Below are 72,089 nucleotides of genomic sequence, written 5' to 3'. Positions count from 1 at the left end.
GAGGGACCCTGAGTTTGCGGCCTCAAGTGGAATGGACACCGCGATGCCCTGACTCGAAATAAGGTCGGATATCCCTGCAGTGACTTGAATGCAGGCTCGTCTTGCATCTCCCAAGACGAAAGGATGTCTGAATCCCCTCCGGACACCACAGAGAAAGACCTACTTCCCCACCTCATCGCGACCGGAGGCCTCACATCCTTTGAAAACTTCAGAGGTACGCGGACATCAGTGCCTCCAAAGGAGACGATGCCTGACTCCTCGTGAATCTTGATAGGAGTCCCAGGATTTCTGTGCACGTGGAAAGGGACCCTTGGTCTCCCGCCTCACCTGGAGAGGCGTCCCTATTGCCCTGCCAAGCCTCGAGGAGAATCCCGAGTTGTCCCTCGCAACTAGGAAGGAGTCCTGAAGTCGCTAAACAAACACGTGGTTGGAAGGGCCATCCCCGTCGTAACTCGAGAATATACCCCAGGTTCCCGCCGCAACTCGAGAAAAACCATGAGACTTCCCCCTCGCCGCGATATGAGGCCCGATTCCCCTGCACTGCGTGCAGAGCAATTCCGTGTTGCACATCACACATGAAAGGAGCCTTGATTTTCTTGGTGGCACACCAGAGAAACCCCAAGAACACTGTTTCAAGGCTAGAGGGATCCTGAGGTCACTGTAGCAACACGAAAGAGCTCCGTGGACCACAAATCAACTCGAGATGAGAGATTAGTCCCTGGCTTCGACTCCAGAGGAATACCACCTTACCACAAGCACCTCAAGAGGAGGCTTCTCTCAGCTCTAGGTATGTGAGAGGGACCCTGAGTTTGCGGCCTCAAGTGGAATGGACACTGCGATGCCCTGACTCGAAATAAGGCCGGATATCCCTGCAGTGACTTGAATGCAGGCTCATCTGGCATCTCCCAAGACGAAAGGATGTCTGAATCCCCTGTGGGGACCACAGAGAAAGACCTAGTTCCCCACCTCATCGCGACCGGAGGCCTCACATACTTTGAAAACTCCAGAGGTACCCGAAGATCAGTGCCTCCAAAGGAGACGATGCCTGACTCCTCGTGAAACTTGATAGGAGTCCCAGGATTCCTGTGGCACGTGGAAAGGGAACCATGGTCTCCCGCCTCAGCTGGAGAGGCGTCCCAATTGGCCTGCCAAGCCTCGAGGAGAATCCCGAGTTTTCCCTCGCAACTAGGCAGGAGTCCTGCCGTCGCTGAACAAACACGTGGGTGGAAGGGCCATCCCCGTCGTAACTCGTGAATATACACCAGGTTCCCGCCGCAACTCGAGAAAAACCATGAGACTTCCCCCTCGCCGCGAGATGAGGCCCGATTCCCCAGCACTGCGTGCAGAGCAATTCCGTGTTGCACATCACACATGAAAGGAGCCTTGATTTCCTTGATGGCACTCCAGAGAAACCCCAAGAACACTGTTTCAAGGTTAGAGGGATCCTGAGGTCACTGTAGCAACACGAAAGAGCTCCGTGGACCAAAAATCAACTCGAGATGAGAGGTTAGTCCCTGGCTTCGACTCCAGAGGAATACCACCTTACCACAAGCACCTCAAGAGGAGGCTTCTCTCAGCTCTAGGTATGAGAGAGGGACCCTGAGTTTGCGGCCTCAAGTGGAATGGACACCGCGATGCCCTGACTCGAAATAAGGCCGGATATCCCTGCAGTGACTTGAATGCAGGCTCGTCATGCATCTCCCAAGACGAAAGGATGTCTGAATCCCCTGTGGAGACCACAGAGAAAGACCTAGTTCCCCACCTCATCGCGACCGGAGGCCTCACATCCTTTGAAAACTCCAGAGGTACGCGGAGATCAGTGCCTCCAAAGGAGACGATGCCTGACTCCTCGTGAAACTTGATAGGAGTCCCAGGATTCCTATGGCACGTGGAAAGGGACCCTTGGTCTCCCCGCCTCAGCTGGAGAGGCGTCCCAATTGCCCTGCCAAGCCTCGAGGAGAATCCCGAGTTGTCCCTCGCAACTAGGCAGGAGTCCTGACGTCGCTGAAGAAACACGTGTGTGGAAGGGCCATCCCCGTTGTAACTCGAGAAAATACCCCAGGTTAGCGCCGCAACTGAAGAAAAACCATGAGACTTTCCCCTCGCCGCGAGATGAGGCCCTATTCCCCTGCACTGCGTGCAGAGCAATTCCGTGTTGCACATCACACATGAAAGGAGCCTTGATTTCCTTGATGGCACTCCAGAGAAACCCCAAGAGCACTGTATCAAGGCTAGAGGGATCCTGAGGTCACTGTAGCAACACGAAAGAGCTCCGTGGACCAAAAATCAACTCGAGATGAGAGGTTAGTCCTGGCTTCGACTCCAGAGGAATACCACCTTACCACAAGCACATCAAGAGGAGGCTTCTCTCAGCTCTAGGTATGTGAGAGGGACCCTGAGTTTGCGGCCTCAAGTGGAATGGACACCGCGATGCCCTGACTTGAAAAAAGGCCGGATATCCCTGCAGTGACTTGAATTCAGGCTCGTCTTGCATCTCCCAAGACGAAAGGATGTCTGAATCCCCTGTGGAGACCACAGAGAAAGACCTAGTTCCCCACCTCATCGCGACCGGAGGCCTCACATGCTTTGAAAACTCCAGAGGTACGCGGAGATCAGTGCCTCCAAAGGAGACCATGCCTGACTCCTCGTGAAACTTGATAGGAGTCCCATGATTCCTGTGGCAGGTGGACAGGGACCCTTGGTCTCCCGCCTCAGCTGGAGAGGCGTCCCAATTGCCCTGCCAAGCCTCGAGGAGAATCCCGAGTTGTCCCTCGCAACTAGGCAGGAGTCCTGACGTGGCTGAACAAAGACATGGGTGGAAGGGCCATCCCCGTCGTAACTCGAGAATATACCCCAGGTTCCCGCCGCAACTCGAGAAAAACCATGAGACTTCCCCCTCGCCGCGAGATGAGGCCCGATTCCCCTGCACTGCGTGCAGAGCAATTCCGTGTTGCACATCACACATGAAAGGAGCCTTGATTTCCTTGATGGCACTCCAGAGAAACCCCAAGAACACTTTTTCAAGGCTAGAGGGATCCTCAGGTCACTGTAGCAACACGAAAGTGCTCCGTGGACCAAAAATCAACTCTAGATGAGAGGTTAGTCCCTGGCTTCGACTCCAGAGGAATACCACCTTACCACAAGCACCTCAAGAGGAGGCTTCTCTCAGCTCTAGGTATGTGAGAGGGACCCTGAGTTTGCGGCCTCAAGTGGAATGGACACCGCGATGCCCTGACTCGAAATAAGGTCGGATATCCCTGCAGTGACTTGAATGCAGGCTCGTCTTGCATCTCCCAAGACGAAAGGATGTCTGAATCCCCTCCGGACACCACAGAGAAAGACCTACTTCCCCACCTCATCGCGACCGGAGGCCTCACATCCTTTGAAAACTTCAGAGGTACGCGGACATCAGTGCCTCCAAAGGAGACGATGCCTGACTCCTCGTGAATCTTGATAGGAGTCCCAGGATTTCTGTGCACGTGGAAAGGAACCCTTGGTCTCCCGCCTCACCTGGAGAGGCGTCCCTATTGCCCTGCCAAGCCTCGAGGAGAATCCCGAGTTGTCCCTCGCAACTAGGAAGGAGTCCTGAAGTCGCTAAACAAACACGTGGTTGGAAGGGCCATCCCCGTCGTAACTCGAGAATATACCCCAGGTTCCCGCCGCAACTCGAGAAAAACCATGAGACTTCCCCCTCGCCGCGATATGAGGCCCGATTCCCCTGCACTGCGTGCAGAGCAATTCCGTGTTGCACATCACACATGAAAGGAGCCTTGATTTTCTTGGTGGCACACCAGAGAAACCCCAAGAACACTGTTTCAAGGCTAGAGGGATCCTGAGGTCACTGTAGCAACACGAAAGAGCTCCGTGGACCACAAATCAACTCGAGATGAGAGATTAGTCCCTGGCTTCGACTCCAGAGGAATACCACCTTACCACAAGCACCTCAAGAGGAGGCTTCTCTCAGCTCTAGGTATGTGAGAGGGACCCTGAGTTTGCGGCCTCAAGTGGAATGGACACTGCGATGCCCTGACTCGAAATAAGGCCGGATATCCCTGCAGTGACTTGAATGCAGGCTCATCTGGCATCTCCCAAGACGAAAGGATGTCTGAATCCCCTGTGGGGACCACAGAGAAAGACCTAGTTCCCCACCTCATCGCGACCGGAGGCCTCACATACTTTGAAAACTCCAGAGGTACCCGAAGATCAGTGCCTCCAAAGGAGACGATGCCTGACTCCTCGTGAAACTTGATAGGAGTCCCAGGATTCCTGTGGCACGTGGAAAGGGAACCATGGTCTCCCGCCTCAGCTGGAGAGGCGTCCCAATTGGCCTGCCAAGCCTCGAGGAGAATCCCGAGTTTTCCCTCGCAACTAGGCAGGAGTCCTGCCGTCGCTGAACAAACACGTGGGTGGAAGGGCCATCCCCGTCGTAACTCGTGAATATACACCAGGTTCCCGCCGCAACTCGAGAAAAACCATGAGACTTCCCCCTTTCCGCGAGATGAGGCCCGATTCCCCAGCACTGCGTGCAGAGCAATTCCGTGTTGCACATCACACATGAAAGGAGCCTTGATTTCCTTGATGGCACTCCAGAGAAACCCCAAGAACACTGTTTCAAGGTTAGAGGGATCCTGAGGTCACTGTAGCAACACGAAAGAGCTCCGTGGACCAAAAATCAACTCGAGATGAGAGGTTAGTCCCTGGCTTCGACTCCAGAGGAATACCACCTTACCACAAGCACCTCAAGAGGAGGCTTCTCTCAGCTCTAGGTATGTGAGAGGGACCCTGAGTTTGCGGCCTCAAGTGGAATGGACACCGCGATGCCCTGACTCGAAATAAGGCCGGATATCCCTGCAGTGACTTGAATGCAGGCTCGTCATGCATCTCCCAAGACGAAAGGATGTCTGAATCCCCTGTGGAGACCACAGAGAAAGACCTAGTTCCCCACCTCATCGCGACCGGAGGCCTCACATCCTTTGAAAACTCCAGAGGTACGCGGAGATCAGTGCCTCCAAAGGAGACGATGCCTGACTCCTCGTGAAACTTGATAGGAGTCCCAGGATTCCTATGGCACGTGGAAAGGGACCCTTGGTCTCCCGCCTCAGCTGGAGAGGCGTCCCAATTGCCCTGCCAAGCCTCGAGGAGAATCCCGAGTTGTCCCTCGCAACTAGGCAGGAGTCCTGACGTCGCTGAAGAAACACGTGTGTGGAAGGGCCATCCCCGTTGTAACTCGAGAAAATACCCCAGGTTAGCGCCGCAACTGAAGAAAAACCATGAGACTTTCCCCTCGCCGCGAGATGAGGCCCTATTTCCCTGCACTGCGTGCAGAGCAATTCCGTGTTGCACATCACACATGAAAGGAGCCTTGATTTCCTTGATGGCACTCCAGAGAAACCCCAAGAGCACTGTATCAAGGCTAGAGGGATCCTGAGGTCACTGTAGCAACACGAAAGAGCTCCGTGGACCAAAAATCAACTCGAGATGAGAGGTTAGTCCCTGGCTTCGACTCCAGAGGAATACCACCTTACCACAAGCACATCAAGAGGAGGCTTCTCTCAGCTCTAGGTATGTGAGAGGGACCCTGAGTTTGCGGCCTCAAGTGGAATGGACACCGCGATGCCCTGACTTGAAAAAAAGGCCGGATATCCCTGCAGTGACTTGAATTCAGGCTCGTCTTGCATCTCCCAAGACGAAAGGATGTCTGAATCCCCTGTGGAGACCACAGAGAAAGACCTAGTTCCCCACCTCATCGCGACCGGAGGCCTCACATGCTTTGAAAACTCCAGAGGTACGCGGAGATCAGTGCCTCCAAAGGAGACGATGCCTGACTCAACGTGAAACTTGATAGGAGTCCCAGGATTTCTGTGGCAAATGGAAAGGGACCCTTGGTCTCCCGCCTCAGCTGGAGAGGCGTCCCAATTGCCCTGCAAAGCCTCGAGGAGAATCCCGAGTTGTCCCTCGCAACTAGGCAGGAGTCCTGACGTCGCTGAACAAACACGGGGTTGGAAGGGCCATCCCCGTCATAACTCGAGAATATACCCCAGGTTCCCGCCGCAACTCGAGAAAAACCATGAGACTTCCCACTCGCCGCGAGATGAGGCCCGATTCCCCTGCACTGCGTGCAGAGCAATTCCGTGTTGCACATCACACATGAAAGGAGCCTTGATTTCCTTGATGGCACTCCAGAGAAACCCCAAGAACACTGTTTCAAGTCTAGAGGGATCCTCAGGTCACTGTAGCAACACGAAAGAGCTCCGTGCACCAAAAATCAACTCGAGATGAGAGGTTAGTCCCTAACTTCGACTCCAGAGGAATACCACCTAACCACAAGCACCTCAAGAGGAGGCTTCTCTCAGCTCTAGGTATGTGAGAGGGACCCTGAGTTTGCGGCCTCAAGTGGAATGGACACCGCGATGCCCTGACTCGAAATAAGGCCGGATATCCCTGCAGTGACTTGAATGCAGGCTCGTCTTGCATCTCCCAAGACGAAAGGATGTCTGAATCCCCTGTGGAGACCACAGAGAAGGACCTAGTTCCCCACCTCATCGCGACCGGAGGCCTCACATCCTTTGAAAATTCCAGAGGTACGCGTAGATCAGTGCCTCAAAAGGAGACGATGCCTGACTCCTCGTGAAACTTGATAGGAGTCCCAGGATTCCTGTGGCACGTGGAAAGGAACCCTTGGTCTCCCGCCTCAGCTGGAGAGGCGTCCCAATTGCCCTGCCAAGCCTCGAGGAGAATCCCGAGTTGTCTCTCGCAACTAGGCAGGAGTCCTGCCGTCGCTGAACAAACACTTGTGTGGAAGGGCCATCCCCGTCGTAACTCGAGAATATACCCCAGGTTCCCGCCGCAACTCGAGAAAAACCATGAGACTTCCCACTCGCCGCGAGATGAGGCCCGATTCCCCTGCACTGCATGCAGAGCAATTCTGTGTTGCACATCACACATGAAAGGAGCCTTGATTTCCTTGATGGCACTCCAGAGAAACCCCAAGAACACTGTTTCAAGGCTAGAGGGATCCTGAGGTCAATGTAGCAACAAGAAAGAGCTCCGTGGACCAAAAATCAACTCGAGATGAGAGGTTAGTCCCTGACTTCGACTCCAGACGAATACCACCTTACCACAAGTACCTCAAGAGGAGGCTTCTCTCAGCTCTAGGTATGTGAGAGGGACCCTGAGTTTGTGGCCTCAAGTGGAATGAACACCACGACGCCCTGACTCGAAATAAGGCCGGATATTCCTGCAGTGACCTGAATGCAGGCTTGTCTTGCATCTCCCAAGATGAAAGGATGTCTGAATCCCCTGTTGAGACCACAGAGAAAGACCTAGTTCCCCACCTCATGGCGACCGGAGGCCTCACATCCTTTGAAAACTCCAGAGGTACACGGAGATCAGTGCCTTCAAAGGAGACGACGCCTGACTCCTCGTGAAACTTGATAGGCGTCCCAGGATTCCTGTGGCACGTGGAAAGGGACCCTTGGTCTCCCGCCTCAGCTGGAGAGGCGTTCCAATTGCCCTGCCAAGCCTCGAGGAGAATCCCGAGTTGTCCCTCACAACTAGGCAGGAGTGCTGACGTGGCTGAACAAACACGTGGGTGGAAGGGCCATCCCCGTCGTAACTCGAGAATATACCCCAGGTTCCCGCCGCAACTCGAGAAAAACCATGAGACTTCCCCCTCGATGCGAGATGAGGCCCGATTCCCCTGCACTGCATGCAGAGCAATTCCGTCTTGCACATCACACATGAAAGGAGCCTTGATTTCCTTGATGGCACTCCAGAGAAACTCCAAGAACACTGTTTCAAGGATAGAGGGATCCTAAAGTCACTGTAGTAACACGAAAGAACTCTGTGTATCAAAAATCAACTCGTGAAGAGAGGTTAGTCTCTGGATTCGTCTCCAGAGGAATACCACCTTACCACAAGCACCTCAAGAGAAGGCTTCTCTTAGCTATAGGTATGTGAGGGGGACCCTGAGTTTGCGGCCTCAAGTGGAATGGACACCGCGATGCCCTGACTTGAAATAAGGCCGGATATCCCTGCAGTGACTTCAATGCAGGCTCATCTTGCATCTCCCAAGACGAAAGGATGTCTGAATCCCCTGTGGAAAGCACAGAGAAAGACTTAGTTCCCCACCTCATGGCGACCGGAGGCCTCACATCCTTTGAAAACTCCAGAGGTACGCGGAAATCAGTGCCTCCAAAGGAGACGATGCCTGAGTCCTCGTGAAACTTGATAGGAGTCCCAGGATTCCTGTGATACTTGGAAAGGGACACTTGGTCTCCCGCCTCAGCTGGAGAGGCGTCCCAATTGCCCTGCCAAGCCTAGAGGAGAATCCCCCGTTGTCCTTCGCAACTAGGCAGGTGTCCTGACGTCGCTAAACACACACGTGTGTGGAAGGGCCATCCCCGTCGTAACTCGAGAATATACCCCAGGTTCCCGCCGCAACTCGAGAAAAACCATGAGACTTCCCCTTCGTCGCAAGATGAGGACCGATTCCACTGCACTGTGTGCAGAGCAATTCCGTGTGGCACATCACACATGAAAGGAGCCTTGATTTCCTTGATGGCACTCCAGAGAAACCCCAAGAACACTGTTTCAAGGCTAGAGGGATCCTGACGTCACTGTAGCAACACGAATGAGCTCCGTGGGCCAAAAATCAACTCGAGATGAGAGGTTAGTCCCTGGCTTTGACTCCAGAGGAATACCACCTTACCACAAGCACCTCAAGAGGAGGCTTCTCTCAGCTCTAGGTATGTGAGAGGGACCCTGAGTTTGCGGCCTCAAGTGGAATGGACACCGCGATGCCCTGACTCGAAATAAGGCCGGATATCCCTGCAGTGACTTGAATGCAGGCTCGTCTTGCATCTCCCAAGACGAAAGGATGTCTGAATCCCCTGTGGAGACCACAGAGAAAGACCTAGTTCCCCACCTCATCGCGACCGGAGGCCTCACATCCTTTGAAAACTATAGAGGTACGCGGAGAACAGTGCCTCCAAAGGAGACGATGCCTGACTCCTCGAGAAACTTGATAGGAGTCCCAGGATTCCTGTGGCACGTGAAAGGGACCCTTGGTCTCCCGCCTCAGCTGGAGAGGCGTCCCAATTGCCCTGCCAAGCCTCGAGGAGAATCCCGAGTTGTCCCTCGCAACTAGGCAGGAGTCCTGACGTCGCTGAACAAACACGGGGGTGGAAGGGCCATCCCCGTCGTAACTCGAGAATATACCCCAGGTTCCCGCCGCAACTCGAGAAAAACCATGAGACTTCCCCCTCGCCGCAAGATGAAGCCCGATTCCCCTGCACTGCGTGCACAGCAATTCCGTGTTGCACATCACACATGAAAGGAGCCTTGATTTCCTTGATGGCACTCCAGAGAAACCCAAAGGACACTGTTTCAAGGCTAGAGGGATCCTGAGGTCACTGTAGCAACACGAAAGAGCTCCGTGGACCAAAAATCAACTCCGAGATGAGACGTTAGTCCGTGGTTTCGACTGCAGAGGAATACCACCTTACCACAAGCACCTCAAGAGGAGGCTTCTCTCAGATCTAGGTATGTCTGAGGGACCCTGATTTTGCGGCCGCAAGTGGAATGGACACTGCGATGCCCTGACGCTAAATAAGGCCGGATATCCCTGCAGTGACTTGAATGCAGGCTCATGTTGCATCTCCCAAGACGAAAGGATGTCTGAATCCCCTGTGGAGACCAGAGAGAAAGACCTAGTTCCCCACCTCATCGCGACCGGAGGCCTCACATACTTTGAAAACTCCAGAGGTACGCGGAGATCAGTGCCTCCAAAGGAGACGATGCCTGACTCCTCATGAAACTTGATAGGAGTCCCAGGATTCCTGTGGCACGTGGAAAGGGACTCTTGGTCTCCCGCCTTAGCTGGAGAGGCGTCCCAATTGCCATGCCAAGCCTCGAGGAGAATCCCGAGTTGTCCCTTGCAACTAGGCAGGAGTCCTGACGTCGCTGAACAAACAAGTGGGTGGAGGGGCCATCCCTGTCGTAACTCGAGAATATACCCCAGGTTCCCGCCGCAACTCGAGAAAAACCATGAGACTTCCCACTCGCCGCGAGATGAGGCCCGATTCCCCTGCACTGCGTGCAGAGCAATTCCGTGTTGCACATCACACATGAAAGGAGCCTTGATTTCCTTGATGGCACTCCAGAGAAACCCCAAGAACACTGTTTCAAGGCTAGAGGGATCCTGAGGTCACTGTAGCAACACGAAAGAGCTCCGTGCACCAAAAATCAACTCGAGATGAGAGGTTAGTCCCTAACTTCGACTCCAGAGGAATACCACCTTACCACAAGCACCTCAAGAGGAGGCTTCTCTCAGCTCTAGGTATGTGAGAGGGACCCTGATTTTGCGGCCTCAAGTGGAATGGACACTGTGAAGCCCTGACGCGAAATAAGGCCGGATATCCCTGCAGTGACTTGAATGCAGGCTCGTCTTGCATCTCCGAAGATGAAAGGATGTCTGAATCCCCTGTGGAGACCACAGAGAAAGACCTAGTTCGCCACCTCATCGCGACCGGAGGCCTCACATCCTTTGAAAACTCCAGAGGTACGCGGAGATCAGTGCCTCCAAAGGAGACGATGCCTGACTCCTCGTGAAACTTGATAGGAGTCCCATGATTCCTGTGGCAGGTGGACAGGGACCCTTGGTCTCCCGCCTCAGCTGGAGAGGCGTCCCAATTGCCCTGCCAAGCCTCGAGGAAAATCCCGAGTTGACCCTCGCAACTAGGAAGAAGTCCTGACTTCGCAAAACAAACACGTGTGTGGAAGGGCCATCCCCGTCATAACTCGTGAATATACCCCAGGTTCCCGCCGCAACTCGAGAAAAACCATGAGACTTCCCCCTCGCCGCGAGATGAGGCCCAATTATCCTGCACTGCATGCAGAGCAATTCCGTGTTGCATATCACACATGAAAGGAGTCCTGAGTTTCTTGATGGCATTCCAGGGAAACCCCAAGAACACTGTATCAAGGCTAGAGGGATCCTCAGGTCACTGTAGCAACACGAAAAAGCTCCGTGGACCAAAAATCAACTCCGAGATGAGACGTTAGTCCGTGGCTTTGACTGCAGAGGAATACCACCTTACCACAAGCACCTCAAGCGGAGGCTTCTCTCAGCTCTAGCTATGCGAGAGGGACCCTGAGTTTGCGGCCTGAAGTGGAATGGACACCGCGATTCCCTGACTCGAAATAAGGCCGGCTATTCCTGCAATGATTTGAATGCAGGCTCGTCTTGCATCTCTCAAGAAGAAAGGATGTCTGAATCCCCTGTGGAGATCACAGAGAAAGACCTAGTTCCCCACCTCATCGCGACCGGAGGCCTAACATCCTTTGAAAACTCCAGAGGGACGCGGAGATCAGTGCCTCCAAAGGAGCCAATGCCTGACTCCTCGTCAAACTTGGTAGGAGTCCCAGGATTCCTGTGGCACGTGGAAAGGGACCCTTGGTCTCCCGCCTCAGCTGGAGAGGCGTCCCAATTGCCCTGCCAAGCCTCGAGGAGAATCCCGAGTTGTCCCTCGCAACTAGGCAGGAGTCCTGACGTCGCTGTACAAAGACGTGTGTGGAAGGGCCATCCCCGTCGTAACTCGAGAATATACCCCAGGTTCCCGCGGCAACTCGAGAAAAACCATGAAACTTTCCACTCGCCGTGAGATGAGGCCCGATTCCCCTGCACTGCATGCAGAGCAATTCCGTGTTGCACATCACACATGAAAGGAGCCTTGATTTCCTTGGTGGCACTCCAGAGAAACCCCAAGAACACTGCTTCAAGGCTAGAGGGATCCTGAGGTCACTGTAGCAACACAAAAGATCTCCGTGGACCAAAAATCAACTCGAGATGAGAGGTTAGTCCCTGGCTTCGACTCCAGAGGAATACCACCTTACCACAAGCACCTCAAGAGGAGGCTTCTCTCAGCTCTAGGTATGTGAGAGGGACCCTGATTTTGCGGCATCTAGTGGAATGGACACTGTGATGCCCTGACGCGAAATAAGGCTGGATATCCCTGCAGTGACTTGAATGCAGGCTCGTCTTGCATCTCCCAAGATGAAAGGATGTCTGAATCCCCTGTGGAGACCACAGAGAAAGACCTAGTTCCCAACCTCATGGCGACCGGAGGCCTCACATCCTTTGAAAACTCCAGAGGTACGCGGAGATCAGTGCCTCCAAAGGAGACGATGCCTGACTCCTCGTGAAACTTGATAGAAGTCCCAGGATTCCTGTGGCAGGTGGACAGGGACCCTTGGTCTCCCGCCTCAGCTGGAGAGGCGTCCCAATTGCCCTGCCAAGCCTCAAGGAGAATCCCGAGTTGTCCCTCACAACTAGGCAGTAGTCCTGCCATCGCTGAACAAACACGTGTGTGGAAGCTCCATCCCCATTTTAACTCGAGAATATACCCCAGGTTCCTGCCGCAACTCGAGATAAACCATGAGACTTCCCCCTCGCCGAGAGATGAGGCCCGATTCCCCTGCACTACATGCAGAGCAATTCCGTGTTGCACATCACACATGAAAGGAGCCTTGATTTCCTTGATGGCACTCCAGAGAAACCCCAAGAACACTGTTTCAAGGCTAGAGGGATCCTAAGGTCACTGTAGCCACACGAAAGAGCTCCGTGGACCAAAAATCAACTAGAGATAAGAGGTTAGTCCCTGGCTTCGACTCCAGAGGAATACCACCTTACCACAAGCACCTCAAGAGGAGGCTTCTCTCAGCTCTAGGTATGTGAGAGGAACCCTGATTTTGCGGCCTCAAGTGGAATGGACACCGCGATGCCCTGACTCGAAATAAGGCCGGATATCCCTGCAGTGACTTGAATGCAGGCTCGTCTTGCATCTCCCAAGACGAAAGCATGTCTGAATCCCCTGTGGAGACCACAGAGAAAGACCTAGTTCCCCACCTCATCGCGACCGGAGGCCTCACATCCTTTGAAAACTCCAGAGGTACGCGGAGATCAGTGCCTCCAAAGGAGACCATGCCTGACTCCTCGTGAAACTTGATAGGAGTCCCATGATTCCTGTGGCAGGTGGACAGGGACCCTTGGTCTCCCGCCTCAGCTGGAGAGGCGTCCCAATTGCCCTGCCAAGCCTCGAGGAGAATCCCGAGTTGTCCCTCGCAACTAGGCAGGAGTCCTGACGTGGCTGAACAAAGACGTGGGTGGAAGGGCCATCCCCGTCGTAACTCGAGAATATACCCCAGGTTCCCGCCGCAACTCGAGAAAAACCATGAGACTTCCCCCTCGCCGCGAGATGAGGCCCGATTCCCCTGCACTGCGTGCAGAGCAATTCCGTGTTGCACATCACACATGAAAGGAGCCTTGATTTCCTTGATGGCACTCCAGAGAAACCCCAAGAACACTTTTTCAAGGCTAGAGGGATCCTCAGGTCACTGTAGCAACACGAAAGTGCTCCGTGGACCAAAAATCAACTCTAGATGAGAGGTTAGTCCCTGGCTTCGACTCCAGAGGAATACGACCTTACCACAAGCACCTCAAGAGGAGGCTTCTCTCAGCTCTAGGTATGTGAGAGGGACCCTGAGTTTGCGGCCTCAAGTGGAATGGACACCGCGATGCCCTGACTCGAAATAAGGTCGGATATCCCTGCAGTGACTTGAATGCAGGCTCGTCTTGCATCTCCCAAGACGAAAGGATGTCTGAATCCCCTCCGGACACCACAGAGAAAGACCTACTTCCCCACCTCATCGCGACCGGAGGCCTCACATCCTTTGAAAACTTCAGAGGTACGCGGACATCAGTGCCTCCAAAGGAGACGATGCCTGACTCCTCGTGAAACTTGATAGGAGTCCCAGGATTTCTGTGCACGTGGAAAGGGACCCTTGGTCTCCCGCCTCACCTGGAGAGGCGTCCCTATTGCCCTGCCAAGCCTCGAGGAGAATCCCGAGTTGTCCCTCGCAACTAGGAAGGAGTCCTGAAGTCGCTAAACAAACACGTGGTTGGAAGGGCCATCCCCGTCGTAACTCGAGAATATACCCCAGGTTCCCGCCGCAACTCGAGAAAAACCATGAGACTTCCCCCTCGCCGCGATATGAGGCCCGATTCCCCTGCACTGCGTGCAGAGCAATTCCATGTTGCACATCACACATGAAAGGAGCCTTGATTTTCTTGGTGGCACACCAGAGAAACCCCAAGAACACTGTTTCAAGGCTAGAGGGATCCTGAGGTCACTGTAGCAACACGAAAGAGCTCCGTGGACCACAAATCAACTCGAGATGAGAGATTAGTCCCTGGCTTCGACTCCAGAGGAATACCACCTTACCACAAGCACCTCAAGAGGAGGCTTCTCTCAGCTCTAGGTATGTGAGAGGGACCCTGAGTTTGCGGCCTCAAGTGGAATGGACACTGCGATGCCCTGACTCGAAATAAGGCCGGATATCCCTGCAGTGACTTGAATGCAGGCTCATCTTGCATCTCCCAAGACGAAAGGATGTCTGAATCCCCTGTGGGGACCACAGAGAAAGACCTAGTTCCCCACCGCATCGCGACCGGAGGCCTCACATACTTTGAAAACTCCAGAGGTACCCGAAGATCAGTGCCTCCAAAGGAGACGATGCCTGACTCCTCGTGAATCTTGATAGGAGTCCCAGGATTCCTGTGGCACGTGGAAAGGGAACCATGGTCTCCCGCCTCAGCTGGAGAGGCGTCCCAATTGGCCTGCCAAGCCTCGAGGAGAATCCCGAGTTTTCCCTCGCAACTAGGCAGGAGTCCTGCCGTCGCTGAACAAACACGTGGGTGGAAGGGCCATCCCCGTCGTAACTCGTGAATATACACCAGGTTCCCGCCGCAACTCGAGAAAAACCATGAGACTTCCCCCTCGCCGCGAGATGAGGCCCGATTCCCCAGCACTGCGTGCAGAGCAATTCCGTGTTGCACATCACACATGAAAGGAGCCTTGATTTCCTTGATGGCACTCCAGAGAAACCCCAAGAACACTGTTTCAAGGCTAGAGGGATCCTGAGGTCACTGTAGCAACACGAAAGAGCTCCGTGGACCAAAAATCAACTCGAGATGAGAGGTTAGTCCCTGGCTTCGACTCCAGAGGAATACCACCTTACCACAAGCACCTCAAGAGGAGGCTTCTCTCAGCTCTAGGTATGTGAGAGGGACCCTGAGTTTGCGGCCTCAAGTGGAATGGACACCGCGATGCCCTGACTCGAAATAAGGCCGGATATCCCTGCAGTGACTTGAATGCAGGCTCGTCATGCATCTCCCAAGACGAAAGGATGTCTGAATCCCCTGTGGAGACCACAGAGAAAGACCTAGTTCTCCACCTCATCGCGACCGGAGGCCTCACATGCTTTGAAAACTCCAGAGGTACGCGGAGATCAGTGCCTCCAAAGGAGACGATGCCTGACTCAACGTGAAACTTGATAGGAGTCCCAGGATTTCTGTGGCAAATGGAAAGGGACCCTTGGTCTCCCGCCTCAGCTGGAGAGGCGTCCCAATTGCCCTGCAAAGCCTCGAGGAGAATCCCGAGTTGTCCCTCGCAACTAGGCAGGAGTCCTGACGTCGCTGAACAAACACGGGGTTGGAAGGGCCATCCCCGTCATAACTCGAGAATATACCCCAGGGTCCCGCCGCAACTCGAGAAAAACCATGAGACTTCCCCTTCGCCGCGAGATGAGGCCCGATTATCCTGCACTGCATGCAGAGCAATTCCGTGTTGCACATCACACATGAAAGGAGCCTTGATTTACTTGATGGCACTCCAGAGAAACCCCAAGAACACTGTTTCAAGGCTAGAGGGATCCTGAGGTTACTGTAGCAACAAGAAAGAGGTCCGTGGACCAAAAATCAACTCGAGATGAGAGGTTTGTCCCTGGCTTCGACTCCAGAGATATACCACCTTACCACAAGCACCTCAAGAGGAGGCTTCTCTCAGCTCTAGGTATGTGAGAGGGACCCTGAGTTTGCGGACTCAAGTGGAATGGACACTGCGATGCCCTGAAGCGAAATAAGGCCTGATATCCCTGCAGTGAATTGAATGCAGGCTCGTCTTGCATCTCCCAAGATGAAAGGATGTCTGAATCCCCTGTGGAGACCACAGAGTAAGACCTAGTTCCCCACCTCATGGCGACCGGAGGCCTCACATCCTTTGAAAACTCCAGAGGTACGCGGAGATCAGTGCCTGAAAAGGAGACGATGCCTGACTCCTCGTGAAACTTGATAGGAGTCCCAGGATTCCTGTGGCACATGGAAAGGGACCCTTGGTCTCCCGCCTCAGCTGGAGAGGCGTCCCAATTGCCCTGCCAAGCCTCGAGGAGAATCCCGAGTTGTCCCTCGCAACTAGGCAGGAGTCCTGACGTCGCTGAACAAACACGTGTGTGGAAGGGCCATCCCAGTCGTAACTCGAGAGTATACCACAGGTTCCCGCCGCAACTCGAGAAAAACCATGAGACTTCCCACTCGCCGCGAGATGAGGCCCGATTCCCCTGCAGTGCGTGCAGAGCAATTCCGTGTTGCACATCACACATGAAAGGAGCCTTAATTTCCTTGATGGCACTCCAGAGAAACCCCAAGAACACTGTTTCAAGGCTAGAGGGATCCTGAGGTCACTGTAGCAACACGAAAGAGTACCGTGGACCAAGAATCAACTCGAGATGAGAGGTTAGTCCCTGGCTTCGACTCCAGAGGAATACCACCTTACCACAAGCACCTCAAGAGGAGGCTTCTCTCAGCTCTATGTATGTGAGAGGGACCCTGGTTTTGCGGCCTCAAGTGGAATGGACACCACGATGCCCTGTCTCGAAATAAGGCCGGATATCCCTGCAGTGACTTGAATGCAGGCTCGTCTTGCATCTCCCAAGACGAAAGGATGTCTGAATCACCTGTGTAGACCACAGAGAAAGACCTAATTCCCCACCTCATCGCGACCGGAGGCCTCATATCCTTTGACAACTCCAGAGGTATGCGGAAATCAGTGCCTCCAACGGAGACGATGCCTGACTCCTCGTGAAACTTGATAGGAGTCCCAGGATTCCTGTGGCACGTGGAAAGGGACCTTTGGTCTCCCGCCTCACCTGAAGAGGCGGCCCAATGGCCCTGCCAAGCCTCGAGGAGAATCCCGAGTTGTCCCTCGCAACTAGGCAGGAGTCCTGACGTCGCTGAACAAACACGTGGGTAGAAGGGCCATCCCCGTCGTAACTCGAGAGTATACCCCAGGTTCCCGCCGCAACTCGAGAAAAACCATGAGACTTCCCCCTCGCAGCGAGATGAGGCCCAATTCCCCTGCACTGCGTGCAGAGCAATTCCGTGTTGCACATCACACATGAAAGGAGCCTTAATTTCCTTGATGGCACTCCAGAGAAACCCGAAGAACACTGTTTCAAGGCTAGAGGGATCCTGAGGTCACTGTAGCAACACGAAAGAGCTCCGTGGACCAAGAATCAACTCGAGATGAGAGGTTAGTCCCTGGCTTCGACTCCAGAGTAATACCACCTTACCACAAGCACCTCAAGAGGAGGCTTCTCTCAGCTCTATGTATGTGAGAGGGACCCTGAGTTTGCGGCCTCAAGTGGAATGGACACCACGATGCCCTGTCTCGAAATAAGGCCGGATATCCCTGCAGTGACTTGAATGCAGGCTCGTCTTGCATCTCTCAAAACGAAAGGATGTCTGAATCCCCTGTGGAGACCACAGAGAAAGACCTAGTTCCCCACCTCATCGCGACCGGAGGCCTCACATCCTTTGAAAACTCCAGAGGTACGCAGAGATCAGTGCCTCCAAAGGAGACGATGCCTGACTCCTCGTGAAACTTGATAGGAGTCCCAGGATTCCTGTGGCACGTGGAAAGGGACCCTTGGTCTCCCTCCTCAGCTGGAGAGGCGTCCCAATTGCCCTGCCAAGCCTCGAGGAGAATCCCGAGTTGTCCCTCGCAACTAGGAAGGAGTCCTGACGTCGCTGAACAAACACGTGGTTGGAAGGGCCATTCCCGTCGTAACTCGAGAATATACCCCAGGTTCCCGCCGCAATTCGAGAAAAACCGTGAGACTTCCCCCTCGCCGCGATACGAAGTCCGATTCCCCTGCACTGCGTGCAGAGCAATTCCGTGTTGCACATCACACATGAAAGGAGCCTTGATTTCCTTGATGGCACTCCAGAGAAACCCCAAGAACACTGTTTCAAGGCTAGAGGGATCCTGAGGTCACTGTAGCAACAAGAAAGAGCTCCGTGGACCACAAGTCAACTCGAGATGAGAGGTTAGTCCCTGGCTTCGGCTCCAGAGGAAAACCACCTTACCACAAGCACCTCAAGAGGAGGCTTCTCTCAGCTCTAGGTATGTGAGAGGGACCCTGAGTTTGCGGCCTCAAGTGGAATGGACACCGCGATGCCCTGACTCGAAATAAGGCCGGATATCCCTGCAGTGGCTTGAATGCAGGCTCGTCTTGCATCTCCCAAGACGAAAGGATGTCTGAATCCCCTGTGGAGACCACAGAGAAAGACCTACTTCCCCATCTCATCGCGACCGGAGGCCTCACATCCTTTGAAAACTTCAGAGGTACGCGGAGATCAGTGCCTCCAAAGGAGACGATGCCTGACTCCTCGTGAAACTTGATAGGAGTCCCAGGATTCCTGTGGCACGTGGAAAGGGACCCTTGGTCTCCCGCCTCAGCTGGAGAGGCGTCCGAATTGCCCTGCCAAGCCTCGAGGAGAATCCCGAGTTGTCCCTCGCAACTAGGAAGGAGTTCTGACGTCGCTGAACAAACACGTGTTTGGAAGGGCCATCCCCGTCGTAACTCGAGAATATACCCCAGGTTCCCGCCGCAACTCGAGAAAAACCATGAGACTTCCCCCTCGCCGCGAGATGAGGCCCGATTCCCCTGCACTGCGTGCAGAGCAATTCCGTGTTGCACATCACACATGAAAGGAGCCTTGATATCCTTGGTGGCACTCCAGAGAAACCCCAAGAACACTGTTTCAAGGCTAGAGGGATCCTGAGGTCACTGTAGCAACACGAAAGAGCTCCGTGGACCAAAAATCAACTCGAGATGAGAGGTTAGTCCCTGGCTCCGACTCCAGAGGAATACCACCTTACCACAAGCACCTCAAGAGGAGGCTTCTCTCAGCTCTAGGTATGTGAGAGGGACCCTGATTTTGCGGCCTCAAGTGGAATGGACACCGCGATGCCCTGACTCGAAATAAGGCCGGATATCCCTGCAGTGACTCGAATGCAGGCTCGTCTTGCATCTCCCAAGACGAAAGGATGTCTGAATTCCCTGTGGAGACCACAGAGAAAGACCTAGTTCCCCACCTCATCGCGACCGGAGGCCTCACATCCTTTGAAAACTTCAAAGGTACGCCGAGATCAGTGCCTCCAAAGGAGACGATGCCTGAATCCTCGTGAAACTTGATAGGAGTCCCAGGATTACTGTGGCACGTGGAAAGGGACCCTTGGTCTCCCGCCTGAGCTGGAGAGGTGTCCCAATTGCCCTGCGAAGCCTCAAGGAGAATCCCGAGTTGTCCCTCGCAACTAGGAAGGAGTCCTGCCGTCGTTGAACAAACACGTGGGTGGAAGAGCCATCCCCGTAGTAACTGGAGAATATACCCCAGGTTCCCGCCGCAACTCGAGAAAAACCATGAGACTTCCCCCTCGCCGCGAGATGAGGCCCGATTCCCCTGCACTGCGTGCAGAGCAATTCCGTGTTGCACATCACACATTAAAGGAGCCTTGATTTCCTTGATGGCACTCCAGAGAAACCCCAAGAACACTGTTTCAAGGCTAGAGGGATCCTAAGGTCACTGTAGTAACACGAAAGAGCTCCATGGACCAAAAATCAACTGGAGATGAGAGGATAGTCCCTGGCTTCGACTGCAGAGGAAAACCACCTTACCACAAGCACCTCAAGAGGAGGCTTGTCTCAGCTCTAGGTATGTGAGAGGGACCCTGATTTTGAGCCCTAAAGTGGAATGGACACTGCGATGCCCTGACGCAAATTAAGGCCGGATATCCCTGCAGTGACTTGAATGCAGGCTCGTCTTGCATCTCCCAAGACGAAACGATGTCTGAATCCCCTGTGGAGACCACAGAGAAAGACCTAGATCCCCACCTCATGGTGACCGGAGGCCTCACATCCTTTGAAAACTCCAGAGGTACGCGGAGATCAGTGCCTCCAAAGGAGACGATGCCTGACTCCTCGTGAAACTTGATAGGAGTCCCAGGATTCCTGTGGCACGTGGAAAGGGACCCTTGGTCTCCCGCCTCAGCTGGAGATTCGTCCCAATTGCCCTGCCAAGCCTCGAGGAGAATCCCGAGTTGTCCCTCGCAACTAGGCAGGAGTCCTGACGTCGCTAAACAAACACGTGTGTGGAAGGGCCATCCCCGTCGTAACTCGAGAATATACCCCAGGTTCCCGCCGCAACTCGAGAAAAACCATGAGACTTCCCCCTCGCCGAGATGAGGCCTGATTCCCCTGCCCTGCGTGCAGAGCAATTCCGTGTTGCACATCACACATGAAAGGAGCCTTGATTTCCGTGGTGGCACTCCAGAGAAACCCCAAGAACACTGTTTCAAGGCTAGAGGGATCCTGAGGTCACTGTAGCAACATGAAAGAGCTCCGTGGACCAAAAATCAACTCGAGATGAGAGGTTAGTCCCTGGCTTCGACTCCAGAGGAATACCACCTTACCACAAGCACCTCAAGAGGAGGCTTCTCTCAGCTCTAGCTATGTGAGAGGGACCCTGGTTTTGCGGCCTCAAGTGGAATGGACACCGCGATGCCCTGACTCGAAATAAGGCCGGATATCCCTGCAGTGACTTGAATGCAGGCTCGTCTTGCATCTCTCAAAACGAAAGGATGTCTGAATCCCCTGTGGAGACCACAGAGAAAGACCTAGTTCCCCACCTCATCGCGACCGGAGGCCTCACATCCTTTGAAAACTCCAGAGGTACGCAGAGATCAGTGCCTCCAAAGGAGACGATGCCTGACTCCTCGTGAAACTTGATAGGAGTCCCAGGATTCCTGTGGCACGTGGAAAGGGACCCTTGGTCTCCCGCCTCAGCTGGAGAGGCGTCCCAATTGCCCTGCCAAGCCTCGAGGAGAATCCCGAGTTGTCCCTCGCAACTAGGAAGGAGTCCTGACGTCGCTGAACAAACACGTGGTTGGAAGGGCCATTCCCGTCGTAACTCGAGAATATACCCCAGGTTCCCGCCGCAATTCGAGAAAAACCGTGAGACTTCCCCCTCGCCACGATACGAAGTCCGATTCCCCTGCACTGCGTGCAGAGCAATTCCGTGTTGCACATCACACATGAAAGGAGCCTTGATTTCCTTGATGGCACTCCAGAGAAACCCCAAGAACACTGTTTCAAGGCTAGAGGGATCCTGAGGTCACTGTAGCAACAAGAAAGAGCTCCGTGGACCACAAGTCAACTCGAGATGAGAGGTTAGTCCCTGGCTTCGGCTCCAGAGGAAAACCACCTTACCACAAGCACCTCAAGAGGAGGCTTCTCTCAGCTCTAGGTATGTGAGAGGGACCCTGAGTTTGCGGCCTCAAGTGGAATGGACACCGCGATGCCCTGACTCGAAATAAGGCCGGATATCCCTGCAGTGGCTTGAATGCAGGCTCGTCTTGCATCTCCCAAGACGAAAGGATGTCTGAATCCCCTGTGGAGACCACAGAGAAAGACCTACTTCCCCATCTCATCGCGACCGGAGGCCTCACATCCTTTGAAAACTTCAGAGGTACGCGGAGATCAGTGCCTCCAAAGGAGACGATGCCTGACTCCTCGTGAAACTTGATAGGAGTCCCAGGATTCCTGTGGCACGTGGAAAGGGACCCTTGGTCTCCCGCCTCAGCTGGAGAGGCGTCCGAATTGCCCTGCCAAGCCTCGAGGAGAATCCCGAGTTGTCCCTCGCAACTAGGAAGGAGTTCTGACGTCGCTGAACAAACACGTGTTTGGAAGGGCCATCCCCGTCGTAACTCGAGAATATACCCCAGGTTCCCGCCGCAACTCGAGAAAAACCATGAGACTTCCCCCTCGCCGCGAGATGAGGCCCGATTCCCCTGCACTGCGTGCAGAGCAATTCCGTGTTGCACATCACACATGAAAGGAGCCTTGATATCCTTGGTGGCACTCCAGAGAAACCCCAAGAACACTGTTTCAAGGCTAGAGGGATCCTGAGGTCACTGTAGCAACACGAAAGAGCTCCGTGGACAAAAAATCAACTCGAGATGAGAGGTTAGTCCCTGGCTTCGACTCCAGAGGAATACCACCTTACCACAAGCACCTCAAGAGGAGGCTTCTCTCAGCTCTAGGTATGTGAGAGGGACCCTGATTTTGCGGCCTCAAGTGGAATGGACACCGCGATGCCCTGACTCGAAATAAGGCCGGATATCCCTGCAGTGACTCGAATGCAGGCTCGTCTTGCATCTCCCAAGACGAAAGGATGTCTGAATTCCCTGTGGAGACCACAGAGAAAGACCTAGTTCCCCACCTCATCGCGACCGGAGGCCTCACATCCTTTGAAAACTTCAGAGGTACGCGGAGATCAGTGCCTCCAAAGGAGACGATGCCTGAATCCTCGTGAAACTTGATAGGAGTCCCAGGATTCCTGTGGCACGTGGAAAGGGACCCTTGGTCTCCCGCCTGAGCTGGAGAGGTGTCCCAATTGCCCTGCGAAGCCTCAAGGAGAATCCCGAGTTGTCCCTCGCAACTAGGAAGGAGTCCTGCCGTCGTTGAACAAACACGTGGGTGGAAGAGCCATCCCCGTAGTAACTGGAGAATATACCCCAGGTTCCCGCCGCAACTCGAGAAAAACCATGAGACTTCCCCCTCGCCGCGAGATGAGGCCCGATTCCCCTGCACTGCGTGCAGAGCAATTCCGTGTTGCACATCACACATGAAAGGAGCCTTGATTTCCTTGATGGCACTCCAGAGAAACCCCAAGAACACTGTTTCAAGGCTAGAGGGATCCTAAGGTCACTGTAGTAACACGAAAGAGCTCCATGGACCAAAAATCAACTCGAGATGAGAGGATAGTCCCTGGCTTCGACTGCAGAGGAAAACCACCTTACCACAAGCACCTCAAGAGGAGGCTTGTCTCAGCTCTAGGTATGTGAGAGGGACCCTGATTTTGCGCCCTAAAGTGGAATGGACACTGCGATGCCCTGACGCAAATTAAGGCCGGATATCCCTGCAGTGACTTGAATGCAGGCTCGTCTTGCATCTCCCAAGACGAAACGATGTCTGAATCCCCTGTGGAGACCACAGAGAAAGACCTAGATCCCCACCTCATGGTGACCGGAGGCCTCACATCCTTTGAAAACTCCAGAGGTACGCGGAGATCAGTGCCTCCAAAGGAGACGATGCCTGACTCCTCGTGAAACTTGATAGGAGTCCCAGGATTCCTGTGGCACGTGGAAAGGGACCCTTGGTCTCCCGCCTCAGCTGGAGAGGCGTCCCAATTGCCCTGCCAAGCCTCGAGGAGAATCCCGAGTTGTCCCTCGCAACTAGGCAGGAGTCCTGACGTCGCTAAACAAACACGTGTGTGGAAGGGCCATCCCCGTCGTAACTGGAGAATATACCCCAGGTTCCCGCCGCAACTCGAGAAAAACCATGAGACTTCCCCCTCGCCGAGATGAGGCCTGATTCCCCTGCCCTGCGTGCAGAGCAATTCCGTGTTGCACATCACACATGAAAGGAGCCGTGATTTCCGTGGTGGCACTCCAGAGAAACCCCAAGAACACTGTTTCAAGGATAGAGGGATCCTGAGGTCACTGTAGCAACATGAAAGAGCTCCGTGGACCAAAAATCAACTCGAGATGAGAGGTTAGTCCCTGGCTTCGACTCCAGAGGAATACCACCTTACCACAAGCACCTCAAGAGGAGGCTTCTCTCAGCTTTAGCTATGTGAGAGGGACCCTGGTTTTGCGGCCTCAAGTGGAATGGACACCGCGATGCCCTGACTCGAAATAAGGCCGGATATCCCTGCAGTGACTTGAATGCAGGCTCGTCTTGCATCTCCGAAGATGAAAGGATGTCTGAATCCCCTGTGGAGACCACAGAGAAAGACCTAGTTCCCCACCTCATCGCGAGCGGAGGCCTCACATCCTTTAAAAACTCCAGAGGTACGCGGAGATCAGTGCCTCCAAAGGAGACGATGCCTGACTCCAGATGAAACTTGATAGGAGTCCCAGGATTCCTGTGGCACGTGGAAAGGGACCCTTGGTCTCCCGCCTCAGCTGGAGAGGCGTCTCAATTGCCCTGCCAAGCCTCGAGGAGAATCCCGAGTTGTCCCTCGCAACTAGGCAGGAGTCCTGACGTCGCTGAACAAACACGTGGGTGGAAGGGCCATCCCCGTCGTAACTCGAGAATATACCCCAGGTTCCCGCCGCAACTCGAGAAAAACCATGAGACTTCCCCCACGCCGCGAGATGAGGCCCGATTCCCATGCACTGCGTGCAGAGCAATTCCGTGTTGCACATCACACATGAAAGGAGCCTTGATTTCCTTGATGGCACTCCAGAGAAACCCCAAGAACACTGTTTCAAGGCTAGAGGGATCCTGAGGTCACTGTAGCAACACGAAAGAGCTCCGTGGACCAAAAATCAACTCGAGATGAGAGGTTAGTCCCTGGCTTCGACTCCAGAGGTATACCACCTTACCACAAGCAACTCAAGAGGAGGCTTCTCTCAGCTCTAGGTATGTGAGAGGGACTCTGAGTTTGCGGGCTCAAGTGGAATGGACACCGCGATGCCCTGACTCGAAATAAGGCCGGATATCCCTGTAGTGACTTGAATGCAGGCTTGTCTTGCATCTCCCAAGACAAAAGGATGTCTGAATCCCCTGTGGAGACCACAGAGAAAGACCTAGTTCCCCACCTCATCGCGACCGGAGGCCTCACATCCTTTGAAAACTCCAGAGGTACGCGGAGATCAGTGCCTCCGAAGGAGACGATGCCTGACTCCTCGTGAAACTTGATAGGAGTCCCAGGATTCCTGTGGCACGTGGAAAGGGACCCTTGGTCTCCCGCCTCAGCTGGAGAGGCGTCCCAATTGCCCTGCCAAGCCTCGAGGAGAATCCCGAGTTGTCCCTCGCAACTAGGCAGGAGTCCTGACGTGGCTGAACAAAGACGTGGGTGGAATGGCCATCCCCGTCATAACTCCAGAATATACCCCAGGTTCCCGCCGCAACTCGAGAAAAACCATGAGACTTCCCGCTCGCCGCGAGATGAGGCTCGATTCTCCTGCACTGCATGCAGAGCAATTCCGTGTTGCACATCAAACATGAAAGGAGCCTTGATTTTCTTGATGGCACTCTAGAGAAACCCCAAGAACACTGTTTCCAGGCTATAGGGATCCTGAGGTCACTGTAGCAACACGAAACAGCTCCGTGGACCAAAAATCAACTCGAGATGAGAGGTTAGTCCCTGGCTTCGACTCCAGAGGAATACCACCTTACCACAAGCACCTCAAGAGGAGGCTTCTCTCAGCTCTAGGTATGTGAGAGGGACCCTGAGACTGCAGCCTCAAGTGGAATGGACACCGCTATGCCCTGACTCGAAATAAGGCCGGATATCCCTGCAGTGACTAGAATGCAGGCTCGTCTTGCATCTCCCAAGACGAAAGGATGTCTGAATCCCCTGTGGAGACCACAGAGAAAGACCTAGTTCCCCACCTCATCGCGACCGGAGGCCTCACATCCTTTGAAAACTCCAGAGGTACGCGGAGATCAGTGCCTCCAAAGGAGACGATGCCTGACTCCTCGTGAAACTTGATAGGAGTCCCAGGATTCCTGTGGCACGTGGAAAGGGACCCTTGGTCTCCCGCCTCAGCTGGAGAGGCGTCCCAATTGCCCTGCCAAGCCTCGAGGAGAATCTCGAGTTGTCCCTTGCAACTAGGAAGGAGTCCTGACGTCGCTGAACAAACACGTGGCTGGAAGGGCCATCCCCGTCGTAACTCGAGAATATACACCAGGTTCCCGCCGCAACTCGAGAAAAACCATGAGACTTCCCCCTCGCCGCGAGATGAGGCCCGATTCCCATGCACTGCGTGCAGAGCAATTCCGTGTTGCACATCACACATGAAAGGAGCCTTGATTTCCTTGATGGCACTCCAGAGAAACCCCAAGAACACTGTTTCAAGGCTAGAGGGATCCTGAGGTCACTGTAGCAACAAGAAAGAGCTCCGTGGACCACAAGTCAACTCGAGATGAGAGGTTAGTCCCTGGCTTCGGCTCCAGAGGAAAACCACCTTACCACAAGCACCTCAAGAGGAGGCTTCTCTCAGCTCTAGGTATGTGAGAGGGACCCTGAGTTTGCGGCCTCAAGTGGAATGGACACCGCGATGCCCTGACTCGAAATAAGGCCGGATATCCCTGCAGTGGCTTGAATGCAGGCTCGTCTTGCATCTCCCAAGACGAAAGGATGTCTGAATCCCCTGTGGAGACCACAGAGAAAGACCTACTTCCCCATCTCATCGCGACCGGAGGCCTCACATCCTTTGAAAACTTCAGAGGTACGCGGAGATCAGTGCCTCCAAAGGAGACGATGCCTGACTCCTCGTGAAACTTGATAGGAGTCCCAGGATTCCTGTGGCACGTGGAAAGGGACCCTTGGTCTCCCGCCTCAGCTGGAGAGGCGTCCGAATTGCCCTGCCAAGCCTCGAGGAGAATCCCGAGTTGTCCCTCGCAACTAGGAAGGAGTTCTGACGTCGCTGAACAAACACGTGTTTGGAAGGGCCATCCCCGTCGTAACTCGAGAATATACCCCAGGTTCCCGCCGCAACTCGAGAAAAACCATGAGACTTCCCCCTCGCCGCGAGATGAGGCCCGATTCCCCTGCACTGCGTGCAGAGCAATTCCGTGTTGCACATCACACATGAAAGGAGCCTTGATATCCTTGGTGGCACTCCAGAGAAACCCCAAGAACACTGTTTCAAGGCTAGAGGGATCCTGAGGTCACTGTAGCAACACGAAAGAGCTCCGTGGACCAAAAATCAACTCGAGATGAGAGGTTAGTCCCTGGCTCCGACTCCAGAGGAATACCACCTTACCACAAGCACCTCAAGAGGAGGCTTCTCTCAGCTCTAGGTATGTGAGAGGGACCCTGATTTTGCGGCCTCAAGTGGAATGGACACCGCGATGCCCTGACTCGAAATAAGGCCGGATATCCCTGCAGTGACTCGAATGCAGGCTCGTCTTGCATCTCCCAAGACGAAAGGATGTCTGAATTCCCTGTGGAGACCACAGAGAAAGACCTAGTTCCCCACCTCATCGCGACCGGAGGCCTCACATCCTTTGAAAACTTCAAAGGTACGCCGAGATCAGTGCCTCCAAAGGAGACGATGCCTGAATCCTCGTGAAACTTGATAGGAGTCCCAGGATTACTGTGGCACGTGGAAAGGGACCCTTGGTCTCCCGCCTGAGCTGGAGAGGTGTCCCAATTGCCCTGCGAAGCCTCAAGGAGAATCCCGAGTTGTCCCTCGCAACTAGGAAGGAGTCCTGCCGTCGTTGAACAAACACGTGGGTGGAAGAGCCATCCCCGTAGTAACTGGAGAATATACCCCAGGTTCCCGCCGCAACTCGAGAAAAACCATGAGACTTCCCCCTCGCCGCGAGATGAGGCCCGATTCCCCTGCACTGCGTGCAGAGCAATTCCGTGTTGCACATCACACATGAAAGGAGCCTTGATTTCCTTGATGGCACTCCAGAGAAACCCCAAGAACACTGTTTCAAGGCTAGAGGGATCCTAAGGTCACTGTAGTAACACGAAAGAGCTCCATGGACCAAAAATCAACTGGAGATGAGAGGATAGTCCCTGGCTTCGACTGCAGAGGAAAACCACCTTACCACAAGCACCTCAAGAGGAGGCTTGTCTCAGCTCTAGGTATGTGAGAGGGACCCTGATTTTGAGCCCTAAAGTGGAATGGACACTGCGATGCCCTGACGCAAATTAAGGCCGGATATCCCTGCAGTGACTTGAATGCAGGCTCGTCTTGCATCTCCCAAGACGAAACGATGTCTGAATCCCCTGTGGAGACCACAGAGAAAGACCTAGATCCCCACCTCATGGTGACCGGAGGCCTCACATCCTTTGAAAACTCCAGAGGTACGCGGAGATCAGTGCCTCCAAAGGAGACGATGCCTGACTCCTCGTGAAACTTGATAGGAGTCCCAGGATTCCTGTGGCACGTGGAAAGGGACCCTTGGTCTCCCGCCTCAGCTGGAGATTCGTCCCAATTGCCCTGCCAAGCCTCGAGGAGAATCCCGAGTTGTCCCTCGCAACTAGGCAGGAGTCCTGACGTCGCTAAACAAACACGTGTGTGGAAGGGCCATCCCCGTCGTAACTCGAGAATATACCCCAGGTTCCCGCCGCAACTCGAGAAAAACCATGAGACTTCCCCCTCGCCGAGATGAGGCCTGATTCCCCTGCCCTGCGTGCAGAGCAATTCCGTGTTGCACATCACACATGAAAGGAGCCTTGATTTCCGTGGTGGCACTCCAGAGAAACCCCAAGAACACTGTTTCAAGGCTAGAGGGATCCTGAGGTCACTGTAGCAACATGAAAGAGCTCCGTGGACCAAAAATCAACTCGAGATGAGAGGTTAGTCCCTGGCTTCGACTCCAGAGGAATACCACCTTACCACAAGCACCTCAAGAGGAGGCTTCTCTCAGCTCTAGCTATGTGAGAGGGACCCTGGTTTTGCGGCCTCAAGTGGAATGGACACCGCGATGCCCTGACTCGAAATAAGGCCGGATATCCCTGCAGTGACTTGAATGCAGGCTCGTCTTGCATCTCCGAAGATGAAAGGATGTCTGAATCCCCTGTGGAGACCACAGAGAAAGACCTAGTTCCCCACCTCATCGCGACCGGAGGCCTCACATCCTTTGAAAACTCCAGAGGTACGCAGAGATCAGTGCCTCCAAAGGAGACGATGCCTGACTCCTCGTGAAACTTGATAGGAGTCCCAGGATTCCTGTGGCACGTGGAAAGGGACCCTTGGTCTCCCGCCTCAGCTGGAGAGGCGTCCCAATTGCCCTGCCAAGCCTCGAGGAGAATCCCGAGTTGTCCCTCGCAACTAGGAAGGAGTCCTGACGTCGCTGAACAAACACGTGGTTGGAAGGGCCATTCCCGTCGTAACTCGAGAATATACCCCAGGTTCCCGCCGCAATTCGAGAAAAACCGTGAGACTTCCCCCTCGCCACGATACGAAGTCCGATTCCCCTGCACTGCGTGCAGAGCAATTCCGTGTTGCACATCACACATGAAAGGAGCCTTGATTTCCTTGATGGCACTCCAGAGAAACCCCAAGAACACTGTTTCAAGGCTAGAGGGATCCTGAGGTCACTGTAGCAACAAGAAAGAGCTCCGTGGACCACAAGTCAACTCGAGATGAGAGGTTAGTCCCTGGCTTCGGCTCCAGAGGAAAACCACCTTACCACAAGCACCTCAAGAGGAGGCTTCTCTCAGCTCTAGGTATGTGAGAGGGACCCTGAGTTTGCGGCCTCAAGTGGAATGGACACCGCGATGCCCTGACTCGAAATAAGGCCGGATATCCCTGCAGTGGCTTGAATGCAGGCTCGTCTTGCATCTCCCAAGACGAAAGGATGTCTGAATCCCCTGTGGAGACCACAGAGAAAGACCTACTTCCCCATCTCATCGCGACCGGAGGCCTCACATCCTTTGAAAACTTCAGAGGTACGCGGAGATCAGTGCCTCCAAAGGAGACGATGCCTGACTCCTCGTGAAACTTGATAGGAGTCCCAGGATTCCTGTGGCACGTGGAAAGGGACCCTTGGTCTCCCGCCTCAGCTGGAGAGGCGTCCGAATTGCCCTGCCAAGCCTCGAGGAGAATCCCGAGTTGTCCCTCGCAACTAGGAAGGAGTTCTGACGTCGCTGAACAAACACGTGTTTGGAAGGGCCATCCCCGTCGTAACTCGAGAATATACCCCAGGTTCCCGCCGCAACTCGAGAAAAACCATGAGACTTCCCCCTCGCCGCGAGATGAGGCCCGATTCCCCTGCACTGCGTGCAGAGCAATTCCGTGTTGCACATCACACATGAAAGGAGCCTTGATATCCTTGGTGGCACTCCAGAGAAACCCCAAGAACACTGTTTCAAGGCTAGAGGGATCCTGAGGTCACTGTAGCAACACGAAAGAGCTCCGTGGACAAAAAATCAACTCGAGATGAGAGGTTAGTCCCTGGCTTCGACTCCAGAGGAATACCACCTTACCACAAGCACCTCAAGAGGAGGCTTCTCTCAGCTCTAGGTATGTGAGAGGGACCCTGATTTTGCGGCCTCAAGTGGAATGGACACCGCGATGCCCTGACTCGAAATAAGGCCGGATATCCCTGCAGTGACTCGAATGCAGGCTCGTCTTGCATCTCCCAAGACGAAAGGATGTCTGAATTCCCTGTGGAGACCACAGAGAAAGACCTAGTTCCCCACCTCATCGGGACCGGAGGCCTCACATCCTTTGAAAACTTCAGAGGTACGCGGAGATCAGTGCCTCCAAAGGAGACGATGCCTGAATCCTCGTGAAACTTGATAGGAGTCCCAGGATTCCTGTGGCACGTGGAAAGGGACCCTTGGTCTCCCGCCTGAGCTGGAGAGGTGTCCCAATTGCCCTGCGAAGCCTCAAGGAGAATCCCGAGTTGTCCCTCGCAACTAGGAAGGAGTCCTGCCGTCGTTGAACAAACACGTGGGTGGAAGAGCCATCCCCGTAGTAACTGGAGAATATACCCCAGGTTCCCGCCGCAACTCGAGAAAAACCATGAGACTTCCCCCTCGCCGCGAGATGAGGCCCGATTCCCCTGCACTGCGTGCAGAGCAATTCCGTGTTGCACATCACACATGAAAGGAGCCTTGATTTCCTTGATGGCACTCCAGAGAAACCCCAAGAACACTGTTTCAAGGCTAGAGGGATCCTAAGGTCACTGTAGTAACACGAAAGAGCTCCATGGACCAAAAATCAACTCGAGATGAGAGGATAGTCCCTGGCTTCGACTGCAGAGGAAAACCACCTTACCACAAGCACCTCAAGAGGAGGCTTGTCTCAGCTCTAGGTATGTGAGAGGGACCCTGATTTTGCGCCCTAAAGTGGAATGGACACTGCGATGCCCTGACGCAAATTAAGGCCGGATATCCCTGCAGTGACTTGAATGCAGGCTCGTCTTGCATCTCCCAAGACGAAACGATGTCTGAATCCCCTGTGGAGACCACAGAGAAAGACCTAGATCCCCACCTCATGGTGACCGGAGGCCTCACATCCTTTGAAAACTCCAGAGGTACGCGGAGATCAGTGCCTCCAAAGGAGACGATGCCTGACTCCTCGTGAAACTTGATAGGAGTCCCAGGATTCCTGTGGCACGTGGAAAGGGACCCTTGGTCTCCCGCCTCAGCTGGAGAGGCGTCCCAATTGCCCTGCCAAGCCTCGAGGAGAATCCCGAGTTGTCCCTCGCAACTAGGCAGGAGTCCTGACGTCGCTAAACAAACACGTGTGTGGAAGGGCCATCCCCGTCGTAACTGGAGAATATACCCCAGGTTCCCGCCGCAACTCGAGAAAAACCATGAGACTTCCCCCTCGCCGAGATGAGGCCTGATTCCCCTGCCCTGCGTGCAGAGCAATTCCGTGTTGCACATCACACATGAAAGGAGCCGTGATTTCCGTGGTGGCACTCCAGAGAAACCCCAAGAACACTGTTTCAAGGATAGAGGGATCCTGAGGTCACTGTAGCAACATGAAAGAGCTCCGTGGACCAAAAATCAACTCGAGATGAGAGGTTAGTCCCTGGCTTCGACTCCAGAGGAATACCACCTTACCACAAGCACCTCAAGAGGAGGCTTCTCTCAGCTTTAGCTATGTGAGAGGGACCCTGGTTTTGCGGCCTCAAGTGGAATGGACACCGCGATGCCCTGACTCGAAATAAGGCCGGATATCCCTGCAGTGACTTGAATGCAGGCTCGTCTTGCATCTCCGAAGATGAAAGGATGTCTGAATCCCCTGTGGAGACCACAGAGAAAGACCTAGTTCCCCACCTCATCGCGAGCGGAGGCCTCACATCCTTTAAAAACTCCAGAGGTACGCGGAGATCAGTGCCTCCAAAGGAGACGATGCCTGACTCCAGATGAAACTTGATAGGAGTCCCAGGATTCCTGTGGCACGTGGAAAGGGACCCTTGGTCTCCCGCCTCAGCTGGAGAGGCGTCTCAATTGCCCTGCCAAGCCTCGAGGAGAATCCCGAGTTGTCCCTCGCAACTAGGCAGGAGTCCTGACGTCGCTGAACAAACACGTGGGTGGAAGGGCCATCCCCGTCGTAACTCGAGAATATACCCCAGGTTCCCGCCGCAACTCGAGAAAAACCATGAGACTTCCCCCACGCCGCGAGATGAGGCCCGATTCCCATGCACTGCGTGCAGAGCAATTCCGTGTTGCACATCACACATGAAAGGAGCCTTGATTTCCTTGATGGCACTCCAGAGAAACCCCAAGAACACTGTTTCAAGGCTAGAGGGATCCTGAGGTCACTGTAGCAACACGAAAGAGCTCCGTGGACCAAAAATCAACTCGAGATGAGAGGTTAGTCCCTGGCTTCGACTCCAGAGGTATACCACCTTACCACAAGCAACTCAAGAGGAGGCTTCTCTCAGCTCTAGGTATGTGAGAGGGACTCTGAGTTTGCGGGCTCAAGTGGAATGGACACCGCGATGCCCTGACTCGAAATAAGGCCGGATATCCCTGTAGTGACTTGAATGCAGGCTTGTCTTGCATCTCCCAAGACAAAAGGATGTCTGAATCCCCTGTGGAGACCACAGAGAAAGACCTAGTTCCCCACCTCATCGCGACCGGAGGCCTCACATCCTTTGAAAACTCCAGAGGTACGCGGAGATCAGTGCCTCCGAAGGAGACGATGCCTGACTCCTCGTGAAACTTGATAGGAGTCCCAGGATTCCTGTGGCACGTGGAAAGGGACCCTTGGTCTCCCGCCTCAGCTGGAGAGGCGTCCCAATTGCCCTGCCAAGCCTCGAGGAGAATCCCGAGTTGTCCCTCGCAACTAGGCAGGAGTCCTGACGTGGCTGAACAAAGACGTGGGTGGAATGGCCATCCCCGTCATAACTCCAGAATATACCCCAGGTTCCCGCCGCAACTCGAGAAAAACCATGAGACTTCCCGCTCGCCGCGAGATGAGGCTCGATTCTCCTGCACTGCATGCAGAGCAATTCCGTGTTGCACATCAAACATGAAAGGAGCCTTGATTTTCTTGATGGCACTCTAGAGAAACCCCAAGAACACTGTTTCCAGGCTATAGGGATCCTGAGGTCACTGTAGCAACACGAAACAGCTCCGTGGACCAAAAATCAACTCGAGATGAGAGGTTAGTCCCTGGCTTCGACTCCAGAGGAATACCACCTTACCACAAGCACCTCAAGAGGAGGCTTCTCTCAGCTCTAGGTATGTGAGAGGGACCCTGAGACTGCAGCCTCAAGTGGAATGGACACCGCTATGCCCTGACTCGAAATAAGGCCGGATATCCCTGCAGTGACTAGAATGCAGGCTCGTCTTGCATCTCCCAAGACGAAAGGATGTCTGAATCCCCTGTGGAGACCACAGAGAAAGACCTAGTTCCCCACCTCATCGCGACCGGAGGCCTCACATCCTTTGAAAACTCCAGAGGTACGCGGAGATCAGTGCCTCCAAAGGAGACGATGCCTGACTCCTCGTGAAACTTGATAGGAGTCCCAGGATTCCTGTGGCACGTGGAAAGGGACCCTTGGTCTCCCGCCTCAGCTGGAGAGGCGTCCCAATTGCCCTGCCAAGCCTCGAGGAGAATCTCGAGTTGTCCCTTGCAACTAGGAAGGAGTCCTGACGTCGCTGAACAAACACGTGGCTGGAAGGGCCATCCCCGTCGTAACTCGAGAATATACACCAGGTTCCCGCCGCAACTCGAGAAAAACCATGAGACTTCCCCCTCGCCGCGAGATGAGGCCCGATTCCCATGCACTGCGTGCAGAGCAATTCCGTGTTGCACATCACACATGAAAAGAGCCTTGATTTCCTTGATGGCACTCCAGAGAAACCCCAAGAACACTGTTTCAAGGCTGGCGGGATCCTGAGGTCACTGTAGCAACACGAAAGAGCTCCGTGGACCAAAAATCAACTCGAGATGAGAGGTTAGTCCCTGGCTTCGACTCTAGAGGAATACCACCTTACCACAAGCACCTCAAGAGGAGTCTTCTCTCAGCTCTAGGTATGTGAGAGGGACCCTGAGTTTGCGGCCTCAAGTGGAATGGACACCGCGATGCCCTGACGCGAAATAAGGCCAGATATCCCTGCAGTGACTTGAATGCAGGCTCGTCTTGCATCTCCGAAGATGAAAGGATGTCTGAATCCCCTGTGGAGACCACAGAGAAAGACCTAGTTCCCCACCTCATCGCGACCGGAGGCCTCACAACCTTTGAAAACTCCAGAGGTACGCGGAGATCAGTGCCTTCAAAGGAGAAGATGCCTGACTCCTCGTGAAACTTGATAGGAGTCCCAGGATTCCTGTGGCACGTGGAAAGGGACCCTTGGTCTACAGCCCCAGATGGAGAGGCGTCCCTATTGCCCTGCCAAGCCTCGAGGAGAATCCCGAGTTTTCCCTCGCAACTAGGCAGGAGTCCTGACGTCGCTGAACAAACACGTGGGTGGAAGGGCCATCCCCGTCATAACCTCAGAATATACCCCAGGTTCCCACCGCAACTCGAGAAAATCCATGAGACTTCCCCGTCGCCGCAAAATGAGGCCTGATATCCTGCACTGCGTGCAGAGCAATTCCGTGTTGCACATCAAATATGAATGGAGCCTTGATTTCCTTGATGGCCCTCCAGAGAAACCCCAAGAACACTGGTTCAAGGCTAGAGGGAACCTGAGGTCACTGTAGCAACAGAAAAGAGCTCCGTGGACCAAAAATTAACTCGAGATGAGAGGTTAGTCCCTGACTTCGACTCCAGAGGAATAGAACCTTACCACAAGCACCTCAAGAGAAGGCTTCTCTCAGCTCTAGGTATGTGAGAGGGACCCTGAGTTTGCGTCCTCAAGTGGAATGGACACCGCGATGCCCTGACTCGAAATAAGGCCGGATATCCCTGCAGTGACTTGAATGCAGGCTCGTCTTGCATCTCCCAAGACGAAAGGATGTCTGAATCCCCTGTTGAGACCACAGAGAAAGACCTAGTTCCCCACCTCATCGCGACCGGAGGCCTCACATCCTTTGAAAACTCCAGAGGTACGCGGAGATCAGTGCCTCCAAAGGAGACGATGCCTGACTCCTCGTGAAACTTGATAGGAGTCCCAGGATTCCTGTGGCACGTGGAAAGGGACACTTGGTCTCCCGCCTCAGCTGGAGAGGCGTCCCAATTGCCCTGCCAAGCCTCGAGGAGAATCCCGAGTTGTCCCTCGCAACTAGGCAGGAGTCCTGACGTCGCTGAACAAACACGTGTGTGGAAGGGCCATCCCCGTCGTAACTCGAGAATATACCCCAGGTTCCCGCCGCAACTCGAGAAAAACCATGAGACTTCCCGCTCGCCGCGAGATGAGGCTCGATTCTCCTGCACTGCATGCAGAGCAATTCCGTGTTGCACATCAAACATGAAAGGAGCCTTGATTTTCTTGATGGCACTCTAGAGAAACCCCAAGAACACTGTTTCCAGGCTAGAGGGATCCTGAGGTCACTGTAGCAACACGAAACAGCTCCGTGGACCAAAAATCAACTCGAGATGAGAGGTTAGTCCCTGGCTTCGACTCCAGAGGAATACCACCTTACCACAAGCACCTCAAGAGGAGGCTTCTCTCAGCTCTAGGTATGTGAGAGGGACCCTGAGACTGCAGCCTCAAGTGGAATGGACACCGCTATGCCCTGACTCGAAATAAGGCCGGATATCCCTGCAGTGACTAGAATGCAGGCTCGTCTTGCATCTCCCAAGACGAAAGGATGTCTGAATCCCCTGTGGAGACCACAGAGAAAGACCTAGCTCCCCACCTCATCGCGACCGGAGGCCTCACATCCTTTGAAAACTCCAGAGGTACGCGGATATCAGTGCCTCCAAAGGAGACGATGCCTGACTCCTCGTGAAACTTGATAGGAGTCCCAGGATTCCTGTGGCACGTGGAAAGGGACCCTTGGTCTCCCGCCTCAGCTGGAGAGGCGTCCCAATTGCCCTGCCAAGCCTCGAGGAGAATCCCGAGTTGTCCCTCGCAACTAGGCAGGAGTCCTGACGTCGCTGAACAAACACGTGTGTGGAAGGGCCATCCCCGTCGTAACTCGAGAATATACCCCAGGTTCCCGCCGCAACTCGAGAAAAACCATGAGACTTCCCGCTCGCCGCGAGATGAGGCTCGATTCTCCTGCACTGCATGCAGAGCAATTCCGTGTTGCACATCAAACATGAAAGGAGCCTTGATTTTCTTGATGGCACTCTAGAGAAACCCCAAGAACACTGTTTCCAGGCTATAGGGATCCTGAGGTCACTGTAGCAACACGAAACAGCTCCGTGGACCAAAAATCAACTCGAGATGAGAGGTTAGTCCCTGGCTTCGACTCCAGAGGAATACCACCTTACCACAAGCACCTCAAGAGGAGGCTTCTCTCAGCTCTAGGTATGTGAGAGGGACCCTGAGACTGCAGCCTCAAGTGGAATGGACACCGCTATGCCCTGACTCGAAATAAGGCCGGATATCCCTGCAGTGACTAGAATGCAGGCTCGTCTTGCATCTCCCAAGATGAAAGGATGTCTGAATCCCCTGTGGAGACCACAGAGAAAGACCTAGTTCCCCACCTCATCGCGACCGGAGGCCTCACATCCTTTGAAAACTCCAGAGGTACGCGGATATCAGTGCCTCCAAAGGAGACGATGCCTGACTCCTCGTGAAACTTGATAGGAGTCCCAGGATTCCTGTGGCACGTGGAAAGGGACCCTTGGTCTCCCGCCTCAGCTGGAGAGGCGTCCCAATTGCCCTGCCAAGCCTCGAGGAGAATCTCGAGTTGTCCCTCGCAACTAGGCAGGAGTCCTGACGTCGCTGAACAAACACGTGGGCGGAAGGGCCATCCCCGTCGTAACTCGAGAATATACCCCAGGTTCCCGCCGCAACTCGAGAAAAACCATGAGACTTCCCCCTCGCCGCGAGATGAGGCCCGATTCCCCTGCACTGCGTGCAGAGCAATTCCGTGTTGCACATCACACATGAAAGGAGCCTTGATTTCCTTGGTGGCACTGCAGAGAAACCCCAAGAACACTGTTTCAAGGATAGAGGGATCCTAAGGTCACTGTAGCAACACGAAAGAGCTCCGTGGACCAAAAATCAACTCGAGATGAGAGGTTAGTCCCTGGCTTCGACTCCAGAGGAATACCACTTTACCACAAGCACCTCAAGAGGAGGCTTCTCTCAGCTCTATGTATGTGAGAGGGACCCTGAGTTTGCGGCCTCAAGTAGAATGGACACTGCGATGCCCTGACTCGAAATAAGGCCGGATATCCCTGCAGTGACTTGAATTCAGGCTCGTCTTGCATCTTCCAAGATGAAAGGATGTCTGAATCCCCTGTGGAGACCACAGAGAAGGACCTAGTTCCTCACCTCATCACGACCGGAGGCCTCACATCCTTTGAAAACTTCAGAGGACCACGGAGATCACTGCCTCCAAAGGAGACGATGCCTGACTCCTCGTGAAACTTGATAGGAGTCCCAGGATTCCTGTGGCACGTGGAAAGGGACCCTTGGTCTCCCGACTCAGCTGGAGAGGCATCCCAATTGCCCTGCCAAGCCTCGAGGAGAATCTCGAGTTGTCCCTCGCAACTAGGCAGGAGTCCTGACGTCGCTGAACAAACACGTGGCTGGAAGGGCCATCCCCGTCTTAACTCGAGAATATACCCCAGGTTCCCGCCGCAACTCGAGAAAAACCATGAGACTTCCCCCTCGCCGCGAGATGAGGCCCGATTCCCATGCACTGCGTGCAGAGCAATTCCGTGTTGCACATCACACATGAAAAGAGCCTTGATTTCCTTGATGGCACTCCAGAGAAACCCCAAGAACACTGTTTCAAGGCTGGCGGGATCCTGAGGTCACTGTAGCAACACGAAAGAGCTCCGTGGCCAAAAATCAACTCGAGATGAGAGGTTAGTCCCTGGCTTCGACTCTAGAGGAATACCACCTTACCACAAGCACCTCAAGAGGAGGCTTCTCTCAGCTCTAGGTATGTGAGAGGGACCCTGAGTTTGCGGCCTCAAGTGGAATGGACACCGCGATGCCCTGACGCGAAATAAGGCCAGATATCCCTGCAGTGACTTGAATGCAGGCTCGTCTTGCATCTCCCAAGATGAAAGGATGTCTGAATCCCCTGTGGAGACCACAGAGAAAGACCTAGTTCCCCACCTCATCGCGACCGGAGGCCTCACAACCTTGGAAAACTCCAGAGGTACACGGAGATCAGTGCCTTCAAAGGAGACGATGCCTGACTCCTCGTGAAACTTGATAGGAGTCCCAGGATTCCTGTGGCACGTGGAAAGGGACCCTTGGTCTACAGCCCCAGATCGAGAGGCGTCCCTATTGCCCTGCCAAGCCTCGAGGAGAATCCCGAGTTGTCCCTCACAACGAGGCAGGAGTCCTGACGTCGCTGAACAAACACGTGGGTGGAAGGGCCATCCCCGTCATAACCTCAGAATATACCCCAGGTTCCCACCGCAACTCGAGAAAATCCATGAGACTTCCCCGTCGCCGCAAAATGAGGCCTGATATCCTGCACTGCGTGCAGAGCAATTCCGTGTTGCACATCACATATGAATGGAGCCTTGATTTCCTTGATGGCCCTCCAGAGAAACCCCAAGAACACTGGTTCAAGGCTAGAGGGAACCTGAGGTCACTGTAGCAACAGAAAAGAGCTCCGTGGACCAAAAATCAACTCGAGATGAGAGGTTAGTCCCTGACTTCGACTCCAGAGGAATAGAACCTTACCACAAGCACCTCAAGAGGAGGCTTCTCTCAGCTTTAGGTATGTGAGAGGGACCCTGAGTTTGCGGCCTCAAGTGGAATGGACACCGCGATGCCCTGACTCGAAATAAGGCCGGATATCCCTGCAGTGACTTGAATGCAGGCTCGTCTTGCATCTCCCAAGACGAAAGGATGTCTGAATCCCCTGTTGAGACCACAGAGAAAGACCTAGTTCCCCACCTCATCGCGACCGGAGGCCTCACATCCTTTGAAAACTCCAGAGGTACGCGGAGATCAGTGCCTCCAAAGGAGACGATGCCTGACTCCTCGTGAAACTTGATAGGAGTCCCAGGATTCCTGTGGCACGTGGAAAGGGACCCTTGGTCTCCCGCCTCAGCTGGAGAGGCGTCCCAATTGCCCTGCCAAGCCTCGAGGAGAATCCCGAGTTGTCCCTCGCAACTAGGCAGGAGTCCTGACGTCGGTGAACAAACACGTGTGTGGAAGGGCCATCCCCGTCGTAACTCGAGAATATACCCCAGGTTCCCGCCGCAACTCGAGAAAAACCATGAGACTTCCCGCTCGCCGCGAGATGAGGCTCGATTCTCCTGCACTGCATGCAGAGCAATTCCGTGTTGCACATCAAACATGAAAGGAGCCTTGATTTTCTTGATGGCACTCTAGAGAAACCCCAAGAACACTGTTTCCAGGCTAGAGGGATCCTGAGGTCACTGTAGCAACACGAAACAGCTCCGTGGACCAAAAATCAACTCGAGATGAGAGGTTAGTCCCTGGCTTCGACTCCAGAGGAATACCACCTTACCACAAGCACCTCAAGAGGAGGTTTCTCTCAGCTCTAGGTATGTGAGAGGGACCCTGAGACTGCAGCCTCAAGTGGAATGGACACCGCTATGCCCTGACTCGAAATAAGGCCGGATATCCCTGCAGTGACTAGAATGCAGGCTCGTCTTGCATCTCCCAAGACGAAAGGATGTCTGAATCCCCTGTGGAGACCACAGAGAAAGACCTAGTTCCCCACCTCATCGCGACCGGAGGCCTCACATCCTTTGAAAACTCCAGAGGTACGCGGAGATGAGTGCCTCCAAAGGAGACGATGCCTGACTCCTCGTGAAACTTGATAGGAGTCCCAGGATTCCTGTGGCACGTGGAAAGGGACCCTTGGTCTCCCGCCTCAGCTGGAGAGGCGTCCCAATTGCCCTGCCAAGCCTCGAGGAGAATCTCGAGTTGTCCCTCGCAACTAGGCAGGAGTCCTGACGTCACTGAACAAACACGTGGGCGGAAGGGCCATCCCCGTCGTAACTCGAGAATATACCCCAGGTTCCCGCCGCAACTCGAGAAAAACCATGAGACTTCCCCCTCGCCGCGAGATGAGGCCCGATTCCCCTGCACTGCGTGCAGAGCAATTCCGTGTTGCACATCACACATGAAAGGAGCCTTGATTTCCTTGGTGGCACTGCAGAGAAATCCCAAGAACACTGTTTCAAGGATAGAGGGATCCTAAGGTCACTGTAGCAACACGAAAGAGCTCCGTGGACCAAAAATCAACTCGAGATGAGAGGTTAGTCCCTGGCTTCGACTCCAGAGGAATACCACTTTACCACAAGCACCTCAAGAGGAGGCTTCTCTCAGCTCTATGTATGTGAGAGGGACCCTGAGTTTGCGGCCTCAAGTAGAATGGACACTGCGATGCCCTGACTCGAAATAAGGCCGGATATCCCTGCAGTGACTTGAATTCAGGCTCGTCTTGCATCTTCCAAGATGAAAGGATGTCTGAATCCCCTGTGGAGACCACAGAGAAGGACCTAGTTCCCCACCTCATCACGACCGGAGGCCTCACATCCTTTGAAAACTTCAGAGGACCACGGAGATCACTGCCTCCAAAGGAGACGATGCCTGACTCCTCGTGAAACTTGATAGGAGTCCCAGGATTCCTGTGGCACGTGGAAAGGGACCCTTGGTCTCCCGACTCAGCTGGAGAGGCATCCCAATTGCCCTGCCAAGCCTCGAGGAGAATCTCGAGTTGTCCCTCGCAACTAGGCAGGAGTCCTGACGTCGCTGAACAAACACGTGGCTGGAAGGGCCATCCCCGTCTTAACTCGAGAATATACCCCAGGTTCCCGCCGCAACTCGAGAAAAACCATGAGACTTCCCCCTCGCCGCGAGATGAGGCCCGATTCCCATGCACTGCGTGCAGAGCAATTCCGTGTTGCACATCACACATGAAAAGAGCCTTGATTTCCTTGATGGCACTCCAGAGAAACCCCAAGAACACTGTTTCAAGGCTGGCGGGATCCTGAGGTCACTGTAGCAACACGAAAGAGCTCCGTGGCCAAAAATCAACTCGAGATGAGAGGTTAGTCCCTGGCTTCGACTCTAGAGGAATACCACCTTACCACAAGCACCTCAAGAGGAGGCTTCTCTCAGCTCTAGCTATGTGAGAGGGACCCTGGTTTTGCGGCCTCAAGTGGAATGGACACCGCGATGCCCTGACTCGAAATAAGGCCGGATATCCCTGCAGTGACTTGAATGCAGGCTCGTCTTGCATCACTCAAAACGAAAGGATGTCTGAATCCCCTGTGGAGACCACAGAGAAAGACCTAGTTCCCCACCTCATCGCGACCGGAGGCCTCACATCCTTTGAAAACTCCAGAGGTACGCAGAGATCAGTGCCTCCAAAGGAGACGATGCCTGACTCCTCGTGAAACTTGATAGGAGTCCCAGGATTCCTGTGGCACGTGGAAAGGGACCCTTGGTCTCCCGCCTCAGCTGGAGAGGCGTCCCAATTGCCCTGCCAAGCCTCGAGGAGAATCCCGAGTTGTCCCTCGCAACTAGGAAGGAGTCCTGACTTCGCTGAACAAACACGTGGTTGGAAGGGCCATTCCCGTCGTAACTCGAGAATATACCCCAGGTTCCCGCCGCAATTCGAGAAAAACCGTGAGACTTCCCCCTCGCCGCGATACGAAGTCCGATTCCCCTGCACTGCGTGCAGAGCAATTCCGTGTTGCACATCACACATGAAAGGAGCCTTGATTTCCTTGATGGCACTCCAGAGAAACCCCAAGAACACTGTTTCAAGGCTAGAGGGATCCTGAGGTCACTGTAGCAACAAGAAAGAGCTCCGTGGACCACAAGTCAACTCGAGATGAGAGGTTAGTCCCTGGCTTCGGCTCAGAGGAAAACCACCTTACCACAAGCACCTCAAGAGGAGGCTTCTCTCAGCTCTAGGTATGTGAGAGGGACCCTGAGTTTGCGGCCTCAAGTGGAATGGACACCGCGATGCCCTGACTCGAAATAAGGCCGGATATCCCTGCAGTGGCTTGAATGCAGGCTCGTCTTGCATCTCCCAAGACGAAAGGATGTCTGAATCCCCTGTGGAGACCACAGAGAAAGACCTACTTCCCCATCTCATCGCGACCGGAGGCCTCACATCCTTTGAAAACTTCAGAGGTACGCGGAGATCAGTGCCTCCAAAGGAGACGATGCCTGACTCCTCGTGAAACTTGATAGGAGTCCCAGGATTCCTGTGGCACGTGGAAAGGGACCCTTGGTCTCCCGCCTCAGCTGGAGAGGCGTCCGAATTGCCCTGCCAAGCCTCGAGGAGAATCCCGAGTTGTCCCTCGCAACTAGGAAGGAGTTCTGACGTCGCTGAACAAACACGTGTTTGGAAGGGCCATCCCCGTCGTAACTCGAGAATATACCCCAGGTTCCCGCCGCAACTCGAGAAAAACCATGAGACTTCCCCCTCGCCGCGAGATGAGGCCCGATTCCCCTGCACTGCGTGCAGAGCAATTCCGTGTTGCACATCACACATGAAAGGAGCCTTGATATCCTTGGTGGCACTCCAGAGAAACCCCAAGAACACTGTTTCAAGGCTAGAGGGATCCTGAGGTCACTGTAGCAACACGAAAGAGCTCCGTGGACCAAAAATCAACTCGAGATGAGAGGTTAGTCCCTGGCTTCGACTCCAGAGGAATACCACCTTACCACAAGCACCTCAAGAGGAGGCTTCTCTCAGCTCTAGGTATGTGAGAGGGACCCTGAGTTTGCGGCCTCAAGTGGAATGGACACCGCGATGCCCTGACTCGAAATAAGGCCGGATATCCCTGCAGTGACTCGAATGCAGGCTCGTCTTGCATCTCCCAAGACGAAAGGATGTCTGAATTCCCTGTGGAGACCACAGAGAAAGACCTAGTTCCCCACCTCATCGCGACCGGAGGCCTCACATCCTTTGAAAACTTCAGAGGTACGCGGAGATCAGTGCCTCCAAAGGAGACGATGCCTGAATCCTCGTGAAACTTGATAGGAGTCCCAGGATTCCTGTGGCACGTGGAAAGGGACCCTTGGTCTCCCGCCTGAGCTGGAGAGGTGTCCCAATTGCCCTGCGAAGCCTCAAGGAGAATCCCGAGTTGTCCCTCGCAACTAGGAAGGAGTCCTGCCGTCGTTGAACAAACACGTGGGTGGAAGAGCCATCCCCGTAGTAACTGGAGAATATACCCCAGGTTCCCGCCGCAACTCGAGAAAAACCATGAGACTTCCCCCTCGCCGCGAGATGAGGCCCGATTCCCCTGCACTGCGTGCAGAGCAATTCCGTGTTGCACATCACACATGAAAGGAGCCTTGATTTCCTTGATGGCACTCCAGAGAAACCCCAAGAACACTGTTTCAAGGCTAGAGGGATCCTAAGGTCACTGTAGTAACACGAAAGAGCTCCATGGACCAAAAATCAACTCGAGATGAGAGGATAGTCCCTGGCTTCGACTGCAGAGGAAAACCACCTTACCACAAGCACCTCAAGAGGAGGCTTGTCTCAGCTCTAGGTATGTGAGAGGGACCCTGATTTTGCGCCCTAAAGTGGAATGGACACTGCGATGCCCTGACGCAAATTAAGGCCGGATATCCCTGCAGTGACTTGAATGCAGGCTCGTCTTGCATCTCCCAAGACGAAACGATGTCTGAATTCCCTGTGGAGACCACAGAGAAAGACCTAGATCCCCACCTCATGGTGACCGGAGGCCTCACATCCTTTGAAAACTCCAGAGGTACGCGGAGATCAGTGCCTCCAAAGGAGACGATGCCTGACTCCTCGTGAAACTTGATAGGAGTCCCAGGATTCCTGTGGCACGTGGAAAGGGACCCTTGGTCTCCCGCCTCAGCTGGAGAGGCGTCCCAATTGCCCTGCCAAGCCTCGAGGAGAATCCCGAGTTGTCCCTCGCAACTAGGCAGGAGTCCTGACGTCGCTAAACAAACACGTGTGTGGAAGGGCCATCCCCATCGTAACTGGAGAATATACCCCAGGTTCCCGCCGCAACTCGAGAAAAACCATGAGACTTCCCCCTCGCCGAGATGAGGCCTGATTCCCCTGCCCTGCGTGCAGAGCAATTCCGTGTTGCACATCACACATGAAAGGAGCCTTGATTTCCGTGGTGGCACTCCAGAGAAACCCCAAGAACACTGTTTCAAGGATAGAGGGATCCTGAGGTCACTGTAGCAACATGAAAGAGCTCCGTGGACCAAAAATCAACTCGAGATGAGAGGTTAGTCCCTGGCTTCGACTCCAGAGGAATACCACCTTACCACAAGCACCTCAAGAGGAGGCTTCTCTCAGCTCTAGCTATGTGAGAGGGACCCTGGTTTTGCGGCCTCAAGTGGAATGGACACCGCGATGCCCTGACTCGAAATAAGGCCGGATATCCCTGCAGTGACTTGAATGCAGGCTCGTCTTGCATCTCCCAAGATGAAAGGATGTCTGAATCCCCTGTGGAGACCACAGAGAAAGACCTAGTTTCCCACCTCATCGCGAGCGGAGGCCTCACATCCTTTAAAAACTCCAGAGGTACGCGGAGATCAGTGCCTCCAAAGGAGACGATGCCTGACTCCAGATGAAACTTGATAGGAGTCCCAGGATTCCTGTGGCACGTGGAAAGGGACCCTTTGTCTCCCGCCTCAGCTGGAGAGGCGTCTCAATTGCCCTGCCAAGCCTCGAGGAGAATCCCGAGTTGTCCCTCGCAACTAGGCAGGAGTCCTGACGTCGCTGAACAAACACGTGGGTGGAAGGGCCATCCCCGTCGTAACTCGAGAATATACCCCAGGTTCCCGCCGCAACTCGAGAAAAACCATGAGACTTCCCCCACGCCGCGAGATGAGGCCCGATTCCCATGCACTGCGTGCAGAGCAATTCCGTGTTGCACATCACACATGAAAAGAGCCTTGATTTCCTTGATGGCACTCCAGAGAAACCCCAAGAACACTGTTTCAAGGCTAGAGGGATCCTGAGGTCACTGTAGCAACACGAAAGAGCTCCGTGGACCAAAAATCAACTCGAGATGAGAGGTTAGTCCCTGGCTTCGACTCCAGAGGTATACCACCTTACCACAAGCAACTCAAGAGGAGGCTTCTCTCAGCTCTAGGTATGTGAGAGGGACTCTGAGTTTGCGGGCTCAAGTGGAATGGACACCGCGATGCCCTGACTCGAAATAAGGCCGGATATCCCTGTAGTGACTTGAATGCAGGCTTGTCTTGCATCTCCCAAGACGAAAGGATGTCTGAATCCCCTGTGGAGACCACAGAGAAAGACCTAGTTCCCCACCTCATCGCGACCGGAGGCCTCACATCCTTTGAAAACTCCAGAGGTACGCGGAGATCAGTGCCTCCGAAGGAGACGATGCCTGACTCCTCGTGAAACTTGATAGGAGTCCCAGGATTCCTGTGGCACGTGGAAAGGGACCCTTGGTCTCCCGCCTCAGCTGGAGAGGCGTCCCAATTGCCCTGCCAAGCCTCGAGGAGAATCCCGAGTTGTCCCTCGCAACTAGGCAGGAGTCCTGACGTGGCTGAACAAAGACGTGGGTGGAATGGCCATCCCCGTCATAACTCCAGAATATACCCCAGGTTCCCGCCGCAACTCGAGAAAAACCATGAGACTTCCCGCTCGCCGCGAGATGAGGCTCGATTCTCCTGCACTGCATGCAGAGCAATTCCGTGTTGCACATCAAACATGAAAGGAGCCTTGATTTTCTTGATGGCACTCTAGAGAAACCCCAAGAACACTGTTTCCAGGCTATAGGGATCCTGAGGTCACTGTAGCAACACGAAACAGCTCCGTGGACCAAAAATCAACTCGAGATGAGAGGTTAGTCCCTGGCTTCGACTCCAGAGGAATACCACCTTACCACAAGCACCTCAAGAGGAGGCTTCTCTCAGCTCTAGGTATGTGAGAGGGACCCTGAGACTGCAGCCTCAAGTGGAATGGACACCGCTATGCCCTGACTCGAAATAAGGCCGGATATCCCTGCAGTGACTTGAATGCAGGCTCGTCTTGCATCTCTCAAAACGAAAGGATGTCTGAATCCCCTGTGGAGACCACAGAGAAAGACCTAGTTCCCCACCTCATCGCGACCGGAGGCCTCACATCCTTTGAAAACTCCAGAGGTACGCAGAGATCAGTGCCTCCAAAGGAGACGATGCCTGACTCCTCGTGAAACTTGATAGGAGTCCCAGGATTCCTGTGGCACGTGGAAAGGGACCCTTGGTCTCCCGCCTCAGCTGGAGAGGCGTCCCAATTGCCCTGCCAAGCCTCGAGGAGAATCCCGAGTTGTCCCTCGCAACTAGGAAGGAGTCCTGACGTCGCTGAACAAACACGTGGTTGGAAGGGCCATTCCCGTCGTAACTCGAGAATATACCCCAGGTTCCCGCCGCAATTCGAGAAAAACCGTGAGACTTCCCCCTCGCCGCGATACGAAGTCCGATTTCCCTGCACTGCGTGCAGAGCAATTCCGTGTTGCACATCACACATGAAAGGAGCCTTGATTTCCTTGATGGCACTCCAGAGAAACCCCAAGAACACTGTTTCAAGGCTAGAGGGATCCTGAGGTCACTGTAGCAACAAGAAAGAGCTCCGTGGACCACAAGTCAACTCGAGATGAGAGGTTAGTCCCTGGCTTCGGCTCCAGAGGAAAACCACCTTACCACAAGCACCTCAAGAGGAGGCTTCTCTCAGCTCTAGGTATGTGAGAGGGACCCTGAGTTTGCGGCCTCAAGTGGAATGGACACCGCGATGCCCTGACTCGAAATAAGGCCGGATATCCCTGCAGTGGCTTGAATGCAGGCTCGTCTTGCATCTCCCAAGACGAAAGGATGTCTGAATCCCCTGTGGAGACCACAGAGAAAGACCTACTTCCCCATCTCATCGCGACCGGAGGCCTCACATCCTTTGAAAACTTCAGAGGTACGCGGAGATCAGTGCCTCCAAAGGAGACGATGCCTGACTCCTCGTGAAACTTGATAGGAGTCCCAGGATTCCTGTCGCACGTGGAAAGGGACCCTTGGTCTCCCGCCTCAGCTGGAGAGGCGTCCGAATTGCCCTGCCAAGCCTCGAGGAGAATCCCGAGTTGTCCCTCGCAACTAGGAAGGAGTTCTGACGTCGCTGAACAAACACGTGTTTGGAAGGGCCATCCCCGTCGTAACTCGAGAATATACCCCAGGTTCCCGCCGCAACTCGAGAAAAACCATGAGACTTCCCCCTCGCCGCGAGATGAGGCCCGATTCCCCTGCACTGCGTGCAGAGCAATTCCGTGTTGCACATCACACATGAAAGGAGCCTTGATATCCTTGGTGGCACTCCAGAGAAACCCCAAGAACACTGTTTCAAGGCTAGAGGGATCCTGAGGTCACTGTAGCAACACGAAAGAGCTCCGTGGACCAAAAATCAACTCGAGATGAGAGGTTAGTCCCTGGCTTCGACTCCAGAGGAATACCACCTTACCACAAGCACCTCAAGAGGAGGCTTCTCTCAGCTCTAGGTATGTGAGAGGGACCCTGATTTTGCGGCCTCAAGTGGAATGGACACCCCGATGCCCTGACTCGAAATAAGGCCGGATATCCCTGCAGTGACTCGAATGCAGGCTCGTCTTGCATCTCCCAAGACGAAAGGATGTCTGAATTCCCTGTGGAGACCACAGAGAAAGACCTAGTTCCCTACCTCATCGCGACCGGAGGCCTCACATCCTTTGAAAACTTCAGAGGTACGCGGAGATCAGTGCCTCCAAAGGAGACGATGCCTGAATCCTCGTGAAACTTGATAGGAGTCCCAGGATTCCTGTGGCACGTGGAAAGGGACCCTTGGTCTCCCGCCTGAGCTGGAGAGGTGTCCCAATTGCCCTGCGAAGCCTCAAGGAGAATCCCGAGTTGTCCCTCGCAACTAGGAAGGAGTCCTGCCGTCGTTGAACAAACACGTGGGTGGAAGAGCCATCCCCGTAGTAACTGGAGAATATACCCCAGGTTCCCGCCGCAACTCGAGAAAAACCATGAGACTTCCCCCTCGCCGCGAGATGAGGCCCGATTCCCCTGCACTGCGTGCAGAGCAATTCCGTGTTGCACATCACACATGAAAGGAGCCTTGATTTCCTTGATGGCACTCCAGAGAAACCCCAAGAACACTGTTTCAAGGCTAGAGGGATCCTAAGGTCACTGTAGTAACACGAAAGAGCTCCATGGACCAAAAATCAACTCGAGATGAGAGGATAGTCCCTGGCTTCGACTGCAGAGGAAAACCACCTTACCACAAGCACCTCAAGAGGAGGCTTGTCTCAGCTCTAGGTATGTGAGAGGGACCCTGATTTTGCGCCCTAAAGTGGAATGGACACTGCGATGCCCTGACGCAAATTAAGGCCGGATATCCCTGCAGTGACTTGAATGCAGGCTCGTCTTGCATCTCCCAAGACGAAACGATGTCTGAATCCCCTGTGGAGACCACAGAGAAAGACCTAGATCCCCACCTCATGGTGACCGGAGGCCTCACATCCTTTGAAAACTCCAGAGGTACGCGGAGATCAGTGCCTCCAAAGGAGACGATGCCTGACTCCTCGTGAAACTTGATAGGAGTCCCAGGATTCCTGTGGCACGTGGAAAGGGACCCTTGGTCTCCCGCCTCAGCTGGAGAGGCGTCCCAATTGCCCTGCCAAGCCTCGAGGAGAATCCCGAGTTGTCCCTCGCAACTAGGCAGGAGTCCTGACGTCGCTAAACAAACACGTGTGTGGAAGGGCCATCCCCGTCGTAACTGGAGAATATACCCCAGGTTCCCGCCGCAACTCGAGAAAAACCATGAGACTTCCCCCTCGCCGAGATGAGGCCTGATTCCCCTGCCCTGCGTGCAGAGCAATTCCGTGTTGCACATCACACATGAAAGGAGCCTTGATTTCCGTGGTGGCACTCCAGAGAAACCCCAAGAACACTGTTTCAAGGATAGAGGGATCCTGAGGTCACTGTAGCAACATGAAAGAGCTCCGTGGACCAAAAATCAACTCGAGATGAGAGGTTAGTCCCTGGCTTCGACTCCAGAGGAATACCACCTTACCACAAGCACCTCAAGAGGAGGCTTCTCTCAGCTCTAGCTATGTGAGAGGGACCCTGGTTTTGCGGCCTCAAGTGGAATGGACACCGCGATGCCCTGACTCGAAATAAGGCCGGATATCCCTGCAGTGACTTGAATGCAGGCTCGTCTTGCATCTCCCAAGATGAAAGGATGTCTGAATCCCCTGTGGAGACCACAGAGAAAGACCTAGTTCCCCACCTCATCGCGAGCGGAGGCCTCACATCCTTTAAAAACTCCAGAGGTACGCGGAGATCAGTGCCTCCAAAGGAGACGATGCCTGACTCCAGATGAAACTTGATAGGAGTCCCAGGATTCCTGTGGCACGTGGAAAGGGACCCTTTGTCTCCCGCCTCAGCTGGAGAGGCGTCTCAATTGCCCTGCCAAGCCTCGAGGAGAATCCCGAGTTGTCCCTCGCAACTAGGCAGGAGTCCTGACGTCGCTGAACAAACACGTGGGTGGAAGGGCCATCCCCGTCGTAACTCGAGAATATACCCCAGGTTCCCGCCGCAACTCGAGAAAAACCATGAGACTTCCCCCACGCCGCGAGATGAGGCCCGATTCCCATGCACTGCGTGCAGAGCAATTCCGTGTTGCACATCACACATGAAAAGAGCCTTGATTTCCTTGATGGCACTCCAGAGAAACCCCAAGAACACTGTTTCAAGGCTAGAGGGATCCTGAGGTCACTGTAGCAACACGAAAGAGCTCCGTGGACCAAAAATCAACTCGAGATGAGAGGTTAGTCCCTGGCTTCGACTCCAGAGGTATACCACCTTACCACAAGCAACTCAAGAGGAGGCTTCTCTCAGCTCTAGGTATGTGAGAGGGACTCTGAGTTTGCGGGCTCAAGTGGAATGGACACCGCGATGCCCTGACTCGAAATAAGGCCGGATATCCCTGTAGTGACTTGAATGCAGGCTTGTCTTGCATCTCCCAAGACGAAAGGATGTCTGAATCCCCTGTGGAGACCACAGAGAAAGACCTAGTTCCCCACCTCATCGTGACCGGAGGCCTCACATCCTTTGAAAACTCCAGAGGTACGCGGAGATCAGTGCCTCCGAAGGAGACGATGCCTGACTCCTCGTGAAACTTGATAGGAGTCCCAGGATTCCTGTGGCACGTGGAAAGGGAACCTTGGTCTCCCGCCTCAGCTGGAGAGGCGTCCCAATTGCCCTGCCAAGCCTCGAGGAGAATCCCGAGTTGTCCCTCGCAACTAGGCAGGAGTCCTGACGTGGCTGAACAAAGACGTGGGTGGAATGGCCATCCCCGTCATAACTCCAGAATATACCCCAGGTTCCCGCCGCAACTCGAGAAAAACCATGAGACTTCCCGCTCGCCGCGAGATGAGGCTCGATTCTCCTGCACTGCATGCAGAGCAATTCCGTGTTGCACATCAAACATGAAAGGAGCCTTGATTTTCTTGATGGCACTCTAGAGAAACCCCAAGAACACTGTCTCCAGGCTATAGGGATCCTGAGGTCACTGTAGCAACACGAAACAGCTCCGTGGACCAAAAATCAACTCGAGATGAGAGGTTAGTCCCTGGCTTCGACTCCAGAGGAATACCACCTTACCACAAGCACCTCAAGAGGAGGCTTCTCTCAGGCCTAGGTATGTGAGAGGGACCCTGAGACTGCAGCCTCAAGTGGAATGGACACCGCTATGCCCTGACTCGAAATAAGGCCGGATATCCCTGCAGTGACTTGAATTCAGGCTCGTCTTGCATCTCCCAAGACGAAAGGATGTCTGAATCCCCTGTGGAGACCACAGAGAAGGACCTAGTTCCCCACCTCATCGCGACCGGAGGCCTCACATTCTTTGAAAACTTCAGAGGACCACGGAGATCACTGCCTCCAAAGGAGACGATGCCTGACTCCTCGTGAAACTTGATAGGAGTCCCAGGATTCCTGTGGCACGTGGAAAGGGACCCTTGGTCTCCCGCCTCAGCTGGAGAGGCGTCCCAATTGCCCTGCCAAGCCTCGAGGAGAATCTCGAGTTGTCCCTCGCAACTAGGCAGGAGTCCTGACGTCGCTGAACAAACACGTGGCTGGAAGGGCCATCCCCGTCTTAACTCGAGAATATACACCAGGTTCCCGCCGCAACTCGAGAAAAACCATGAGACTTCCCCCTCGCTGCGAGATGAGGCCCGATTCCCCTGCACTGCGTGCAGAGCAATTCCGTGTTGCACATCACACATGAAAGGAGCCTTGATTTCCTTGATGGCACTCCAGAGAAACCCCAAGAACACTGTTTCAAGGCTGGCGGGATCCTGAGGTCACTGTAGCAACACGAAAGAGCTCCGTGGACCAAAAATCAACTCGAGATGAGAGGTTAGTCCCTGGCTTCGACTCTAGAGGAATACCACCTTACCACAAGCACCTCAAGAGGAGTCTTCTCTCAGCTCTAGGTATGTGAGAGGGACCCTGAGTTTGCGGCCTCAAGTGGAATGGACACCGCGATGCCCTGACGCGAAATAAGGCCAGATATCCCTGCAGTGACTTGAATGCAGGCTCGTCTTGCATCTCCGAAGATGAAAGGATGTCTGAATCCCCTGTGGAGACCACAGAGAAAGACCTAGTTCCCCACCTCATCGCGACCGGAGGCCTCACAACCTTTGAAAACTCCAGAGGTACGCGGAGATCAGTGCCTTCAAAGGAGACGATGCCTGACTCCTCGTGAAACTTGATAGGAGTCCCAGGATTCCTGTGGCACGTGGAAAGGGACCCTTGGTCTACAGCCCCAGATGGAGAGGCGTCCCTATTGCCCTGCCAAGCCTCGAGGAGAATCCCGAGTTTTCCCTCGCAACTAGGCAGGAGTCCTGAAGTCGCTGAACAAACACGTGGGTGGAAGGGCCATCCCCGTCATAACCTCAGAATATACCCCAGGTTCCCACCGCAACTCGAGAAAATCCATGAGACTTCCCCGTCGCCGCAAAATGAGGCCTGATATCCTGCACTGCGTGCAGAGCAATTCCGTGTTGCACATCAAATATGAATGGAGCCTTGATTTCCTTGATGGCCCTCCAGAGAAACCCCAAGAACACTGGTTCAAGGCTAGAGGGAACCTGAGGTCACTGTAGCAACAGAAAAGAGCTCCGTGGACCAAAAATTAACTCGAGATGAGAGGTTAGTCCCTGACTTCGACTCCAGAGGAATAGAACCTTACCACAAGCACCTCAAGAGAAGGCTTCTCTCAGCTCTAGGTATGTGAGAGGGACCCTGAGTTTGCGTCCTCAAGTGGAATGGACACCGCGATGCCCTGACTCGAAATAAGGCCGGATATCCCTGCAGTGACTTGAATGCAGGCTCGTCTTGCATCTCCCAAGACGAAAGGATGTCTGAATCCCCTGTTGAGACCACAGAGAAAGACCTAGTTCCCCACCTCATCGCGACCGGAGGCCTCACATCCTTTGAAAACTCCAGAGGTACGCGGAGATCAGTGCCTCCAAAGGAGACGATGCCTGACTCCTCGTGAAACTTGATAGGCGTCCCAGGATTCCTGTGGCACGTGGAAAGGGACACTTGGTCTCCCGCCTCAGCTGGAGAGGCGTCCCAATTGCCCTGCCAAGCCTCGAGGAGAATCCCGAGTTGTCCCTCGCAACTAGGCAGGAGTCCTGACGTCGCTGAACAAACACGTGTGTGGAAGGGCCATCCCCGTCGTAACTCGAGAATATACCCCAGGTTCCCGCCGCAACTCGAGAAAAACCATGAGACTTCCCGCTCGCCGCGAGATGAGGCTCGATTCTCCTGCACTGCATGCAGAGCAATTCCGTGTTGCACATCAAACATGAAAGGAGCCTTGATTTTCTTGATGGCACTCTAGAGAAACCCCAAGAACACTGTTTCCAGGCTAGAGGGATCCTGAGGTCACTGTAGCAACACGAAACAGCTCCGTGGACCAAAAATCAACTCGAGATGAGAGGTTAGTCCCTGGCTTCGACTCCAGAGGAATACCACCTTACCACAAGCACCTCAAGAGGAGGCTTCTCTCAGCTCTAGGTATGTGAGAGGGACCCTGAGACTGCAGCCTCAAGTGGAATGGACACCGCTATGCCCTGACTCGAAATAAGGCCGGATATCCCTGCAGTGACTAGAATGCAGGCTCGTCTTGCATCTCCCAAGACGAAAGGATGTCTGAATCCCCTGTGGAGACCACAGAGAAAGACCTAGTTCCCCACCTCATCGCGACCGGAGGCCTCACATCCTTTGAAAACTCCAGAGGTACGCGGATATCAGTGCCTCCAAAGGAGACGATGCCTGACTCCTCGTGAAACTTGATAGGAGTCCCAGGATTCCTGTGGCACGTGGAAAGGGACCCTTGGTCTCCCGACTCAGCTGGAGAGGCGTCCCAATTGCCCTGCCAAGCCTCGAGGAGAATCTCGAGTTGTCCCTCGCAACTAGGCAGGAGTCCTGACGTCGCTGAACAAACACGTGTGTGGAAGGGCCATCCCCGTCGTAACTCGAGAATATACCCCAGGTTCCCGCCGCAACTCGAGAAAAACCATGAGACTTCCCGCTCGCCGCGAGATGAGGCTCGATTCTCCTGCACTGCATGCAGAGCAATTCCGTGTTGCACATCAAACATGAAAGGAGCCTTGATTTTCTTGATGGCACTCTAGAGAAACCCCAAGAACACTGTTTCCAGGCTAGAGGGATCCTGAGGTCACTGTAGCAACACGAAACAGCTCCGTGGACCAAAAATCAACTCGAGATGAGAGGTTAGTCCCTGGCTTCGACTCCAGAGGAATACCACCTTACCACAAGCACCTCAAGAGGAGGCTTCTCTCAGCTCTAGGTATGTGAGAGGGACCCTGAGACTGCAGCCTCAAGTGGAATGGACACCGCTATGCCCTGACTCGAAATAAGGCCGGATATCCCTGCAGTGACTAGAATGCAGGCTCGTCTTGCATCTCCCAAGACGAAAGGATGTCTGAATCCCCTGTGGAGACCACAGACAAAGACCTAGTTCCCCACCTCATCGCGACCGGAGGCCTCACATCCTTTGAAAACTCCAGAGGTACGCGGATATCAGTGCCTCCAAAGGAGACGATGCCTGACTCCTCGTGAAACTTGATAGGAGTCCCAGGATTCCTGTGGCACGTGGAAAGGGACCCTTGGTCTCCCGCCTCAGCTGGAGAGGCGTCCCAATTGCCCTGCCAAGCCTCGAGGAGAATCTCGAGTTGTCCCTCGCAACTAGGCAGGAGTCCTGACGTCGCTGAACAAACACGTGGGCGGAAGGGCCATCCCCGTCGTAACTCGAGAATATACCCCAGGTTCCCGCCGCAACTCGAGAAAAACCATGAGACTTCCCCCTCGCCGCGAGATGAGGCCCGATTCCCCTGCACTGCGTGCAGAGCAATTCCGTGTTGCACATCACACATGAAAGGAGCCTTGATTTCCTTGGTGGCACTGCAGAGAAACCCCAAGAACACTGTTTCAAGGATAGAGGGATCCTAAGGTCACTGTAGCAACACGAAAGAGCTCCGTGGACCAAAAATCAACTCGAGATGAGAGGTTAGTCCCTGGCTTCGACTCCAGAGGAATACCACTTTACCACAAGCACCTCAAGAGGAGGCTTCTCTCAGCTCTATGTATGTGAGAGGGACCCTGAGTTTGCGGCCTCAAGTAGAATGGACACTGCGATGCCCTGACTCGAAATAAGGCCGGATATCCCTGCAGTGACTTGAATTCAGGCTCGTCTTGCATCTTCCAAGATGAAAGGATGTCTGAATCCCCTGTGGAGACCACAGAGAAGGACCTAGTTCCCCACCTCATCACGACCGGAGGCCTCACATCCTTTGAAAACTTCAGAGGACCAGGGAGATCACTGCCTCCAAAGGAGACGATGCCTGACTCCTCGTGAAACTTGATAGGAGTCCCAGGATTCCTGTGGCACGTGGAAAGGGACCCTTGGTCTCCCGACTCAGCTGGAGAGGCATCCCAATTGCCCTGCCAAGCCTCGAGGAGAATCTCGAGTTGTCCCTCGCAACTAGGCAGGAGTCCTGACGTCGCTGAACAAACACGTGGCTGGAAGGGCCATCCCCGTCTTAACTCGAGAATATACCCCAGGTTCCCGCCGCAACTCGAGAAAAACCATGAGACTTCCCCCTCGCCGCGAGATGAGGCCCGATTCCCATGCACTGCGTGCAGAGCAATTCCGTGTTGCACATCACACATGAAAAGAGCCTTGATTTCCTTGATGGCACTCCAGAGAAACCCCAAGAACACTGTTTCAAGGCTGGCGGGATCCTGAGGTCACTGTAGCAACACGAAAGAGCTCCGTGGCCAAAAATCAACTCGAGATGAGAGGTTAGTCCCTGGCTTCGACTCTAGAGGAATACCACCTTACCACAAGCACCTCAAGAGGAGGCTTCTCTCAGCTCTAGGTATGTGAGAGGGACCCTGAGTTTGCGGCCTCAAGTGGAATGGACACCGCGATGCCCTGACGCGAAATAAGGCCAGATATCCCTGCAGTGACTTGAATGCAGGCTCGTCTTGCATCTCCCAAGATGAAAGGATGTCTGAATCCCCTGTGGAGACCACAGAGAAAGACCTAGTTCCCCACCTCATCGCGACCGGAGGCCTCACAACCTTTGAAAACTCCAGAGGTACACGGAGATCAGTGCCTTCAAAGGAGACGATGCCTGACTCCTCGTGAAACTTGATAGGAGTCCCAGGATTCCTGCGGCACGTGGAAAGGGACCCTTGGTCTACAGCCCCAGATCGAGAGGCGTCCCTATTGCCCTGCCAAGCCTCGAGGAGAATCCCGAGTTGTCCCTCGCAACGAGGCAGGAGTCCTGACGTCGCTGAACAAACACGTGGGTGGAAGGGCCATCCCCGTCATAACCTCAGAATATACCCCAGGTTCCCACCGCAACTCGAGAAAATCCATGAGACTTCCCCGTCGCCGCAAAATGAGGCCTGATATCCTGCACTGCGTGCAGAGCAATTCCGTGTTGCACATCACATATGAATGGAGCCTTGATTTCCTTGATGGCCCTCCAGAGAAACCCCAAGAACACTGGTTCAAGGCTAGAGGGAACCTGAGGTCACTGTAGCAACAGAAAAGAGCTCCGTGGACCAAAAATCAACTCGAGATGAGAGGTTAGTCCCTGACTTCGACTCCAGAGGAATAGAACCTTACCACAAGCACCTCAAGAGGAGGCTTCTCTCAGCTTTAGGTATGTGAGAGGGACCCTGAGTTTGCGGCCTCAAGTGGAATGGACACCGCGATGCCCTGACTCGAAATAAGGCCGGATATCCCTGCAGTGACTTGAATGCAGGCTCGTCTTGCATCTCCCAAGACGAAAGGATGTCTGAATCCCCTGTTGAGACCACAGAGAAAGACCTAGTTCCCCACCTCATCGCGACCGGAGGCCTCACATCCTTTGAAAACTCCAGAGGTACGCGGAGATCAGTGCCTCCAAAGGAGACGATGCCTGACTCCTCGTGAAACTTGATAGGAGTCCCAGGATTCCTGTGGCACGTGGAAAGGGACACTTGGTCTCCCGCCTCAGCTGGAGAGGCGTCCCAATTGCCCTGCCAAGCCTCGAGGAGAATCCCGAGTTGTCCCTCGCAACTAGGCAGGAGTCCTGACGTCGCTGAACAAACACGTGTGTGGAAGGGCCATCCCCGTCGTAACTCGAGAATATACCCCAGGTTCCCGCCGCAACTCGAGAAAAACCATGAGACTTCCCGCTCGCCGCGAGATGAGGCTCGATTCTCCTGCACTGCATGCAGAGCAATTCCGTGTTGCACATCAAACATGAAAGGAGCCTTGATTTTCTTGATGGCACTCTAGAGAAACCCCAAGAACACTGTTTCCAGGCTAGAGGGATCCTGAGGTCACTGTAGCAACACGAAACAGCTCCGTGGACCAAAAATCAACTCGAGATGAGAGGTTAGTCCCTGGCTTCGACTCCAGAGGAATACCACCTTACCACAAGCACCTCAAGAGGAGGCTTCTCTCAGCTCTAGGTATGTGAGAGGGACCCTGAGACTGCAGCCTCAAGTGGAATGGACACCGCTATGCCCTGACTCGAAATAAGGCCGGATATCCCTGCAGTGACTAGAATGCAGGCTCGTCTTGCATCTCCCAAGACGAAAGGATGTCTGAATCCCCTGTGGAGACTACAGAGAAAGACCTAGTTCCCCACCTCATCGCGACCGGAGGCCTCACATCCTTTGAAAACTCCAGAGGTACGCGGATATCAGTGCCTCCAAAGGAGACGATGCCTGACTCCTCGTGAAACTTGATAGGAGTCCCAGGATTCCTGTGGCACGTGGAAAGGGACCCTTGGTCTCCCGCCTCAGCTGGAGAGGCGTCCCAATTGCCCTGCCAAGCCTCGAGGAGAATCTCGAGTTGTCCCTCGCAACTAGGCAGGAGTCCTGACGTCACTGAACAAACACGTGGGCGGAAGGGCCATCCCCGTCGTAACTCGAGAATATACCCCAGGTTCCCGCCGCAACTCGAGAAAAACCATGAGACTTCCCCCTCGCCGCGAGATGAGGCCAGATTCCCCTGCACTGCGTGCAGAGCAATTCCGTGTTGCACATCACACATGAAAGGAGCCTTGATTTCCTTGGTGGCACTGCAGAGAAACCCCAAGAACACTGTTTCAAGGATAGAGGGATCCTAAGGTCACTGTAGCAACACGAAAGAGCTCCGTGGACCAAAAATCAACTAGAGATGAGAGGTTAGTCCCTGGCTTCGACTCCAGAGGAATACCACTTTACCACAAGCACCTCAAGAGGAGGCTTCTCTCAGCTCTATGTATGTGAGAGGGACCCTGAGTTTGCGGCCTCAAGTAGAATGGACACTGCGATGCCCTGACTCGAAATAAGGCCGGATATCCCTGCAGTGACTTGAATTCAGGCTCGTCTTGCATCTCCCAAGATGAACGGATGTCTGAATCCCCTGTGGAGACCACAGAGAAGGACCTAGTTCCCCACCTCATCGCGACTGGAGGCCTCACATCCTTTGAAAACTTCAGAGGACCACGGAGATCACTGCCTCCAAAGGAGACGATGCCTGACTCCTCGTGAAACTTGATAGGAGTCCCAGGATTCCTGTGGCACGTGGAAAGGGACCCTTGGTCTCCCGACTCAGCTGGAGAGGCATCCCAATTGCCCTGCCAAGCCTCGAGGAGAATCTCGAGTTGTCCCTCGCAACTAGGCAGGAGTCCTGACGTCGCTGAACAAACACCTGGCTGGAAGGGCCATCCCCGTCTTAACTCGAGAATATACCCCAGGTTCCCGCCGCAATTCGAGAAAAACCGTGAGACTTCCCCCTCGCCGCGATACGAAGTCCGATTCCCCTGCACTGCGTGCAGAGCAATTCCGTGTTGCACATCACACATGAAAGGAGCCTTGATTTCCTTGATGGCACTCCAGAGAAACCCCAAGAACACTGTTTCAAGGCTAGAGGTATCCTGAGGTCACTGTAGCAACACGAAAGAGCTCCGTGGACCACAAGTCAACTCGAGATGAGAGGTTAGTCCCTGGCTTCGGCTCCAGAGGAATACCACCTTACCACAAGCACCTCAAGAGGAGGCTTCTCTCAGCTCTGGGTATGTGAGAGGGACTCTGAGTTTGCGGCCACAAGTGGAATGGACACCGCGATGCCCTGACTCGAAATAAGGCCGGATATCCCTGCAGTGACTTGAATGCAGGCTTGTCTTGCATCTCCCAAGACGAAAGGATGTCTGAATCCCCTGTGGAGAACACAGAGAAAGACCTAGTTCCCCACCTCATCGCGACCGGAGGCCTCACATCCTTTGAAAACTCCAGAGGTACGCGGAGATCAGTGCCTCCAAAGCAGACGATGCCTGACTCCTCGTGAAACTTGATAGGAGTCCCAGGATTCCTGTGGCACGTGGAAAGGGACCCTTGGTCTCCCGCCTCAGCTGGAGAGGCGTCCCAATTGCCCTGCCAAGCCTCGAGGAGAATCCCGAGTTGTCCCTCGCAACTAGGCAGGAGTCCTGACGTCGCTGAACAAACACGTGGGTGGAAGGGCCATCCCCGTCGAAACTCGAGAATATACCCCAGGTTCCCGCCGCAAGTCGAGAAAAACCATGAGACTTCCCCCTCGCCGCGAGATGAAGCCCGATTCCCCTCCACTGCGTGCAGAGCAATTCCGTGTTGCGCATCACACATGAAAAAAGCCTTGATTTCCTTGATGGCACTCCAGAGAAACCCCAAGAACACTGTTTCAAGGCTAGCGGGATCCTGAGGTCACTGTAGCCACACGAAAGAGCTCCGTGGACCAAGAATCAACTCGAGATGAGAGATTAGTCCCTGGCTTTGACTCCAGTGGAATACCACCTTACCACAAGCACCTCAAGAGGAGGCTTCTCTCAGCTCTAGGTATGTGAGAGGGACCCTGAGTTTGCGGCCTCAAGTGGAATGGCCACCGCGATGCCCTGACTCGAAATAAGGCCGGATATCCCTGTAGTGACTTGAATGCAGGCTTGTCTTGCATCTTCCAAGACGAAAGGATGTCTGAATCCCCTGTGGAGACCACAGAGAAAGACCTAGTTCCCCACCTCATCGCGACCGGAGGCCTCATATCCTTTGAAAACTCCAGAGGTACGCGGAGATCAGTGCCTCCAAAGGAGACGATGCCTGACTCCTCGTGAAACTTGATAGGAGTCCCAGGATTCCTGTGGCACGTGGAAAGGGACCCTTGGTCTCCCGCCTCAGCTGGAGAGGCGTCCCAATTGCCCTGCCAAGCCTCGAGGAGAATCCCGAGTTGTCCCTCGCAACTAGGCAGAAGTCCTGACGATGCTGAACAAATACGTGGGTGGAAGGGCCATCCCCGTCGTAACTCGAGAATATACGCCAGGTTCCCGCCGCAACTCGAGAAAAACCATGAGACTTCCCCCACGCCGCGAGATGAGGCCCGATTCCCCTGCACTGCGTGCAGAGCAATTCCGTGTTGCACATCACACATGAAAAGAGCCTTGATTTCCTTGATGGCACTCCAGAGAAACCCCAAGAACACTGTTTCATGGCTAGAGGGATCCTGAGGTCACTGTAGCAACACGAAAGAGCTCCGTGGACCAAAAATCAACTCGAGATGAGAGGTTAGTCTCTGGCTTCGACTCCAGAGGAATACCACCTTACCACAAGCACCTCAAGAGGAGGCTTCTCTCAGCTCTAGGTATGTGAGAGGGGCTCTGAGTTTGCGGGCTCAAGTGGAATGGACACCGCGATGCCCTGACTCGAAATAAGGCCGGATATCCCTGCAGTGACTTGAATGCAGGCTTGTCTTGCATCTCCCAAGACAAAAGGATGTCTGAATCCCCTGTGGAGACCACAGAGAAAGACCTAGTTCCCCACCTCATCGCGACCGGAGGCCTCACATCCTTTGAAAACTCCAGAGGTACGCGGAGATCAGTGCCTCCAAAGGAGACGATGCCTGACTCGTTAAACTTGATAGGCATCCCAGGATTCCTGTGGAACGTGGAAAGGGACGCTTGGTCTTCCGCGTCAGCTGGAGAGGCGTCCCAATTGCCCTGCCAAGCCTCGAGGAGAATCCCGAGTTGTCCCTCGCAACTAGGCAGGAGTCCTGACGTGGCTGAACAAAGACGTGGGTGGAAGGGCCATCCCCGTCGTAACTCGAGAATATACCCCAGGTTCCCGCCGCAACTCGAGAAAAACCATGAGACTTCCCCCTCGCCGCGAGATGAGGCCTGATTCCCCTGCCCTGCGTGCAGAGCAATTCCGTCTTGCACATCACACATGAAAGGAGCCTTGATTTCCTTGGTCGCACTCCAGAGAAACCCCAAGAACACTGTTTCAAGGCTAGAGGGATCCTAAGGTCACTGTAGCAACACGAAAGAGCTCCGTGGACCAAAAATCAACTCGAGATGAGAGGTTAGTCCCTGGCTTCGACTCCAGAGGAATACCACCTTACCACAAGCACCTCAAGAGGAGGCTTCTCTCAGCTCTAGGTATGTAAGAGGGACCCTGAGTTTGCGGCCTCAAGTGGAATGGACACCGCGATGCCCTGACTCGAAATAAGCCCAGATATCCCTGCAGTGACTTGAATGCAGGCTTGTCTTGCAACTCCCAAGACGAAAGGATGTCTGAATCCCGTGTGGAGACCACAGAGAAAGACCTAGTTCCCCACCTCATCGCGACCGGAGGCCTCACATCCTTTGAAAACTCCAGAGGTACGCGGAGATCAGTGCCTCCAAAGGAGACGATGCCTGACTCCTCGTGAAACTTGATAGGAGTCCCAGGATTCCTGTGGCACGTGGAAAGGGACACTTGGTCTCCCGCCTCAGCTGGAGAGGCGTCCCAATTGCCCTGCCAAGCCTCGAGGAGAATCCCGAGTTGTCCCTCGCAACTAGGCAGGAGTCCTGACGTCGCTGAACAAACACGTGTGTGGAAGGGCCATCCCCGTCGTAACTCGAGAATATACCCCAGGTTCCCGCCGCAACTCGAGAAAAACCATGAGACTTCCCCCTCGCCGCGAGATGAAGCCTGATTCCCCTGCACTGCGTGCAGAGCAATTCCGTGTTGCGCATCACACATGAAAAAAGCCTTGATTTCCTTGATGGCACTCCAGAGAAACCCCAAGAACACTGTTTCAAGGCTAGAGGGATCCTGAGGTCACTGTAGCAACACGAAACAGCTCCGTGGACCAAGAATCAACTCGAGATGAGAGATTAGTCCCTGGCTTTGACTCCAGAGGAATACCACCTTACCACAAGCACCTCAAGAGGAGGCTTCTCTCAGCTCTAGGTATGTGAGAGGGACCCTGAGTTTGCGGCCTCAAGTGGAATGGCCACCGCGATGCCCTGACTCGAAATAAGGCCGGATATCCCTGTAGTGACTTGAATGCAGGCTCATCTTGCATCTCCCACGACGAATGGTTGTCTGAATCCCCTGTGCAGACCACAGAGAAAGACCTAGTTCCCCACCTCATCGCGACCGAAGGCCTCACATCCTTTCAAAACTCCAGAGGGACGCGGAGATCAGTGCCTCCAAAGGAGACGATGCCTGACTCGTTAAACTTGATAGGCGTCCCAGGATTCCTGTGGCACGCGGAAAGGGACGCTTGGTCTCCCGCCTCAGCTGGAGAGGCATCCCAATTGCCCTGCCAAGCCTCGAGGAGAATCTCGAGTTGTCCCTCACAACTAGGCAGGAGTCCTGACGTCGCTGAAGAAACACGTGGGTGGAAGGGCCATCCCCGTCTTAACTCGAGAATATACCCCAGGTTCCCGCCGCAACTCGAGAAAAACCATGAGACTTCCCCCTCGCCGCGAGATGAGGCCCGATTCCCATGCACTGCGTGCAGAGCAATTCCGTGTTGCACATCACACATGAAAAGAGCCTTGATTTCCTTGATGGCACTCCAGAGAAACCCCAAGAACACTGTTTCAAGGCTGGAGGGATCCTGAGGTCACTGTAGCAACACGAAAGAGCTCCGTGGACCAAAAATCAACTCGAGATGAGAGGTTAGTCCCTGGCTTCGACTCTAGAGGATTACCACCTTACCACAAGCACCTCAAGAGGAGGCTTCTCTCATCTCTAGGTATGTGAGAGGGACCCTGAGTTTGCGGCCTCAAGTGGAATGGACACCGCGATGCCCTGACTCGAAATAAGGCCGGATATCCCTGCAGTGACTTGAATGCAGGCTCGTCTTGCATCTCCGAAGATGAAAGGATGTCTGAATCCCCTGTGGAGACCACAGAGAAAGACCTAGTTCCCCACCTCATCGCGACCGGAGGCCTCACAACCTTTGAAAACTCCAGAGGTACGCGGAGATCAGTGCCTTCAAAGGAGACGATGCCTGACTCCTCGTGAAACTTGATAGGAGTCCCAGGATTCCTATGGCACGTGGAAAGGGACACTTGGTCTACAGCCCCAGATGGAGAGGCGTCCCTATTGCCCTGCCAAGCCTCGAGGAGAATCCCGAGTTGTCCCTCGCAACTAGGCAGGAGTCCTGACGACGCTGAACAAACACGTGGGTGGAAGGGTCATCCACGTCATAACCTCAGAATATACCCCAGGTTCCCACCGCAACTCGAGAAAATCCATGAGACTTCCCCGTCGCCGCAAAATGAGGCCTGATATCCTGCACTGCGTGCAGAGCAATTCCGTGTTGCACATCACATATGAATGGAGCCTTGATTTCCTTGATGGCCCTCCAGAGAAACCCCAAGAACACTGGTTCAAGGCTAGAGGGAACCTGAGGTCACTGTAGCAACAGAAAAGAGCTCCGTGGACCAAAAATCAACTCGAGATGAGAGGTTAGTCCCTGACTTCGACTCCAGAGGAATAGAACCTTACCACAAGCACCTCAAGAGGAGGCTTCTCTCAGCTCTAGGTATGTGAGAGGGACCCTGAGTTTGTGGCCTCAAGTGGAATGGACACCGCGATGCCCTGACTCGAAATAAGGCCGGATATCCCTGCAGTGACTTGAATGCAGGCTCGTCTTGCATCTCCGAAGATGAAAGGATGTCTGAATCCCCTGTGGAGACCACAGAGAAAGACCTAGTTCCCCACCTCATCGCGACCGGAGGCCTCACAACCTTTGAAAACTCCAGAGGTACGCGGAGATCAGTGCCTTCAAAGGAGACGATGCCTGACTCCTCGTGAAACTTGATAGGAGTCCCAGGATTCCTGTGGCACGTGGAAAGGGACCCTTGGTCTACAGCCCCAGATGGAGAGGCGTCCCTATTGCCCTGCCAAGCCTCGAGGAGAATCCCGAGTTGTCCCTCGCAACTAGGCAGGAGTCCTGACGACGCTGAACAAACACGTGGGTGGAAGGGTCATCCACGTCATAACCTCAGAATATACCCCAGGTTCCCACCGCAACTCGAGAAAATCCATGAGACTTCCCCGTCGCCGCAAAATGAGGCCTGATATCCTGCACTGCGTGCAGAGCAATTCCGTGTTGCACATCACATATGAATGGAGCCTTGATTTCCTTGATGGCCCTCCAGAGAAACCCCAAGAACACTGGTTCAAGGCTAGAGGGAACCTGAGGTCACTGTAGCAACAGAAAAGAGCTCCGTGGACCAAAAATCAACTCGAGATGAGAGGTTAGTCCCTGACTTCGACTCCAGAGGAATAGAACCTTACCACAAGCACCTCAAGAGGAGGCTTCTCTCAGCTCTAGGTATGTGAGAGGGACCCTGAGTTTGTGGCCTCAAGTGGAATGGACACCGCGATGCCCTGACTCGAAATAAGGCCGGATATCCCTGCAGTGACTTGAATGCAGGCTCGTCTTGCATCTCCCAAGATGAAAGGATGTCTGAATCCCCTGTTGAGACCACAGAGAAAGACCTAATTCCCCACCTCATCGCGACCGGAGGCCTAATATCCTTTGACAACTCCAGAGGTACGCGGAGATCAGTGCCTCCAACAGAGACGATGCCTGACTCCTCGTGAAACTTGATAGGAGTCCCAGGATTCCTGTGGCACGTGGAAAGGGACCTTTGGTCTCTCGCCTCAGCTGGAGAGGCGTCCCAATGGCCCTGCCAAGCCTCGAGGAGAATCCCGAGTTGTCCCTCGCAACTAGGCAGGAGTCCTGACGTCGCTGAACAAACACGTGGGTGGAAGGGCCATCCCCGTCGTAACTCGAGAGTATACATCAGGTTCCCGCCGCAACTCGAGAAAAACCATGAGACTTTTCCCTCGCCGCGAGATGAGGCCCGATTCCCCTGCACTGCGTGCAGAGAAATTCCGTGTTGCACATCAGACATGAAAGGAGCCTTGATTTCCTTGGTGGCACTCCAGAGAAACCCCAAGAACACTGTTTCAAGGCTAGAGGGATCCTGAGGTCACTGTAGCAACACAAAAGAGCTTCGTGGACCACAAATCAACTCGAGATGAGAGGATAGTCCCTGGCTTCGACTCCAGAGGATTACCACCTTACCACAAGCACCACAAGAGGAGGCTTCTATCAGCTCTAGGTATGTGAGAGGGACCCTGAGTTTGGGGCCTCAAGTGGAATGTACACTGCAATGCCCTGACTCGATATAAGGCTGGATATCCCTGCAGTGACTTGAATGCAGGCTCGTCTTGCATCTCCCAAGAAGAAAGGATGTCTGAATCACCTGTGTAGACCACAGAGAAAGACCTAATTCCCCACCTCATCGCGACCGGAGGCCTCACATCCTTTGACAACTCCAGAGGTATGCGGAAATCAGTGCCTCCAACTGAGACGATGCCTGACTCCTCGTGAAACTTGATAGGAGTCCCAGGATTCCTGTGGCACGTGGAAAGGGACTTTGGTCTCCCGCCTCAGCTGGAGAGGCGTCCCAATGGCCCTGCCAAGCCTCGAGGAGAATCCCGAGTTGTCCCTCGCAATAGGCAGGAGTCCTGACGTCGCTGAACAAACACGTGGGTGGAAGGGCCATCCCCGTCGTAACTCGAGAGTATACATCAGGTTCCCGCCGCAACTCGAGAAAAACCATGAGACTTCCCCCTCGCCGCGAGATGAGGCCCTATTCCCCTGCACTGCGTGCAGAGCAATTCCGTGTTGCACATCACACATGAAAGGAGCCTTAATTTCCTTGATGGCACTCCAGAGAAACCCGAAGAACACTGTTTCAAGGCTAGAGGGATCCTGAGGTCACTGTAGCAACACGAAAGAGCACCGTGGACCAAGAATCAACTCGAGATGAGAGGTTAGTCTCTTGCTTCGACTCCAGAGGAATACCACCTTACCACAAGCACCTCAAGAGGAGGCTTCTCTCAGCTCTATGTATGTGAGAAGGACCCTGGTTTTGCGGCCTCAAGTGGAATGGACACCACGATTCCCTGTCTCGAAATAAGGCCGGATATCCCTGCAGTGACTTGAATGCAGGCTCGTCTTGCATCTCCCAAGACGAAAGGATGTCTGAATCCCCTGTGGAGACCACAGAGAAAGACCTAGTTCCCCACCTCATCGCGACCGTAGGCCTCACATCCTTTGAAAACTTCACAGGTACGCGGAGATCAGTGCCTCCAAAGGAGACGATGCCTGACTCCTCGTGAAACTTGATAGGAGTCCCAGGATTCCTGTGGCACGTGGAAAGGGACCCTTGGACTCACGCCTCAGCTGGAGAGGCGTCCCAATTGCCCTGCCAAGCCTCGAGGAGAATCCCGAGTTGTCCCTCGCAACTAGGAAGGAGTCCTGACGTCGCTGAACAAACACGTGGTTGGAAGGGCCATCCCCGTCATAACTCGAGAATATACCCCAGGTTCCCGCCGCAATTCGAGAAAAACCGTGAGACTTCCCCCTCGCCGCGATACGAAGTCCGATTCCCCTGCACTGCGTGCAGAGCAATTCCGTGTTGCACATCACACATGAAAGGAGCCTTGATTTCCTTGATGGCACTCCAGAGAAACCCCAAGAACACTGTTTCAAGGCTAGAGGGATCCTGAGGTCACTGTAGCAACACGAAAGAGCTCCGTGGACCACAAGTCAACTCGAGATGAGAGGTTAGTCCCTGGCTTCGGCTCCAGAGGAATACCACCTTACCACAAGCACCTCAAGAGGAGGCTTCTCTCAGCTCTAGGTATGTGAGAGGGACTCTGAGTTTGCGGCCACAAGTGGAAAGGACACCGCGATGCCCTGACTCGAAATAAGGCCGGATATCCCTGCAGTGACTTGAATGCAGGCTTGTCTTGCATCTCCCAAGACGAAAGGATGTCTGAATCCCCTGTGGAGACCACAGAGAAAGACCTAGTTCCCCACCTCATCGCGACCGGAGGCCTCACATCCTTTGAAAACTCCAGAGGTACGCGGAGATCAGTGCCTCCAAAGCAGACGATGCCTGACTCCTCGTGAAACTTGATAGGAGTCCCAGGATTCCTGTGGCACGTGGAAAGGGACCCTTGGTCTCCCGCCTCAGCTGGAGAGGCGTCCCAATTGCCCTGCCAAGCCTCGAGGAGAATCCCGAGTTGTCCCTCGCAACTAGGCAGGAGTCCTGACGTCGCTGAACAAACACGTGGGTGGAAGGGCCATCCCCGTCGAAACTCGAGAATATACCCCAGGTTCCCGCCGCAAGTCGAGAAAAACCATGAGACTTCCCCCTCGCCGCGAGATGAAGCCCGATTCCCCTCCACTGCGTGCAGAGCAATTCCGTGTTGCGCATCACACATGAAAAAAGCCTTGATTTCCTTGATGGCACTCCAGAGAAACCCCAAGAACACTGTTTCAAGGCTAGAGGGATCCTGAGGTCACTGTAGCCACACGAAAGAGCTCCGTGGACCAAGAATCAACTCGAGATGAGAGATTAGTCCCTGGCTTTGACTCCAGTGGAATACCACCTTACCACAAGCACCTCAAGAGGAGGCTTCTCTCAGCTCTAGGTATGTGAGAGGGACCCTGAGTTTGCGGCCTCAAGTGGAATGGCCACCGCGATGCCCTGACTCGAAATAAGGCCGGATATCCCTGTAGTGACTTGAATGCAGGCTTGTCTTGCATCTTCCAAGACGAAAGGATGTCTGAATCCCCTGTGGAGACCACAGAGAAAGACCTAGTTCCCCACCTCATCGCGACCGGAGGCCTCATATCCTTTGAAAACTCCAGAGGTACGCGGAGATCAGTGCCTCCAAAGGAGACGATGCCTGACTCCAGATGAAACTTGATAGGAGTCCCAGGATTCCTGTGGCACGTGGAAAGGGACCCTTGGTCTCCCGCCTCAGCTGGAGAGGCGTCCCAATTGCCCTGCCAAGCCTCGAGGAGAATCCCGAGTTGTCCCTCGCAACTAGGCAGAAGTCCTGACGACGCTGAACAAATACGTGGGTGGAAGGGCCATCCCCGTCGTAACTCGAGAATATACGCCAGGTTCCCGCCGCAACTCGAGAAAAACCATGAGACTTCCCCCACGCCGCGAGATGAGGCCCGATTCCCCTGCACTGCGTGCAGAGCAATTCCGTGTTTCACATCACACATGAAAAGAGCCTTGATTTCCTTGATGGCACTCCAGAGAAACCCCAAGAACACTGTTTCATGGCTAGAGGGATCCTGAGGTCACTGTAGCAACACGAAAGAGCTCCGTGGACCAAAAATCAACTCGAGATGAGAGGTTAGTCCCTGGCTTCGACTCCAGAGGAATACCACCTTACCACAAGCACCTCAAGAGGAGTCTTCTCTCAGCTCTAGGTATGTGAGAGGGACTCTGAGTTTGCGGGCTCAAGTGGAATGGACACCGCGATGCCCTGACTCGAAATAAGGCCGGATATCCCTGCAGTGACTTGAATGCAGGCTTGTCTTGCATCTCCCAAGACAAAAGGATGTCTGAATCCCCTGTGGAGACCACAGAGAAAGACCTAGTTCCCCACCTCATCGCGACCGGAGGCCTCACATCCTTTGAAAACTCCAGAGGTACGCGGAGATCAGTGCCTCCAAAGGAGACGATGCCTGACTCGTTAAACTTGATAGGCATCCCAGGATTCCTGTGGAACGTGGAAAGGGACGCTTGGTCTCCCGCGTCAGCTGGAGAGGCGTCCCAATTGCCCTGCCAAGCCTCGAGGAGAATCCCGAGTTGTCCCTCGCAACTAGGCAGGAGTCCTGACGTGGCTGAACAAAGACGTGGGTGGAAGGGCCATCCCCGTCGTAACTCGAGAATATACCCCAGGTTCCCGCCGCAACTCGAGAAAAACCATGAGACTTCCCCCTCGCCGCGAGATGAGGCCTGATTCCCCTGCCCTGCGTGCAGAGCAATTCCGTCTTGCACATCACACATGAAAGGAGCCTTGATTTCCTTGGTCGCACTCCAGAGAAACCCCAAGAACACTGTTTCAAGGCTAGAGGGATCCTAAGGTCACTGTAGCAACACGAAAGAGCTCCGTGGACCAAAAATCAACTCGAGATGAGAGGTTAGTCCCTGGCTTCGACTCCAGAGGAATACCACCTTACCACAAGCACCTCAAGAGGAGGCTTCTCTCAGCTCTAGGTATGTAAGAGGGACCCTGAGTTTGCGGCCTCAAGTGGAATGGACACCGCGATGCCCTGACTCGAAATAAGCCCGGATATCCCTGCAGTGACTTGAATGCAGGCTTGTCTTGCAACTCCCAAGACGAAAGGATGTCTGAATCCCGTGTGGAGACCACAGAGAAAGACCTAGTTCCCCACCTCATCGCGACCGGAGGCCTCACATCCTTTGAAAACTCCAGAGGTACGCGGAGATCAGTGCCTCCAAAGGAGACGATGCCTGACTCCTCGTGAAACTTGATAGGAGTCCCAGGATTCCTGTGGCACGTGGAAAGGGACACTTGGTCTCCCGCCTCAGCTGGAGAGGCGTCCCAATTGCCCTGCCAAGCCTCGAGGAGAATCCCGAGTTGTCCCTCGCAACTAGGCAGGAGTCCTGACGTCGCTGAACAAACACGTGTGTGGAAGGGCCATCCCCGTCGTAACTCGAGAATATACCCCAGGTTCCCGCCGCAACTCGAGAAAAACCATGAGACTTCCCCCTCGCCGCGAGATGAAGCCCGATTCCCCTGCACTGCGTGCAGAGCAATTCCGTGTTGCACATCACACATGAAAAAAGCCTTGATTTCCTTGATGGCACTCCAGAGAAACCCCAAGAACACTGTTTCAAGGCTAGAGGGATCCTGAGGTCACTGTAGCCACACGAAAGAGCTCCGTGGACCAAGAATCAACTCGAGATGAGAGATTAGTCCCTGGCTTTGACTCCAGAGGAATACCACCTTACCACAAGCACCTCAAGAGGAGGCTTCTCTCAGCTCTAGGTATGTGAGAGGGACCCTGAGTTTGCGGCCTCAAGTGGAATGGCCACCGCGATGCCCTGACTCGAAATAAGGCCGGATATCCCTGTAGTGACTTGAATGCAGGCTCATCTTGCATCTCCCACGACGAATGGTTGTCTGAATCCCCTGTGCAGACCACAGAGAAAGACCTAGTTCCCCACCTCATCGCGACCGAAGGCCTCACATCCTTTCAAAACTCCAGAGGTACGCGGAGATCAGTGCCTCCAAAGGAGACGATGCCTGACTCGTTAAACTTGATAGGCGTCCCAGGATTCCTGTGGCACGCGGAAAGGGACGCTTGGTCTCCCGCCTCAACTGGAGAGGCGTCCCAATTGCCCTGCCAAGCCTCGAGGAGAATCCCGAGTTGTCCCTCGCAACTAGGCAGGAGTCCTGACGTGGCTGAACAAAGACGTGGGTGGAAGGGCCATCCCCGTCATAACTCGAGTATATACCCCAGGTTCCCGCCGCAACTCGAGAAAAACCATGAGACTTCCCCCTCGCCGCGAGATGAGGCCCGATTCCCCTGCACTGCGTGCAGAGCAATTCCGTGTTGCACATCACACATGAAAGGAGCCTTGATTTCCTTGATGGCACTGCAGAGAAACCCCAAGAACACTGTTTCAAGGATAGAGGGATCCTAAGGTCACTGTAGCAACACGATAGAGCTCCGTGGACCAAAAATCAACTCGAGATGAGAGGTTAGTCCCTGGCTTCGACTCCAGAGGAATACGACCTTACCACAAGCACCTCAAGAGGAGGCTTCTCTCAGCTCTAGGTATGTGAGAGGGACCCGAGACTGCAGCCTCAAATGGAATGGACACCGCTATGCCCTGACTCGAAATAAGGCCGGATATCCCTGCAGTGACTAGAATGCAGGCTCGTCTTGCATCTCCCAAGACGAAAGGATGTCTGAATCCCCTGTGGAGACCACAGAGAAAGACCTAGTTCCCCACCTCATCGCGACCGGAGGCCTCACATCCTTTGAAAACTCCAGAGGTACGCGGAGATCAGTGCCTCCAAAGGAGACGATGCCTGACTCCTCGTGAAACTTGATAGGAGTCCCAGGATTCCTGTGGCACGTGGAAAGGGACGCTTGGTCTCCCGCCTCAGCTGGAGAGGCGTCCCAATTGCCCTGCCAAGCCTCGAGGAGAATCTCGAGTTGTCCCTCGCAACTAGGCAGGAGTCCTGACGTCGCTGAACAAACACGTGGGCGGAAGGGCCATCCCCGTCGTAACTCGAGAATATACCCCAGGTTCCCGCCGCAACTGGAGAAAAACCATGAGACTTCCCCCTCGCCGCGAGATGAGGCCCGATTCCCCTGCACTGCGTGCAGAGCAATTCCGTGTTGCACATCACACATGAAAGGAGCCTTGATTTCCTTGATGGCACTGCAGAGAAACCCCAAGAACACTGTTTCAAGGATAGAGGGATCCTAAGGTCACTGTAGCAACACGAAAGAGCTCCGTGGACCAAAAATCAACTCGAGATGAGAGGTTAGTCCCTGGCTTCGACTCCAGAGGAATACCACCTTACCACAAGCACCTCAAGAGGAGGCTTCTCTCAGCTCTAGCTATGTGAGAGGGACCCTGATTTTGCGGCCTCAAGTGGAATGGACACCGCGATGCCCTGACTCGAAATAAGGCCGGATATCCCTGCAGTGACTTGAATGCAGGCTCATCTTGCATCTCCCAAGACGAAAGGATGTCTGAATCCCCTGTGGAGACCACAGAGAAAGACCTAGTTCCCCACCTCATCGCGACCGGAGGCCTCACATCCTTTGAAAACTCCAGAGGTACGTGGTGATCAGTGTCTCCAAAGTAGACGATGCCTGACTCCTCGTGAAACTTGATAGGAGTCCCAGGATTCCTGTGGCACGTGGAAAGGGACACTTGGTCTCCCGCCTCAGCTGGAGAGTCGTCCCAATTGCCCTGCCAAGCCTCGAGGAGAATCCCGAGTTGTCCCTCGCAACTAGGCAGGAGTCCTGACGTCGCTGAACAAACACGTGGCTGGAAGGGCCATCCCCGTCGTAACTCGAGAATATACCCCAGGTTCCCGCCGCAACTCG

The sequence above is a fragment of the Cervus elaphus genome, chromosome X, assembly GCF_910594005.1.
Source record: "Cervus elaphus chromosome X, mCerEla1.1, whole genome shotgun sequence".
Taxonomy (NCBI): domain Eukaryota; kingdom Metazoa; phylum Chordata; class Mammalia; order Artiodactyla; family Cervidae; genus Cervus; species Cervus elaphus.
The sequence above is the reverse complement of the archived record's forward strand: the minus strand, read 5'-3'. Positions refer to the sequence as shown.